Source organism: Leptosomus discolor, chromosome 5 (genome assembly GCF_034619465.1).
Source record: "Leptosomus discolor isolate bLepDis1 chromosome 5, bLepDis1.hap2, whole genome shotgun sequence".
NCBI classification, from domain to species: domain Eukaryota; kingdom Metazoa; phylum Chordata; class Aves; order Leptosomiformes; family Leptosomidae; genus Leptosomus; species Leptosomus discolor.
This window is the reverse complement of record NC_141395.1, coordinates 56067617-56128564: the sequence shown is the minus strand read 5'-3', so window position 1 is coordinate 56128564 and position 60948 is coordinate 56067617. Positions and strand designations below refer to the sequence as shown.

Below are 60948 nucleotides of genomic sequence, written 5' to 3'. Positions count from 1 at the left end.
TATCTCATCGAGCGCTTTATTCCTCGTGGGATTTCTTCTGCTGGGTTCAAGTTTTTAAAGGCTGAGTTACGAGGTGACTCCACCATAAATAATACGGATTTTTGTCGTATCGTAAATGGAGCAGACAAGTACAGAGTAAACCTGGAAATCCAGGGGAGAATATTTAAAAGGCAGGGAAGGCTGCTGGGATAGACACTGGGATAAAATCACTACCTCACCTGCACAACCAAAGCAGACTGCCTGCCCCCTCCCTGTACGCGGCCTTACTCCTTTCCTACCCCTCTTCCTCGCCTCCGTCCCTGCCTGCCTTTCCTCCCCAAACTCAGGCTTGAGCCAGCTCCGAGCTGGGGCGCAGGTCGCGTCTGGCGCCACGGGAAGAGCGGCAGCGGGTGCAAACCCCCTCCTTGGTGCCGGAGGCGCTCACAGGCTCAGGCCAGTCAGCACCAGGCCCCCGCGGGTCTGCCTTCCCCCTACCCGCCTCCTCGGCTAGGCAGGCACTGGGGCTAACGGAACGACAGCCCAAAGACCACGCGTAGCAAGCCAAAACGGCGGCGAGCTCCGTGCCGCTCTCCCCTCCGTAAACCTCGGCTGCGTACGGATGCCGCACTGGCCGTTCCCAGGCCGAAGACGCATGCGCACTAGCTGCGTGACGGCTACCCTCCGCTCTGCCAGTACTGATCCAGTCTGCGCGCCAAAGGGACGCGCATGCTTGTTGTAAAGAACTGGGTGTGAGACTGCGCATGCGCAGGTCTGGAAGGGAGGTTTACGAAAGCTGCATTTCCCGCTGCGCTTCCCGGCGGCGTTGTGGGGTGCCCCGCGCTCGGAGCATGCGCGTGCGGGGTCGCGCTCGGCGCTGCGCGCGCCGTGGGGCGAGAGGGGGCCGGAAGGATTCGTGCGGGTGCAGCCGTAGGGGCGATGGGGAGGGGCTCGCGCAGGCGCAGTTCTGTCTCTCCTCGGAGTGTTGTGGGGGGGGTGACGGACGACGCCATCTTGGTGGTGCTGCGCTGGGAACTGAGGGGAGCGGGGCTCGGCGCGGAGCCCGTCCTAGTGGTGTGTCCGGTGGGTGGATGGCGTGAGGGGGAGCGCCCGGCTCCCCGGGGTGCAGCGCGTAACCAAGGGCGCGGGCTTCTGGCCGTGAGCCGGTTCTCGGCAGCCCAGCCGTCGCGGAACCGCTGCGCGGCCGTTCCCCGCGCCGCGGCCTCCTCATGTCGCACGGCTGCCTATTGCCACCCACACACGCACCCCTCCCCCGGTGCCTCTCTGCCCCTCTTCAGCCCTGTGTCGGTACCGTGGGGAGGCTGGGCATCACCGCGGGGTCGGATCACAAGCGGCCTCAGGCGGGCCGGGGCGCGTGTGGCGCGGCTTGGCTTCACCCTTGCCCCGTTCCCCTCGCTCCCTGTTCCTTATCCCGGCGCTCGCGGCCCGCCCTGGGCTTCGGCCCGCTCGCCCCTTCCGGGCTTGTGCTGTGCCGTTTGTGGCCGGAGCGGCGTGCGGGCCGGCCCCCGAGCGGCGCTGCTGGCGGCGGGGCGCTTCCCTGGGTCTCTCCCGCTCGCAGCGCTCGGAAGCGGCCCCAGCTGCAGAGCTCACTCGCACCTTCCTTCGGCGGTGTGGAAGCTGTCATTAGCAACAGATCACTTTGACTGTTGAGGCTTCTTTTGAAGCAGATTAGAATACGAAATCGTCCTCTGATGCCCCAGTTATTCTCATATGCGTCCAGTTTTATAGTTGGGGTATTTCTGTGGGTGTTCGTTCTAGCTTGTCTGCTTACTGCATGCAGGCTATGTAATCTCTCAGTGTTGTGGTAAAAGTACTAGTCTAGGGCAGGCTTGGTTTCTTACAATGTTTACAAGTCGGGGCTGTTTTTTAGCGTTGTTTTAATGGCATTTGGAATATGCTGAGGCTGTGGAAGTATAAGTATAGTACTGTTTTCTAGTTAATTCAAATATAAAATTTCTTAAAGTGGCTTGCACCCTTCTGTGCTTTTGAATTGGTGGCATGAAGTTATCAACCTATTTATTATCTAAATACTTGCTCAATTAATGAATTGGTCATAGTTTTGTGTGGCACTTTCATCCCAAAAGTCACTCTTTTTGGTCATTCTTTTTAAATTGTTGGATGATGAGTCTGCTTTCTACCAATGGTTGATTGTCTAATATATAGTCAGTAAAAGCTTATTATTTGAACTTATATTTCTATTTGTGGACTTCTTAAATATCACATTATGATGTGGAATCACTGTGTCTAGTTTTCACCGCTGAAGGTTGTATGTTGTGTCCATGGTACATCGTGGAGAACTTGCCGTTTATCACCGAAGACATACTGAGGAGATCTGTTCTGAATGCTGTGTAAAAACAGGGATAAGAATGTAGAGTTGTGAAATTCAGAAACACTGCAAATTAAATACATTATGGAGTAGCAGGGCAGCGGATTTGATTTTTCAAGACACGAAGGTCCTATAAGGAAAACCTGCCTTTGAATTCTCCTTGCTTTTTGGCATTGCTGTCACACCAGTTGAGAAGATACATTATAAAGTGTGCTGGGTCTGGCTGGGATGGAGTTAATGTTCTTCATAGCAGCCTGTATGGTTCTGTGGTTTGGATTTGTGGCTAAAAGAGTGTTGACAACACATCAGTGCTTTGGCTATGGCTGAACAGCGCTTGCACAGTGGCTTTCTCCCTTTTTCCCCACTTTGGCACCCCAGCGAGTATGCTGGGAGTAGGGAAGAAGCTAGGAGGGGACACAGCCGGGACAGCTGACCCAAACTGACCAAAGGAATATTCCACGCCGTGTAACATCGTGCTCAGCGACAAAAACTGAGGTAGAGGAAGAAGTTGGGTTTTTTTGATTGTTTTGGTTTTTTTGAGGGGGAACATACCAAGGCGGTTGTTATTCAGAGGCAGGTTGGATGTTCGTCAGCCTGTAGGAGGTGGCGAGTGGTCTCGTTTGTTTCACTTTTTTCTCTTCATGGATTAAACTGTCTTTATCTTGATCCCTAAGTTCTCTTGACTTTGTTCTTCCTGTTTTCTTCCCCATCCTGCTGATGGGGATGAAGAGCAAATGATCAGCTGAGTGGGCGCTTGGCTGCTGGCCAGGTTCAACCCACCACGAAAACAGAGAACAGATGATCTTTAGTGAAGTTTCTAAATAGGCGGTTGTTTTCAGTTTGTTGTGTTTACAAAGTGCTGATGTAAGTGAGGTAGAATCTATTAGTTACAGAATTTGGGCTTTGCTGTTGTTTTGCTAAGCTCAGGTGGAGCAATCGTTACTCTTATCAGTAGGTAACTTGGCACCAGGATCTAGTGCTTTACATTTGTTACTGAGCAAGGGGTTTGTAAAAGGGATATCTTCAGTTGTCACTGGAGCGTTGGGCTCTTGTTTTTTTTTTTTTTGAAGGGATGTAATTTGCTACGGAAACTTGTGTTTGTTCTGAGAGTCCTGTGCTCGGTATTGTGTGATGTTAGAGAATGTTGAAAATCAGAATATGTTTAAGTCAGTGTGTTAAAATGATTCTTGTTCTTATGTTTGAATGGCAGTAAACATACAGGGGAAATACGGAAGTTTGCTTTGTAAATTGAAGTTTCTCTGTGTTGGATACTTTTGCTCTTTCATTTGATAGTCTTCACTGTGTATGTTAAGTGCAGTGCTAGACTGGTGAGTAGCACACTCTTGTGAGCTTTGGAAGCGGGTGGATTTCAGAAGAACGGACTCGTCCTTTAATCTTGAGATGGACTTTACGCATCTTTCAAGGACTCAAAAGAATTGACTTGAGAGTTTTTCCCTCGATACACTGTCAGTCTGTTTCATTTCAACAGCTCAGTGTGGCACAATTGATGACCAAGTAATCTCACCGTGTTTTCATCATTTCCAGAAGTCAACCTAACTTTTGAATTTCTTTTGCATCTAAAATGGAAACACAAAGATGCAGTGCATAGCATCTTGGAACGTGGAAGGAGTTCTTCATAGTATCCCAGATTGTGGGTTCGTGACATGCTTGGCTTTAGTATTAGCCACTGCTATGGATGAGCTGCAGCAGTGTGGCACAGTATGTAAAGTGAAGTACAGATATCAGCCATTAATTATGTTTCGTTTTCTTTCCACAGTTAAGTTGATTTTACAGAATTTATCAGGTCTTCAAAGCAGAAACAGGTAAGCTGCCAAAAGCTTAACACTTCTCACTGAGTATTGTGACAGGATCGTACACAGCCTTTTTTTCTCACAGACTTGTGGCTGGGAACTAGGATACGCTCTCCTGAGTGCATGTGGCTGCTGCAGTTGATACTCTGACTACACGAAAGAGACAACATTTTTGAACGCTGAGAAAACATATGTTATTGAGCAGAACTGATCACTGGGTAGAGCAACTTGTCAAAGCAGTGAAGTCATCACTGTTGGTGAATTACTTCATTTTTCAGTGACGCAGTTATCCTTTTTCCTTTCTTCTTTTATCATCTAGTGTTTTCTATGTTATGATCACAAGTGTCCTGTTCAAAAGTAAGCAGGTTTTTTTTTCCTGTTCCTTAGGACTGGGCAGAGATCTCTGGCATACAGTAACTATGCCGTGAAAGACTTAGGTGTTCTTTAGGTATCATGGATGGTGAGGAGTGACTTAGGTGGATTTTGTTGCCCTTAGGATAGGAGATATTGATAGACTTGTGCCCGTGTGCCGGTGGAGTAGCTAATTGTTCTGACCAATGAACTTTCAGTGAATCTTGTTTTAATCTTGTCCTTGCGAACTTGTGGGTTTTTTGATAACCTTCTCTCTTGATTGAGACAAGGACATTGATTAAAAAGGCTCTAGCTTCTTAAGTGTTAAGATACTGTAACAGTTGAGTAATAAGACGTGCTATCATGTGTACCTTTTTGTCTGCAGGTGATTTTTGCTGTGGGTTGAGCTCAGCATGGCTGTAGTCATCCGTTTACAGGGGCTACCTGTTGTTGCGGGCCCTGCAGATATTCGTCGTTTCTTCTTGGGATTGAATATTCCTGATGGAGGTGTGCATATTATTGGAGGCGAGATTGGGGAGGCTTTTATCATATTTGCAACAGATGAAGATGCACGGCGTGCCATGAGCTGTTCAGGAGGGTTTATCAAGGACTCGCGCATAGAGCTCTTTCTCAGCAGCAAGGCAGAAATGCAGAATACCATAGAAATGAGCCGGAAACGATTTGACCGTGGGGGACGAGAAACTATGTCTGGCTCTAGAAGAATAGGTACTAATGGTTCTGGCGCATCAGGTGTTGGAGACATTCCACATTTGGTCACAGCTTTTCCAAAAGGAATAAGTAAACCTGGCTACGGTCCACCAAATCATCCGGAGGCTGGCTTCCATACCAACGGCACAAGGCATGGTGATATAGGTATGCCTAAATCAAGCTATCAGTCAAGAAAGGATTCTCATCCATTTAACCCAGATGACCTTTACTTATTTCTACGTGGTATACCTTACTCTGCGACAGAAGATGAAGTACGTGCCTTCCTTTCTGGGATACATGTGGATGGAGTGATTCTGATAAAGCATCGCAATGGTTTAAACAATGGTGATTGCTTGGTAAAATTTGCTACGCCTGGTGATGCCTTAGAAGGACTTAAACGTCATAGACAATACATGGGTCAGAGGTTTATAGAAATTAGCCCATCTACAGAGGAACGGTGGATTGAATATGGCGGGAGGGTAGACATGCCAGATGAAATCGATCACTTTTTGTGTGAAGACCATTCTCCAAGAAGTTCAGGGTACATGCATTCAAGGAAGCATTCTCATTCCAGATCACCAAGGAGACAAAGAACACGTTCTCATTCATCTCCCACCCAGGAATATTACATACACTTAAGAAATCTATCTATTAATGTGGAGAAGAGAGATTTGAGAGCTTTTTTTCCTGATCTGGATATATGCAGCAAACAAATCAAGCTCCTAACGGATAAGCATCAGAGGAGGACTAGAGATGCCTTTGTGATGTTAAGGAGTGAGAGAGATTATCAGGCTGCTTTGGAATGTCATCGAAAAGTTCTTCTCAATCGTCCCGTTTACATTTTTCCAATTTCAAGGAAGTCAATGTTGAAAATAATTGATTCTTGTGAGAGGAAAAGATCACAGGACAGAGATCATCCTAGACAGGGCATGCCAGAAAAAAGTTACCGGGAAGATCATTCTGGCCCCAAGATGTGTGTTTACGTAAGGAATTTTCCATTTGATGTGTCAAAAATTGAAGTGCAAAAGTTCTTTGCGAGATTTGATGTTGATGAAGATGATATTTACCTGCTCTATGATGACAAAGGAGTTGGGCTGGGAGAAGCATTGGTGAAGTTTAAGTCTGAAGAACAAGCCATGAAAGCAGAAAATTTAAATCGTCGTAGATTCTTGGGAACGGAGGTATTAATAAGACTTATATCTGAGGAGCAGATGCAGAAGTTTGGTGTAACTGTACCATTGTCTGCACCCAATGAAATGCAGGATTGTTCACACCCGTATGACAGAGGTGAGCTTTCCCGTCCGCTTGGTTCACCGTCTGGGCCACCACAAGGGCCACCCATGCATTCATTTGGTCCCCCTGGGAACTTTAGGCATCCTTCTGAATTTAGGCACCCCCCTGAGGACTTCATGTGCCCTCCTAAGGATTTTAGAGGTCCGCCACCCCTCATGGATTTTGGTGGTGATGGTGAACCTTTTAGCAGAATGGAGTTTGGGAATAATAAAATGGGAAATTTTCCTGAAAGAAGATTTATGCCGGAACCAAATTTCAGTGGTGGTTCTGAACGTGTTGTCCCTATTCGATTGAAAAATTTACCTTTCAAAGCTACTCCTAATGAGATTCTGGATTTTTTCTATGGCTACAGAGTGATACCGGAGTCTGTTTCTGTACAGTACAATGAACAAGGATTACCTTCAGGTGATGCCATTGTTGCTATGACAAACTATGAGGAAGCTATGGCTGCTATTAATGAACTGAATGACAGGCCAATGGGTCCACGGAAAGTTAAGTTGAGCTTGCTGTAATGGAGGAAAAGATGCTCTAGAATAAAATATTCTAGATTTGACAGTATTGACGGTTATTTTCACTTAGTTACGGGAAGATGCAGAAGAAACTGTTTCCATCAACGGTTGTAAATAATACCTAGTTCAGTTGTTTAGCTCTTGGTTGAAATATCTGTACGGTTAAGATATGAGAACTGTATTGTGCCTACTTCTTGTGGCAGAGAAGAGCCCAGGAATTCTGGAGGACATTGAATGGCTCAGATCAAAGTATAAAGGCACGGAGTTGTAATGCTTTGGGTTGGTGGTTTTTTGTTGGTGGTTTTTTTTTTTTTTTAGTTTGCTTTAATTCCATGTCCTATGACTTTGCATCAAGTAAAAATGTAAGTGCTGGTTGACTGACCAGACAGACAGTTCAAACAGAAGAACTTCAGTGCTACCTGCATTAGTAAATAACACTTCTTACTGAGGTTAGCTTAGTAAAATTAAAAAGCGACTTTTTCTTTTTTTGTGTAAATTGTTCAGGTTTTGTTTGGTTTCATGTGTTTGCAGGCTTTCCTGTTAAAAGAAGAAAAAAGAGCTTCCTGTTCACATTAGCTGGTTTTGCAACTTTTTTTAAATAAAAAAGAAATTGGCATTAAATGTGTGTCTTATATTTAAAACTTGTCTAGTTAATGCTCTCAACTGCTATGCCCAGTGTGCATGGGTCTTGGTGAGAATGATTCTGGCTCCTTTCTCCAGAAGGAGCAAACTGTTACATTTTGTCAACAGAGAAATGAATAGGTAGTTTACAAAGACTGCAAAATCTGCGTTAACCCCTTGGACAGGCTTTCTTGTTCTCCTCACTCACTGTAGTACCTAGAGGCAGAAAATGAGTGTTGGAATTGGATCAAGAATTCTGACTTCAGCCTGAGCTTCTGGAGTGGTCTTTGTTTTATCTCCACATGCTTGTAATATGAGTATTAACTTGTTAATGATGTCTGGATGCATTCCAGGTCAATCTCTGATTAGTTTTAACTAACATCTGTCACTGGCAACCAAGCTGACAACCAACTATGTTGTTATTTAAGAAAATAAATGCTTATGTCACTATTTAGAATGCTTTGATTGGTTTGGTACCAGCATATTTAAATTTTAGGAAGAAATAAAAGCTAGCCTTTTTTGAGGAAAAACTGCATATTCAAAATTCAGGCTTAGTAGGAAACTTTGGTTGTGTGGATAAGGTCTTTCTTGACGTTGCAACTGTACAAGATAGTACTTGGGAGTACTAAAGAATTTTATGAAGTTTTAGTCCGCTCAGACTAAGGCAGTAAAGTTGCAACTTGGTCACAAAAACTTGTTTTAACATTGCTTGGGCAATACCAAAAAAATCATAGATTCATAGTGTAGCTGAGGTTGGAAGGGACCTGGAGGTCTCCAGTTCAACCCCCTTCTCAAAGCAGCATCAACTAGAACAGGTTATTCAAGGCCTTGTCCATTGGCTTTTTAATGGCTCTAAGGAGAGACTCTCCACAGCCTCTCTGGCAGCCTGTTCCAGTGACTGATCACCCTCACTGGGTGATCACAAACCTTAATTACTTTGTTTATGTAATGTTGTCATCAGTACTAGACTTCCATGTAAACTCTTTTAAGTAGAAGCAAACAAAATCGAGACCTTTTTTTATTCTATATTTTTTAAAAGGCTAGGGTAGCTTTATTTCTTCTGTGTATTGTTTGTCCTCTGTTTTAAATGCTAGGAAAAAAGCATTTGGGTGAGAATGGTAATGCCAAATCTGTATATGTAGATTCCTCTGAGCAAAGAAACTTAAATGTGGCCAAATTTTCAAATTCTGAACACTTACATACCTTTTTTTTTTTGCTGTCTGGTAGGAATTAGCTTCAGAAGTGTACTGTTCTGAATCCTCCTCTGAATTTAAATGGCATTAAAATAAACCCCAGCAAATTGGTGCTTTAATTTCATAGCTGCTATAGTAGAGATCAAGGAGCCAGAAGACTTCACAGGGAACATAAAGGTGTTATGAAAATCTTCAAAATAAACTTGTCTGACCTAATCATGCTGTTGAAAACTTTGATTTTTTTTTTTTTTTTTTTTTTTTTGGGTAAGCTAACATCATCTTTACTAGTACTTCTTGCCTCTGTATTACCAGCTGTGTTATAAATGTGAGCGCAACTAACTTCTGCAGTTTATCAGCTTTAGATGACTTGTTTGATTTAAAGTTCTTCAAGCTACTACACAATAGGAGATTTCAGACACTGAAAATAAATTGGTAAACTTTTCAGCATGTTTCTAGAGTAATGTTGTAAACACACATGAATTCTTGTAATGAAAAAAAAGGATTTGGAGGCTGGAAAGACGGGAGTTTAGTAGGTTTTTGCAAACTTTTTTCCCCTCATAATTAAGGCATTTCAAAATGTCTTTTTGTTTGCCCTATAGCTAATTTGTCTTTAATTTAAAGCCACATTGGAGTTTATGACTAGGTTAATCTGAAATGTCTGATTGATAGGCCAAAAAAGTAGGGGTTTTAAAGGTTTTTAATTGGGAAGGGATGCTAGTATACCAGTTAAATAATAAGAAAATTAATGGGACAGTTAATTCTCAGTTTATAGCTGTTACCTTGATGGTTAGGTTGGTGTTTGGGTTTTTTTTTCCCCCCAAATGGGATGTGTAGCTGTACGTATAGGCATTATATTCTGATTCTGCCTGAATGGGTGGTGCAGGTGCATGGTGTAGTGCAATCATTTCCTGCTAACAGGGGTTTATAACTTGGGATGTTTAATGGTTTGGAGGCAGTGTCCTTTTGGAGACGGTGTGTAATTACATGGCTTGAATTATTGCTCTTCCTTTTTAAGTATCATCCCTATAGTAAAAGAGTAACAAATGAAATCCTGCAGTTTGTGGTGTTGATATAAAATACAGCTGGTTTCCTTAGTCATGCTTATTCTGAAATTGCTTTTGCTACAATTGTCCAAAAATTATGACTTAAAGGAGAACAGTCTCTGTTGTCAAAAACTAATAATAGTGATCACATACAGAAGCAGCTTGAGGCATTCAGGAAAGCTGTAACACAGGACAATCTGATGAGTACAAGAAGATAATCCTTAGTCCCAAAGGAATGGGCCAGCATGTTCAATGGAGTGCCAAAATACTCTTAGCAGGAATGGATACAAGCCTGCGTCATCTAGGTGTCAGCAGGCGAAGATATGTATGAGCAAATGGAGTACAGACAGTCTTGCAGTAAGCACTTATGCCATGAGAAAAATCTTTGCAGAAGTATGTTTAGGTGATCTTTAATTCTGTAATTACATTCTAAATTCTTCTGGCCTTCAAATATTTCAATCAGTGACTTTTTCATCTATAGTTTTGAGGTCACACGATTTCTGTCCAACATGCAAACTCAAGACATTATATACGAAGGACAAAGTTGCCCAACACAGTATTTCTCCTTTTTTGTAAGTTCTTCCGTAATTTCTGAAGTTGACTTTTTTGTGAGGTAGGGGAGGAGCAGGAATTTGAAGCTGGTGAGGAAAAAAAAAAAAAATTCTCTTTCCGTACCCTAGCTACTAATCTTTGAGTGGTGACTAATCTAAACACTGCTTCCTTTTTTATTCAGAATTGCATTTCAAGGCATAGTACAGAAATAATCGCTATTTGCATGTGTGTGTATTACATGAAAACATGGTATAGCCGTGAAGTTAACCATCTGTTTTGGATATGGACACATGACTTCACTGAATATGAAATGGTGAAGTGGTGATCATCATACCTCTGATGTTGTGATACAAGTATTTATTGAAGTGCCCTATTTGCTGAAGTGGATGGGAATTAGTTACCTAGATACTTTTTAAGTTTTGGTCATTAGTATTCTCCTTCTCAACAGTAGTTCAGTGTCAATAGTGTGTCATTCTGGTGAGAAACTATGTTCTGGGTTTAGAACAGAACCCTGTATTACGACATTTTCACTTAGGTTTTCATCACATTAATTTTTAGCAAAATCTGTCAAAACAAGTGTGCATTGCATACTTCACGTCAGTGGACAAAGGCAGCATCAATATTAAAAACACACTTCCTGGTTTATTTCCATAACTGAGAGAATATTTGGTTATAACTTAAGATTGTTTTCCCCGTTACAGGTTTAAATTCTAGATTTATACGTGTGTTCTTTCTTCAGCAGATACTAAAGCTGGAGATGAACAACATGGTAGCAGCTTTCTGGCAGACAGTTGTATGCTATTCAAAAACGGAACATGCGTAACCACCATCTCCAAACAGGGTAAGAAATTACACTCAAAATGTGTAATTTCTTGTATGTTTGCTGGAATCAGTAACTGAATCAACCAGTTAAACACATGAAACTTAAACTATATATAGTATGCCAACTGATACAATAAATGTCAACTATATAAAATATCAACTAGTTTTATTATGAAGGCACTTTTATTGAAAAGCAAAGCAGCATTAAAAGTAGACACTGGGCTAGGTCCTTATTTGTGAATGTTCATTCTGTATGTGTAAAGGAATCCAGTGCCATCTTAGTGAAGCCTGAGGAAAACAAGAATGAGAAAACCCCTCACCCTGTCTTCTGCTGTCCAAGGTGGGTAACATAATGAAATCAGACAGGACTGGTGCTGTAATCAGTTTCTTGAGTACCACAGTTACTTTAGGGTGGGTAAAACTGATGATGACAGGTAGAGCTAGAGGTGTGTAGCTAGAGAATAAGGTCATGTATTGGCAAAGTCACAAGCAAACCCTTTTGTTCATAACTGCTTGTCAGCTTTATACAGTTTTTGGACACTTCATCATGTGAGTTTAAGCAAATGTGACTGCAGTGTAAGATCTATGCAAATATAATACAGGATTCTATTTAAATATTTAATTTTCTAGCTACTGAAAATGTTCCATTTTCAGCAGATTTTGTTCCATTCCTTGAAACTGGTCATTTTTTGTCTGGCACTCTACTATTAGTGCAAATTCTCACTCCTGTTGGAATTTTAAAAATACAGCCTCAGTGAAGCTGTTGATTAACTCACAAAAGCCTTGACATAAAGGGACATCTTCCCCCGCCAAGACTCTTAGAACAGTTTTGTTATGTCACTTTCTTAGTAGCATCTATTTCCTCCTCCTCCTCCTCCTCCTCCTCCTCCTCCTCCTCCTCTTCATCTTCCTCCTCTTCTTCTTCATCTTTTCTTAGCATGCTGCTGGAAATCTGTTAAAACAAAAATCCAATGAAAGTAAATCAAGTGTTTGTTCTCCTGAAAGAAAAACCACCTTCTGCTGGCATTTCCAGTCTAAGTACTTGTAGGTTTTTCATTTAGGGGGAGGTTTATCCCTTATCCTGTTAACTTCTAGTAACATGCACAATGCCAACAGAAAGATACATGGCACAAGAGACAAAAACAGTAACGACTTCTGAAAGCTAAAATCATCCCCATAGTCCTGAGAACTATTACAGGATAGGGAAAACTGCATTGATCAAATTAATGCTAAAAATCAACAGGATGCAAGTCAGTATTTTTTCTGTGTTGGCTGTTGAGACAGCAGGCTGAAGATGAGTATTAAGGCATAATCTTATCTTGAAGACATCAAACCCTCTTCAGTTAAATGAAAAACTCAACGCTATGCTGCTTTGAGCTTTTTTAAGAATAAATTTGAGAAACTTTACTAGAAGAGTCTTGAATCATATATGAACTTCTTTCCCTGCCTATCGGCACTTGCCCTTCAGGATGATGCTATAGTCCTTTTTTGGTGCATCAAATGTTAAAAACAAGTGCCAGCTGCCAAGCTTTCATCTTATCTGACACAGTCTGTACTTTTTTCTAATGAGGGCTCAATCTAATTCCTATTGAAGATAGATTCTTCACAGAAGATGCAACATTTACAATTTAATGTAGAATATACGTATTTTTTCTTTCCCCATGAGAAAAGGAACATTAAGCTCAAAGATAGTTATCCAAGTCATCTGGAATGCTTTTGAAAAATGATTTTAGGTTCAGCAGTTCTCCAAGGGCATCTGCAGCTCTAATTTTGGTTGTATTTTCTGAGTTTTTTCACATAGAGTAATATAATATAACTTCAGTACTGAAGACAAAACTTACCCTTTTTTTTTTTTTTTCCCCCCTTAAACAACCCCCTATTTTAAAAGTCCTTAAATGCTGGTTATTAGATTGACTTCTCAGATTTCATAATTCATACAGCTATGTATATAACAAAAGGGGTTTTGTGTGTGCATAAAGCAAACGGCAATCATTGAACTAATGAAAGCAGAAAAATCCTTAGTCTTGTTGATGCTCACAAAGTACATAATTTAGCTTGAAGCAAATGCTTGCTTACAAATCTCTGAACATAACAGAAAATGGAGTTAATCATCAGATGAAGCTGGGTTAACTTGAGTCTAAATGCCTAAACCAGCAATCTTTCATTCTGTGAAAGAAGAAAAAGACAATGGCACTGATTTGTAATTGGAGATTACGGAGTGCTGCAGATTGAGCCTGTTGAGGTAGCTTCATTTCAAGGGATAGGCTAATTTTCCAAGTTTTTTCTAGTTTCTAGCATCTGAAATTCTTAAGCAGAACTTCAGTCATATATCTGAATAAAAGCTCCCCCTTCCGCTTTCCTGAAGTAAGAGGTGCTATTTTGGCTTTAAGGCTTTTTTTCTGCTTACTACTCAAGTACTTCTGACCGTGCTGTAATTAACTAAATAGTAAATGAAATATTATCACTGGTGGCAGTGAGGTGGTGGTGAGACGGCTAACCTAAGAACCAAACTGGATCACAGAGTAAGGAAAGTGAAAAAGGAAATCAGGCTGTTTAAATCCATGTTATTTTGCCACAAAGCTGGAACATACCAGTACGTGAAAATTTAATTTTTGATTACTTAATGCTGAAAAAAAAATTTAAATAATTTAATTAAATCTGTTAATTTGTCACCCATTGTAATCAATTTTATGTGAAAATGAATTATTTAAGTTTGCACGTAGGTGATGACTGTCCTTGCTTAAGCTGGACTACAGGCAGCATGGCATTCATCTCGTGTCTGACACAGCGGGCAGTGTTGGAATCCTGGATGCAGACATTTTCAACCATGGTTAAAGCGATACTTTGCTGTCTTAAAGGGCAGGTGCAAAACAGTTGGCTGTATTAAATGGATGTGGATAAAACTTGTGTAGTCAAGTTTGATTTAAAATATCTGGAAAACATCTGGAAAAGGTCACTCTCTTCTGCTACAGTTCTACCAACCTGAATCAGTAAAACAAAATGCTGAAGATAAATTGCCAAGTAAAGTGCAAACTGAAGGGATTTACAAAGGATTGTCATGAAAACTTAAAACAGCCTTTTCAGAACTTGTGTAAAAGTAAGTATCTGCAATAGTTACGTTTAAAAAAAAAAGCCCTGAACCCCTGAAGAGGTTTTCTCATAATGGGGAGGCATCCTATGAAATACAGCTTTCCTGGTGCATAGATATTTTCTCTCCTGATGATATTAATTGCATAGAAATGAAAAAAATGCAAGTCTTATTGTTGTACTGTCAGCGCAGCTTGGGACTTTAATTCTTTCCAACACAATTGCCCATTTCTCCTTTTTTTGTGGTTTTATAGTAGTCTGCTAAATAAGTCTGGCAAGTGCGGTGGAGCAACTAGCATCTCACTTGCTTCAGCTAGTCCGAATGCGAGTTGAACACAACTATGAAAGTCAAGCGGGAAAGAGTTGAGGGACAAAAGCATTAAGATGGACACAAAAATATCAGTGGTCTTTGCAAACGTGTGCTTTTGGTAATTTCACATACAGTACCTCTTCCAGAACACTCGCTCCACAAGTAAGCGACAGGACAGACTTAGAATATCATGTTGCTTGACAAAGCAACAGGACATTACATTAAGGCTCCAGAACTTTAAAAGGAGGTAGCTCTTTGTGAAACAATGAGTCAAGCTCAAGGAGTACTTTAGATTTTTAATATGGAAATAATACAGAAAGGCAGTCCACAGAACCAGAAATAAATTCAAGGACGGTATGTGCTAAATCCTCTGAAAGACAAGTATTGTGTTACCGGCACAGTTTATCCCAACTGGTATGCAGTGACGTCCCCCCCACCGCAGGTTAGTGTTTGTGTCCTGTGTCCCACTTCCCCAGTCTCAGTGTGTGTGATTCTGTGAACTGCTTACCATATTATTTATACCGCTTTAAATTTGAAATTCCAAAGTGCTGCATTATGGTCAGTAAATGATTATTACGTGGCATGAAACCAGACTTGTGAAAACTTTGGGAGTGAAAGATCCACAGAAAGGTAAACCAAGGTTTTTCTGAACGCAGCATTTTTTGTTAGTGGCATGTCTGGTGGGTTCCAGATGGGAGCCCTTAGTGTAACGGAAGGCACTGAGCCTGATGCAGCACACGATTTGCAGAACCGGAGCAGGCAGCATGAGGGGTGCGCAGAACAGGATGCCTGCCTCTTCGTTACTGCGCTCTAGTACTGCATTCGTAGGGTGGTCCACCCTTTTTTTTCTGCCATGTGATCCTCTACAGATACACGGCACAGCCCAGCAAGGTGGCGTTATTTTGAAATGTATTGCAGTTTCCCTCTTCATCTAGATGACTTCCCTTTCTTTTCAGATAGTCCAGTGAGAGGTTACGAGAACACTAACATTTGAAGTTACAGCTACAAGAGGAGTCTAGGAGGGTAAGGTAAAACTTGCAAGTTAGACAAAATGGAGTTCCACTCCATCCCTGCGAGAAATCACAGTATACATACATTCAGTTTTCTGGTTTGGTTGGTTGGTGGTTTTTTTGGGTTTTTTTGTTTGTTTGTTTTTTTCAAGAGAGTCCAAACCAGCTATCTGTGGCACCTCAAAGTAATTACAGATGCTTCTATACCCTTGATAAAAGTTTTACAGCACTGCAGGAAGTTCTCAAGGAAGATGGGAACAGATTTTTGACAGCTTCCTCTGGTTCAAAAAAATGAATGGGTAAACATTTTCTGAAGTAGCTTGAATGTGAAATTTGCTTGTTTGATAGGACAGGCAACTATTCAAGGTCAACGTTGGTCTTTATGCACTGAATCACTGGGTTCTTTTTTCAGACGGCATGACTTGTACTTTCAACAGAATAAATCGACTATAATAGTGGATCCTTTCTGTATTGACAGCAGAGAAAGGGTAATGGTGTCTATGAAGTGAAGAAATCTTTTTAGTATTACAATATCAATGCATTATTCTATCATCCAAAGACAAAAAGTGGGATGTGTTTTAAATGTGGCCATCTTTATCTTTAACCAAAACACTGGTAAGAATCATCTTAGTTTCAAGATTAAGGCTGCAATAAACAAAATAAAATAGCCATTTTGCAATGTCTGCAAGTTTACTGCTGCAAACAAGCGTCAAAAGATTTTTGCTAAGTAGCTGGTTCAAAAGCAATGTTACTTTCTCCATCTGTTTCTCTTATTTTTTTCATTCACCTTTTCCTGACCTGCTCTGAATTTTTAGAGTATGAAAGGAAAGGTCGGTTGGTCATGGGTTTGCTCTGCTTTTAGGAGGTATCACTAGTCCGAGTTAGGATCTGGTGGAGAATTCATACTCTAGGATCTGGACACTGAGACTAAGAACATGCAAGTGTTATTTAAAGGATGTCACTTTTGTTTCCAATAAGGTTGTAGGTCCTTTCTCTGCAAGATGCCACAGTTTGTTGATGAAAGAAATAATATTGCTGGAAATGGCATTTTTCAAAAGTAAAGAATGCAGCTTTTAGAGCTGATTCTGTTTTTTCCTCAAATAAAAATGGTATTTAGAAGCTGCAGTATTAAAAGCTTAATATGATTTTTATGCCCTTGGAAGTCTCTTTACCTTTGTAACTGTCCTGAACTGAGTAAAGATAGTGGTTCCATGCACATAGGCTCTACCGAAGACATTCTTTTAATACAGTGATCTGGCATTTAATTTGTCTTTCTTACCTGTACTGTCCTCAGTGAAGATTTTAAGGAGCCAGTTCTTTGCAGGGGGGACTTTGAATTTGCACGAACAATGTCTAAGCGAGAGTGAGAGTCTGGTGGAGAGAGCGAGCTCCAAAAAACCTGTTCAAATGAAGAAAGCTGTGACCTGGGTGCCATGGTACAGCTTGCAAGCTAACAATCACCAAGACTGAAGCTAACAAAAATGCAGCATGGGACAATTAAACCTGCTCTAGAGATACGCATCAGCTGTGGTTTGGATTGATCACTTTTAGCTGAAACAATATCCTTGCTCAACCTGAGACATATCAACATACTTGGGTGGTCAAAGTAAACACTCTTCGGAGGTCTGAGGGGATTTACAATGGTTTCCCAGCGACGTAAGTAGCTTGAGTTTCAGGCTAACCTAGAGGTATGAACCCCACCAACTCCTTCAAGCTCTCCATGTGTTGGAGATGAACTCTTAGACCCTTCACAAGCAAATCCTTGCTGCCAGTCACAGCTGCATCAGAAATTTTATCATCTGAAATGTTCAGATGTGCAGCTCAAGAAAAATTTGGGAAAACCCTTAGAGTACAGGCAAGACTGTAATATCTGTTATGAGTTCTTTCCAATAGTCAAACCCAGTAAATTTAAAGGCTAACAGCCTGATACTAAAAATAATAACATTATTTCTGCAAGACTTTATTAGTACAGTCAAGGAAGATGGTAGAATTCTGGCCAGTCAGTAGTTCTATGGAAAGTAAATATTGTCCAATTAACAGGAAATTTAAAATGAGATTAGAAATTTGGTTGTGAACGATAAAGTTTTGTCTTAAAGGGTAGTTTTGAATTGGTGCCACGTGACATTGTAACTGTGAAACTAGAATAGTACAAATAAATGAAATAAAAATACCAAGCAGTCGCAAATGTGACTGTCACTGAAGGACCATGATTTTGTATGGTTTGCGCTAACTGAATACTGCCATCCTTGCTCCTGAGCTATGTCATGGAAAAAAATAAAATTAGGACTGGTAAGACTTTCAAAAAAAGACCAAAAATGATCCAACTTTCTTGACAAGCTAAACACATACACACAACATACATTTCAATGATAATAAGTTTAAAGGCCCAACGTCCAGAAGAACTGCAAGAACGAATAAAGGACTGAAAAACATGCCTTGGGAAAGAGAGACTGTAACTCAAAGGGAACAGACTTGGAAGGAAGCTGTAACTGTCACAAGGCACAAAAAGCAACTTGGTAATAAATGTCTCTTAATTCTAGAACAGCCTCACAAAAAACAATGACTGAAAGACCAAACCAAGCAAACAAAACCCAGACTAGAAAGAAGAGATTTTTAATGAAGTCATGTGTCTTTAGAACATCTTATCAGAGCAGTGTAAGACTTTCTCTTACTGTGCATCTTTACAGCGAGATTCACTGCAGAGGTGTTCTTTAGGAACTACGATTAGCTGAGCATGGAGCGGCTGTCACTTTAGGAAAAGTCTCTTGTGGGAAAGATTAGATTGCCACAGCAGTTCTCCGTTTCTAAAAATCTCTTTATCAGCCTGCACGCTCTTGCTCTGGAGAAGTGCAAAAAGGGCTTGGTATATGCAAGAAGTTTGTTCTGGGAACCTGAAACATACCTTGCATTTTCTGCCTGGGACATGTATAGCCCCAAAGCGTGAAAACTGTTTTTATGCAGTAAGTAAATTGAAAAGCAAATCTTAATCACTCTTACCTTTAAATCTTCGTTTTCATCAATATTTTGGATATTTTGGTAGGCAGCAGTATATATCTCCAAAGCTTTCCCATGGAAAAACATTTCAATGGTTATAAATTCGGAAAATATATTCTAAAAGCAAATGAAAACAAAGGTTTTCTTAATGCAGTAAAGTACATCTCAACTTGAAATACAAGAAATTACTGAATTCTGTACTTGGTATTTATATGATACCAGTAGTCAGACCCGAATTGTAGAAATTAAACATAAACTTACGCTGTTGTTATTTCATACTAAATTCTAAGTAAACGCTTTAAAAGTGTAAAAGAGACACATTAGGAATAAAATGTCATGCTGAAAACTCACTTGATATTCCCCGATAAGTATTCGTGAGATGTAGTCAGTGGATTTTTGCTTTATTCATGGCAATCTTTTTTAATAGGTTGGGGATAAATTATCTGTAAACTCTATACATATCCATAATTTATAGATAATTACATATTTTATATAATAAAATCTTCTTTATGTATTAAAAACCCACATCTTCAGAACTCACACAATCTTTTTTATATTACTCTAACATCAAGTACTGGTTGGCTTGATTTGGTTTTTCAACCACCTTTTATTCTTTCCTATTTAGCCTGTCTTTGATTGTTTGTTTTTCCCCCAGTAAAAAAGTCACTTCAGCAATTTTATAATTAAATTTGAGATCTCGTAATGCAAGTGTTTTTCAGTCACTATAGTCTTTGTGACTTAAGCCACTTAATGTGTGACATTAAGAGAGAAATGAAAGCTTTAATTACTTGCAGTCACTGAACATTTTGCACATTCTGCATCAGCAAAACTTTTAACTGCAGTAACCTACACAAATTTCAGCATGGATACATACATTTACTCATCACTATTTTTGTTAATTTTGCTGGTATTAATCCACATAGATCATTACACCAACAAATGCAGCTACCAGTGAGGCAGAATACAGCAACTGTTGGAAGGTGCAGACGCTAAACAATTGGTTACAGGAAAATTCTAAATTCAATAAACCGTAAGAATAATGAACTGATTTTTTAATTGAAAAGTTCATGATATTTGAATTATCAAACGTTCATGAATACCACAAGATTTACATTTATGTAGGCTTAAGTTAATACTAAATGTTGCTAATCTTGTGAAAGAGTTAACTATAGTAATTTTATTATGCAGGATGAAATGTGATGTCCTATACTGAAACAAGAGCACACATACTTTTATGTCCTTTATTTTCTGTTTCTCAAAATTATCAATGGTTTCCCGTAATTGCTGAGTTGTTCGAGTTGCATCCAGTGAAGCTCTCTGCAATTCACTTTCAGCCTGGTAAAGTAATAGAAAAGGTGACATTAGTCCTGTATTTGATACTAAGATATTTGCTCTAATTGCCTCAAAACCATTTAAGTCTGGCTTTTCAAAATGCTACACATCTACACGTCTGTGTTACTGTATTTGTAAATTTGTTTGTAGCTTAATAAATAAAGATGCCTTCAACGCTGTTGTGACTTTGATCTGAAAAGTGAAAAATGACTAGCTGCAGCAGGCGGGAAAGCCCCACTGCCCTAATCCATTTTCTGTAATAATCATCTGCTAATTCCACTGAGCCAGCCCGGACACTGGGCTGGCGACACAGTGACTGGCTTCGGGGAATTAACGCAGCACATGGGTTTACCCTTCAGAAAAGTTAAAAGTGTTTTTTTTAAGCTGGTGTAAAGGAGAGGGCAAGAGTACGTAGGTCACAGCGGTGGATGAGCTGAAAAGATCATCCTTTATTTTCAAGTGCAGATCAACCTCCTGCTGGGTCTAGAGCCAATCTTTTCCAGTGTCACGTGCTGAACCTCACTGCACTAAGGTTTTATAAATTATTTAAATAGACAATAGAGCAGCAGCTGGAACTAATGCACTTTTCCTCTAAGTACCACAATCAGCAGACTAGAGTTAACATCATTTTTAGTTCCCAAAGCATTTCAGGTATTTTATATTTTTGTATTATTAAAATATTTTATAAAAAACATCTTTAACAGGGCACTGGGAAGGGACACACTGACAAATCCCTAATGCATAAATACACAGTCTTTCTTATTTTGTTACAACAAAAAGTAGTTTAGTTATGTATTTTAATTACATATAACTATGAACTCTATAAAAATGCACACTACCATTTAAATGAAGATATTGAAGCTGTTCCAGTTAAGTAAAGTTTGAGAACTGTGTACTATTATAAAACAGTGATGTAACGACGTAAGAGCTTGCACTTGAAGACTGCAAAATTTGGGTCTAAAAATTTTATTTTCCATACATTACTGGTCAAATATCATAGACTAGTTAAGACACTATTTACTTACAGGCTCTGTCAGCAAGTCTCATCTGGAATCTAGTCTGTCCTGGGATTTGGAAATGGTACATGGATCAAGTAATTGTATCCTACAATCAAGACGTAGGATTCTTCCCATTTCTACAACTCTGCAACTTGAGAGGAACTTTTCCCCCTCCCCCTCGCCAAAAATAGACACCACAGGCCCAGTTCCCATGATGTAGTTTTTGGTGTTTTATGTGTATGGAAATCGAAGGCATAAGGTAAGCTCTGTCACTTTTCTTTGATTAAGATCTGACCACCTTATATTACAGGATTATCAATTTGAAACAATCTCCTTACAAAACCAGTTTAAAGTCATAGACACAATTTTGCCATTACTGGGCAAACAAAATTGGTAATTTTCAGTAGTATGTAAGGGCACACGTTCATCTCCCTTTCTTGATTTTGCACGAAACACAGGAGGGAAACTAAGAAAAGACATTTTGTGTATTCTCCGTTATCACAATCGGTCACTCTGTAAATGAAGGCAGCTGTTGCGCATAAACAGCCATTACACGTACAGATACCGTATGTGATTTCTATGATAACCAAATATATCTTCTCAATCCATCTTATATAGACTGGCCAGATTTTGCATGCAGATGCTTTGGGAAAGGAATTTTGTTTGTTGTAGAATGAAATGTCTAAACTTGCAGAACCTGCATAGTTTGTACAAGAGCAGTTTGATATTTTCTCTTCTGAAACACTCACCTGTGACTGGAAATATTAGTAAAGGAAGAAATGGCAAAATAACAATCAATATTCATAAAAGTCTGTTTTCACTTCTACTTTTAATATATTGTGAAGTATTTACCTCAGATATTTCAAAACTTCTGTATATTTGGAGGGTGCTATTATTATGTAGTCTGAGGCTTCCTTCTGTAAGACATTACTTACAGTTTGTTACAGCTTTGCTAGAATTCAAGTATCCAGGCCAAAGTATTTCAGGACAGCTGTCCTGAACTTGGACTGAGGGTTTGGTTATTTTTTTATTTAAAGGAAAAAAAAAACAAAAACAAAAACAAAACAAAAAAAAAAAACACCAGACAACCCAGGTAGACCATCTCAGGAAAAAAAAAAATTGATTTAAAAAAAGAGGATTTTTATCTTTAAAAAAAATCTGGTAAGGTTTTCTTTTCAAAGCTGTACTACCCTCATGTTTTTATAAGATGGACTTGAAATCTGGGAGTAAGTACAGATCCTTTGCTATCTTTGACCACAGCTGCCAGCTGCTGGAACACCAGAGTTGCTCAAGAAGAAGAGAACCTCTGCTGGAGCCCAACAGCTATGCTAACGAACATGGTGAAGCCTCTCTCAGACCTAAAAGCTGACCTGCAGACATCCTCAAAAGCAAATTAACATATTCCTGCTCCCAATACTTTTTATGCATTGTGTTGATGGCTTCAAAACGCAAGTATGTAGCACTTGGTGCCTTTGGCCATAGGCAAAACCAGACTGTACTAACATTTAATAACTCTTCAGGCAAAGTCTTAAGTACAGAAAACAGAGGTGTTACAAGAAGTTATGCCACAGAAGGCTATTTGGGAGTAGCTTAGCAAAGAGACAAGAAGAAACAAGCTAGGTGCCAGCCATATGCCCATGAAATTAACTGGGAATTAGTGCAAGAAGGAGAAAAACTGGACCAGTCTCCCTTTGGGGAGAGTAACTTACTGTTACTGTTTACTCCCTTGATTCTAACGGAAGAGAACTCTGCATCACAGCTCAAGTTCTAGCCCTATGGCTGACACCCGTGTGTCTTTATTACACAAGGAACTCTAATTAGTCATCACTTGATTTAACTGATTTCATTAATATTAAATGAGAATTCTTTGGCAGAGACAAAAATAAAACTTAATTCTCCTAGGCGGCATTTGACCATCACAATAATTTTTGCTCTTTCTTCAGTCCCATGCCCCAGTCCCTAGAAAGATTCTCATTTCTGAAATAAAGTTGATGAAATCCTACAAAGCACAGGACAGCTTCGCTCCCGAGTCCAACACCAGAGTGTAAGAAAAAATAAACAGCACATCATGAACTTAAATGCTGTACCATAATACATAGGCATAAAGGGACTGATGTAGGATTGTCTTGATCCCCTTTATTTTGGCATTTCCTAGATTCTGATTGCTTCACGATTTGAAATGTCAATGAGACTTTAATGGAAATTCTGTGGACGCTTAATTTTTCCCTCTGTGATACAGAAGAGTATACTGGGGAGAGTCACTGGTCTTTTGAAAGGAAGAGTAGTCTGGTTAGTCTGGCTGAGTATTCTACTAACAGAGTAACATCTTTTCACACTTCATCTCACAGCTGAAGGAAACTCATACCCCATCTAGATACAAGGAAGCACAATAACTACCAAAATAACAGGGAGAAAAACAACAAACCCCCAAAATCCACTGAAGTAAAATAGAAGTTGACTAATTATACTTATTTTCAAAAACTTTCAAATTCCTAGATGCAATCCACGCCTACCTCTCTTGCATAAACATATCAAATACTTTGTAGTTTCCTTTTAATTAAAAAGGGAGTGAGTAACGAAGCAGCTATTAGAAGCCGTAACTCATCATAAAGTTTAAGAAAAGATTCAACATAGGAAACATGAGCATTCTTCTCTGATTACTTTTTAAACGTAACAGTTAAGTTCATGTTAAAAATATTTCTTATAGCCACTAGAAATAAAGGATACAATAATGTGTCGATCTGATGGATTCCGCTGACGTGTCTTTTCCAGTTGAGATAACTGCTTGGCTTCTCGGTTCTTTGCTGTTAGAGTTGCTTTAAGATCATCCTGGAAATAAAATGTTTTAGACATGTCTGAAATAGATCTAGGATAATACAGAATGCACTTTTCTTCATACATGCATTGCCTAGAAAACAGGATCAAAACTTATGCTTTAAACAAAACCAGATTTTACTGATCTTATCCTGTTAAATGATCTCCTGAAAGAGAAGTCAGTGGGGACCAAGACAGTTTAGCACCTTGCACAACTCTCTGTAGCACACACTATAATTTAAAGAGTGGGGAAAAAAAGAAAAAGATATTTGCAGCTTTTCACAAAAAGTACAGTAGGTGGTCAAAAGCTGAGATCCCCAAAGCAGTAAAAGGACAGGCCCGTTCCAAGCTTAGCAATGGAATAAAGGTGGCATTTAGAAACAAAAAAGTGGCGTCATGTAAATCAGTAAGAAAAAAATGAAACAGGCAGCAGTCACTACCAATCAGAAGTTACGAAGGACACACAACTGCTACACAGAGGTTAAGGTGCCATAGAAAATCCATGGCTGAAAGCGTTAAGCCGCATATTTATATATGCAGTAAGGTGTGTAAATACATTTGGAACAAAATACATCCTAGTAATGATGTAGCTGGAGAAGATGAAACTTACTTATCTAGAAAAGGCAGAAACTGTGGATCAACGATTTTTGCTCATTTCCAAAGGAGAAGGAGGACGTACTGCTAGGAAGGTCTGTGACAATTTAAGAATGTTTACATACCACTCTCAAATTCTTGTTAGTGCTATAAGAGTGTGTTTTGCAAATAGTTTGGCATACATGGAATCCAAAATTGTCAGTCAGATATGTATCACTCCATTGACCCTGGTATGGGAACTGACATTGGCTCTAATTTAAAGGAGCAGTACCTCAGCACAAGCAGAAATACAGCTGGAAGGAATCAGCCTACCAAAGTCTGAGGCAGGAGTTGGGCCTGCATTTCAAACTATCATTTCCTCTAAAAAGACCAGTTCCATTTATCTACCACTCCAGACAGGATTAAAGCAATTAAAAACTATCATCTCAGGAAGTCGTCTGTGCTCCTTCCCTGGATTTCAGAATTTTAGCATGGTTGCAAGTCTCCCTCACTCAAAAAGAAACACAACCAAAAATGTGTCTCTTTCAAAAAGTTCTGTGATCCTGTGACCAGATCACTAGCCGGTGCCAAGCACAAGTATGCCAAGTTTCAGCGTGCTGTGTTCCTTCAATAGTGAGTCTGTACATGAGGTCAGGATCAGTTTTTTCTGTGTTTCTATCCTTACTGTCTGTCTGTATGTCCTTGTGTATATGACTGTCACTTTGCTTCATCTTTAGGGACACAGAGCGGGTTTATGGTAATAAAACCAGCCACATCTTTAGCCCATCAAAACTAATTTTGCTGCTGTTCTTTCAAAAGGGAATTTATACCACCTTTAAGGCCACCTGAAAGACTGCTGGAAAGGGCTTTCTCCTTTATGAAAACCATGCGGCCACAAGAAAAGCAGTAATATAAAATATTTTTTTATTGCTTTACATGTTAAATGAAAGGTAGAGAAAGAAGAGAAAAATATATTTATTTCTACCATAGAACAAAGCAGTTTTGTATCTAAGGGTCACAGCTGCATGTTTAGTGTTATTTAATGACCAAGCCCTGTTAACAGCACTGACTTTCTAAGCCCATTTGAAACAGTCAATCAGATTTAATGCTGTGGCTGAAAGGGTTCTGACATTCATGCAAAGTATACTTGAGAACGCTAAGGAAACCACTAGAGTTACCGTTATAAAATTCAGTATTTTCTTTCTAGCACATGGTGACTTTGGAAATACCTACAAGGAACTGCACTGTTCCCTTCTCTACCTCTGTTCTCTGTAGCACTAACAGCCATCAAACATACTTCTCTGCTAGCCACAGCCTGACAAAGATTTGGTGCTACTGTAGCTATAGTGGTGGAGCTATGTACACGTTTTGGATGTACAGTTACATATATATTTTGTCTAGGATGCTGAAAAACTGAAAAGGGTGCAGAAAAAACATACATTAAAACATATTCAAAAGCTGGGGGAAATGCCATTATGGTGAAAGAATTAAGGTCTGCATTATCAGCTAACCGAAAAGAATGAAAAATGTCCTTTACTACCATCTAAATACCTTCCTCCAGAAAAAAAGCACCAAGAGCTCTTTAATCTCAGTGGAATATGTAACAAGAACCAAAGATTAGGTGAAGTCTTTCATTTAAAGCAAAACACCAGAAACATCAGCTAACCACTAACTACCACACACAGTCCCACATTCCCCTCCAGTGTCTTCAGACCAAGACTTGATATGTTTTTGGAAAATATGCTTTAATTTCACCCATGGAGAAATGGAATGGAATGCAATAGTCAGCGAGTTAAAGGACAGGGACAGAGAATATGAAATTATTCATAGTCCCTCTGGCTTTAAACTATGAATTCAAGTCACACATAAGAACTATGGTCAGCCATCTCATTTCAAACCATACAGAAGTACAGCTGCAGTCCATCCACCAATGAGCTGGCAGATCCTCATCACTGTACTGTTACCTGCTTTAGTCACTGAAGTTATTAAAGCAAACCAATCCTTTCTTCCGCAGGTGGATCACCTTGGTTTTATGATGTCCTGTTTTATATGAAGAAAAGGAACCAGGAACAGAGTTGCCAAAAAGCAGAAAAGTGAAGACTGATACACAGAACAATGAAACAGAAAGAAATCTTAAAATCCTACATTTAAGCTGTATTACAGCACAAGGATATTATACTAGCTTCCACTGAAGCTGCCAAATCCTGCCCCAGAGCGCTACTCAGCATAGTAAACCGGGACACACAAATGAAACAATTTTATTGCATTAGCAGTTAAAGGACAACACTATTCTGATTGACGTGGGCCTCTTCAAAGCATTTAGTATCACAGGGCATTGATGTCCTACCCCACCAAAACAGCAACAGTTCTTTTTAGCTACAGCACAAAAATAGTTTGTGTACACCCTGGAACAGATCCAATAAGTAGCAGTGAGAACATCCCCTTTATCAGAAGTGCTGTAATGACATATTCTGCCTGGTTTTACCTAACCAGCTAATGCAGTTACAGGTAAAGCAGTCCTACAGCTCGCACCCTATGCTAGCTTTGCATGAGTGACAAAACTTCCTTTTGCACTAAAAATGTCCCAGTGTTTAGAGATAACTGAAGACCAGACAGTTGAAGTTTGAACCAAGGTTTATGGTAACAGGTGGACTGGGGGGAGAATAAAATCATTTAATGTCCTACATCTTCAGTGATCTTCATCTCTTAGTCCAAAGGTACATTGATAAAAATAGTTAATCCCATCTACAGTTTAAGAACGCTCTTGTACTCCTCGCTGGAGGTAGGATAAACATTATGTAATGCTTTCTGTCATTCTGAAAGGCAAGGACAACAGGAAATGCCAGTCACTGTTGCAAGGGATGACCTGGCTTCAGTTGCTTCTGTCCTCAGCATTTACTGGCTATCAGTGGCAGTACACCTCGCTATCTTCAGTGCTTCAGAGCCCAAAGCAGTGCTGTAGTGCTCTCTGTCTCCTCAGCAATGCTGTCACCACAAACACATGAAACTTGTCTTCCATCTTCAATATTTATATCCTATAGAATACTCAGTCAGTTCTAGGTCTCATCAACTGCGTTTCAGAGTGACTATTAAGGTAACAAATTCTAGGATACAGGCTCTATAGTCTCCAGCTCTGCTGAGGACTACCACACGTAGTACCACTCAAGTGTAGGACGCATTTCCTTCATAATTGTTTCTTTAACAACCAAGTGAGATAGCTGTGCAGTAAGTTCCAAACACTGTACTTGGACGTTCACCGTATTGAAAAGATACAAGAACAAAACCATATGAAAAATGCTAGTTTGAGATACAATGCCACAACATACTCAAATTAACCATGATGAATAAATACACTGTAAGATTTTCTGTATGTAAAATACCATCAAATAATGATCATTTTGCCTTTTGATTTATATAGATTATGACAAAGCTATATACATCAATTAGAGATTTGAGTTTACAGGATGAAGGTATACTCTATGTAATAAGCAAAGACTACAAAGAACAACTTTCATCCTACAAACTAGTATCTGCTTATTAAAATTTACTTGCTCAGTCTTATCTCTCCTGGAGGAAAGAAATTTACAGATATTGTGTATATTGGGAATATTTCAAACCCCTATATATGCTGTTTCCAGAATATAGCGAATGGAGAGACCTCAGTTTTTTGTGTACCTTTGGGTCATCCTGATGACTTTGTAGGGCAGAGAGGGATTCAGACCACTACCTATTTATCAGTTTCAAAAAAGTGTCTTCTACACTATGAACTTCAATGTAGAAAACAATTTTAAGTTAGAAAGAAAAAAATGCTGTTAAAGGCAGCATATAGATGACTAAGAGCCAAAAGCATTACATGTAATTCACCTTTTGGAACTCTGAATAATAATAACAACAGTAATAACGACAAAACCAAAAATAATAAAAAAGACATTATTTATTAAAAAAATGTCCTGAATTTGCACTATCCAGGAAGTTTCACACTATTCACAATGCCTATTTTTAGCATTTGCTTGTGCTCCAAGAGTCTGAATATCTTTGTCTTCACATCAAAGCTTTTTCCTCCAACATACACAGAGCTTCAATTCAGATGTATTACTATATAATTTAGTTAGACTGATTACTGCAATTTGAAAAATCAGAACCACACCCCCCATGTAAAGCAGAAGTTTTTGACTGAGTGGCCAGAACACCAAATGTCCCTTGTGAGGAAACAGATGTTTAACCTACCCTTTTAAGTTTCACTATGGTCCTGTAATTTTTCAGAGGTTCAACAACCTTGGCTTCAAGCCTCTCAACCTACAAAAGAAATGACAAGGTCACTAAAATCACCTATGTCTACACTGTGCAGAAACAGGAAAAATTAATTTATTAGCGACTCATCTTGTTAGGAATTTAGCCCACATATAATGAAAATATAGTGGGGTGGATGCTTTAAAAATACTGCAAAACCCAGAGTCAATTACATTAACCAGTAAACCATCTGTATTTTGAGAAACTCAAGCTGATCTCTAGTGGAATTCCTTTTTCTTCATTGGCAATATCATCAGGATAAATGAAACATGGAGATTCTAACAACTGAATACTAAATACATCAAACACTGCACCTTGGAGATCTGTAGCTTTCTATCTAAAGTTAAAGATCAATGTATTTGCTCTACACTGGATGAGAGATTATGGATTAAGCAGTCCTTGCTACCAAACATACTGCATGAAATGCAACACTTCTGTTCTTAAAAAATAATGGAAACAGCATTATAGGTACTGAAAATATTAAAAATACCACAACAGGTTGTGTAAAATGCATGAATGCTCTCACAGCTGAGTGCATCTGAATTTTTGTTTCAGTTCTCCCAGTTTGAAAAACAGCTACATATGGTCAGACAGGCAATAGGATAAGACTTACCTGCTTGTCAAGTGGCCCCAGCATAAGCTGCCGATGACTTTGGACCAGTGAGTCATCTGGCCCATCTCTGTTACGGCCAAATTAGGACAAGGTGCATACCTCTACTAGGAACGGACAGACATTACACCTGCCTTTAAACTGGCAGTCACCAGTCAGCCAAAATCTATGCCAACTGAGCAAAGATTTCTCCTTTACTGCACTCTACCAGAGCACTGTCAAACAATTTTACCTAAACTACCAATAGAACAGAACGGAAGAGGGCAGTAAGGCTCTAAATGAAATACATGATATAGACACATCAAATAACCTGCCTGTCTTGTTTACCTACCCTTCCACATGTTGTGGAAGTACCTCACACCTCAGCATTCGCATATCTAGCACTGTAGCTGAGGATCAGAAATCGATAATCCTTATAACCTAATTTTCTCTTGCCCACATTGTCAATACATATGAAAACTGTTAATTAACCTGATGCCCAAAAGAAATAAAGCTGAGATTATCTATTTGTTTTTCACGAGCAAAGGAGAACTTGATTTAAAGGCTAAAAGCTTCTCTTTTCCTTTGCTGCTTCTGCCTTTTCTCCTCCAAAGGGCAGTGGTGGTTTGAGGACAAGCACGGTAGGAGGAAGTAGGCCAAATGTCAGTTTTTAAAAACACACTTAAAAATTGAAAGAAGCAAAACTCAAGTTGTTACATAGGTACCTGGAAATTACAGATTCATAGCTTAAAGGTGAAAACAGAAAGATCATGCAGCCTGACTTCATGTAAATCTTTGGCCATAATATAAATTTACCCCATTAACAGAGGGATAAATTGCTATTATATCAGTTGAAGCACAAGGACCTACATGTATCTCAGCTCGAGCCAGATGCGTAACAGGTTCCGGAAAAAAAAAATAAAAAAAATTGCACTATACACACCCTTGGATTTCTTATTACTTCTTAAAAATCTGGCCCCAAATACACTGTTAAAGATCCACGTGCATTTCTTGGTTTTTCAGATCCTCTACTTGGTAGACTAGATACCTCATAAGATAACTTCCTTTAAAAGGTGTTCTTTTTCTTTTGTGTTACTACAGAAAGATGACTTGCAATGCTTCTTTAAAAAAAAAAAAGTCCTATTTGAAAACATCAAGAACTTCAACTAATTTAGTCTCTTTTTTAAATTATAATGGTTCTCAGCTTTTCAAAACTATAAACAGGGATTTTTTATGCCCTATCTAAAGAACAGATATGTACTCCAAAAAAGTAGTTTGAGATTAATTTATTTGTTCTTAAGTCTTAGCATTTGGAATTCTAGATAACAGAAACATAGAATAGTTTGGGCTGGAAGGGATCTCTAAAGGTCATCTAGTCCAACCCCCTGCAGTGAGCAGGGACAGCTTTAGCTAGATCAGGTTGCTCAGAGCCCTGTCCAGCTTGGCCTTGAATGTTTCCAAGATGGGGCTTCTACCATCTCTCTGGGCGAATGGTTCCAGTGTTTCACCACCCTCATTGTAAAAAATTTCTTCCTTGTATCTAGTCTGAATCTACCCTCTTTTAGTTTAAAACCATTGCCCCTTGTTCTACCGCAACAGGCCCTGCTAAAATGATTGCCCCTATCTTTCTTATAGACCCCCTTTAAGCACTGGAAGGCCGCTATAATGTCTCCCTGGAGCCTTCTCTTCTCCAGGCTGAACAACCCCAACTCTCTCAGCCTGTCCTCAGAGGGGAGGTGGTTCAGCCCCCTGATCATTTTTGTGGCCTACTCTGGACCCGCTCCAACAGGTCCATGTCTTTCATGTGCTGAGGGCTCCAGAACTGGACGCAATACTGCAGGTAGGGTCTCATGAGAGCGGAGCACAGGGGCAGAATCCCCTCCTTTGACCTGCTGGCCATGCTTCTCTTGATGCGGCCTAGGATACGGTTGGCTTTCTGGGCTGCGAGTGCATGTTGCTGCTCATGTCCAGTTTCTCGTCCATCAATACCCCCAAGTCCTTCTCTGCAGTCACAGCCTGACTGACCCCACACTCTCACTTCTCTAGCAGAAACGTGACTACATTGTCACACGTGGTCCAAACCAAGTTTCTATTTTTAGTGTTGAACTACAGACTTATGAAATCTACTGTGGTCCCCAATAGCACTCTGAGGGGCTGTCAGTGCCCAGTAAAGGATTCCAGTTAGTATTCTCTTCCATACTGCTTCTGGTAATAGACTCAGCAAAAGGAAAACGACCAGTTTTAGCTCAGCTGCTGCTAGACAACTCAAGTCACAAAACTAAAAGAACACTGTATTAACCATAAATCATAATCCAACGTCTAAGACCAACAAAAGACCTGCTCTGTCTCAAATTCTGTGAATGCTCATACAGATAGTTTCACTGACTTCAGCAGGACTAATTCACTTCAGTGAAAATCAGTTTTCCCTAAAATTATTAGCAGAGTAAACGATGAATGCTTTGGCAGCCTATTTAAAGTGTTTTCTCCTGTGTTTCTCTCACGATTGCAAAGTGCACCTTTTCCCTTTTTATCACAGATAAGTAACTGAAAAGTTCAGATGGCAAACACAACATGTACAGCTTTAATTTTGTACCTCTGCCTGGCGATAATCCTGAAGTCTGGAAAATTCATCTGCAAAGTTTATCAGTCCAACTTTTAAGTTCGGTGTCTCTGTGGCTGCATATGCACGTATTTCATTTACTAGAAGATCTGCTTTGTCTCGTAGTCTGGCAGTTTTACGTACATATCCAGCAAATATTTGGCACAATTCACCAAAATGTTTTTCCACATTTGAAACAGCATCTTGTATTTTTCTAGTCTGATCGTCCCTGGATACCAAAGAAAAATAAGTGGAAAATAAGAAAGGGACAAATGTTTACAACACATACAGAAGAAAAACCATATAATTATACTATCAATAATTCATACATGATTTGCACATCTCATTTCAGTGCAAAACAGAAATCTGTTCTTAAAAAGATAATGCTGTAACTGACTGATGTAATACGTGCTTATTTATGAATGAATTTTTATACTTAAAAATAAAGATCCAATAGAGGAAAACCCAAATCACAAAAATCAGCTGGGAAGTTTTCCTCCTGTGGTTATGTAAAAGCTCACTATTACTGTTAGTATTAATTACTAACTCAGTGGTAAGACCTGCAGGTCTCAAACAAGACTGGGTCATGTGGCTTCCTGCAAGAGTTTGCAATCTAAACAGGCAAGTCAATGGCTGGAGAAATGAGGCAGTAGAGGGCAAATCTGTAAAGGTATCAAATGCTCTTTAAACTGTGAACAGGTACGAAACCGCTCCTGGTCAGCACTACAGAGGACAAACACTCCTGAGAATTAGAGAAGAAAAGTAAATGGACATAAGTACAGAGATGAAAACACTAAGAACACAGAAAGGACATTCACCACACCAACAAATTATTTTCTTTTAAATTATATTAATGTAATTCATTTTCTTATTTGAACCAAATGCCTGCATGGTTCATTATTAATGATCTAGATAAGTAATTAAGAATTTTTAATTCATGTATCACTTGATATTTTGCTTTCTTATTCCTACATCATTTGATGGTCTTGCTTTAGTTATGCTTCGTGATGCTATTAAACCAAATCAGTGTCAATGAATTCATGTCAGTTGTTGATCTGACTGAATCAACTATAGGACAATTTAGCTAACAGTAACTGCCAAATACTGGGTCCTAAGAAGTCTCCATGGTCTACATGAGGTGATTCATGTGAAGCGCTGGAATCTTCAGCAAGAGAGTTCACTCACACCACTCACAGTCTTGGTGAGAGACAGAAATGAAAATTTTCTTCATATCCTTAAACTATCCCAGCTCCAAATGCTGACCAATATTTAAATACTGACTTAATATCAGGACACATGAAAATCAGAAAAATTGGAAGAGATATTAAGACTAAACAACGACGCAGTCAATTCAAATGAACACCTTTCTTCAGGAACCTCTCAGGAAAAATATTTCAGACCAAAGTTCTGCTATGGGCAAAAGCCCTGTTGTCTTGCTTCATGGCAAGTAGTCTAGAAGACTGTCCAAAAGAGATTTTGTTCAAAGAAAACAAGAATTCCAAGTAAGCTGTTCAGTCCCTCCAGGACATGCTTGAGCACGGAATCATTTGAATAGGAAAGGTTTCACTCGGGGAGCATGAAAGTAGGAGTTTCATTAAGTATTAATAAAGTTGTTTATCAAAACTAATACTATCTTATAAAATCTCCAGTAAAAGGTACAACTTTCCTATTTTATTGGAAGGTCTTCATGTCAGGAAGTGTTCCTCTCCCAGGGGAAGCCTCAAGCACGTTTCCTCACCCACTTTACCATTCTGATCTCACAGTACTCTCATTCAAATAATATTTAATTTTGGCACATGAAACACTAGGTGAGGATGTGAAAAGTTTGGGGGTTTTCCTCCTTCTAATTCTTTTTGACGGCTTAGAGGCGGCCACAAAACTACCACCGAGAGGCTCGATTAAACCGGCAAGTCTTTACTTCATCTTTGCATTCCACACTAAGCCTAGAAAAGTTTGGCGGCCTTTACCCGAGGAAAAGAAAGGCGGATCCCCCACCCCTAGGGAGGTTCGCTGCTGCAAGGGGGACTGGGCCCGCATCGCCCCCAGACCCCCGCGCCACCCCCGGGGTACCCTGCCCGAAACGGCCTCCTCCCCTGCCCGGCAAGGCCAGGCGACGCCGCCAGCCCCCGCCACGCTGTCCCCCAGGAGCAGCCCTCCGGGGGACGGGCAGAGTCCCGCAACAGGCACCCAGGCGGCGGCGGCACCCCGGGGCCTCCTCCGCCCCTCAGCGCCCCGTTACCTGGCGTCCAGCCCGCGGCCCAGCAGCATCATGGCGGCGGCGGCCCGGCGGGAAAGAGGGCGGCGCTCCGCGTGCGCTCGGTTTCCACGGACACCGCCCGCCCCGGCCCGGCCCCGCCCGCCGCCAGTGGGGCGAGCCGCGGCCCCTGCTCGCCGGGGTGCCGGCGGGGCGGGAGGCTCTGTTGGGGGAGTTGCCCGAGTCCTGCTGGCGGCCCTCGGGGAGCGGCTGCCGCCCGCGGAACGGCTGCCGCCCGCGGAACGCCCCCGTCCCTGTCGGCCGCCGGAGGGCGGGGGCGGAGGGCTCCTGGTCGGGCTGGCGGTCCCCAGGGGAGGTGCGGCGCCAAGGTCCGGGCCGGCGGAGAAGCAGAAAGCGGCAAGGACCGAGCCTGGCTCAGTTAAAAAAAAACAAAACCCACAACTCATTTTTTGGTAAATACTCTGATTTTGCACATCCAGACTTTGCAAGAGAAGCGGTACCAGAGGAAGCGGCCCACCGGTCTGCCACCTCCGAGGGAGAGCTGCAGAGGTTGGGCAGCCATGGGGAAAAATCCCGTGGAGCGCCAGGAAAGGTCTTTAAAACAAGGAAAAAACCAAACCACCAAAAAGCACTTCACAAAACCCCAAATCCCCTCTCTGTAAAGATAATGTATTGGGAAGGTGACTTCGGGACTGTGTGGGCATCATCCTGTCTCGGCGCTGAAGAAAGAGGCTGCTGGCAAAGTCCCAGCAGGTGTTGTGCAAGACATGCAGAAAAGGCTCTTAAAGGGGGGGAGGTAGGAATTGCGATGGAGAGCACAAACTCACTGGAAAATACAGAATGTATGAGATGTAAGTGCTTAGACATGCAAGCATGCATGAGAAAACTTTATAGGCATGTGAGTAGAAACTGCTTTAGTTAAGATTCGGTTTTTAACTTTTCGGTTTTTTGTTTTTTGTTTTTGGTTTGGTTTGGTTTGTTTTTTTTTCTGTTAAAAATAGATTATTTAGGTCACTAAAGCTTTAATTCATCTAAAGCAAACTACTTGTGGTGGTTTGACCCTGGCTGAATGCCAGGTACCCACCAAAGCCGCTCTATTACTCCCCCTCCTCAACTGGACAAGGGAGACAAAAATATAACAACAGGCTTGTGGGTCGAGATAAGGACAGGGAGATCACCCAGCATTTACTGTCACGGGCAAAACAGACTCAACTTGGGAAAAATGTAATTTATTACCAATTAACTCAGAGAGGAGTAGTGAGAAATAAACCCAAATCTTAAAACACCTTTCCCCACCCCGCCCTTCTTTCCCAGGCTTGTTCCCGATTTCTCTCCCTCCTCCCCCCACCCTGAACAGCACAGGGGGACAGGGAATGGGGGTTGTGGTCAGTTCATCACCCTGTTGTTTTCTGCTGCTCCTTCCTCCTCAGGGGGAGGACTCCTCACATGCTTCCCCTGCTCCAATGTCGGGTCCCTTCTCACAGGAGACGGACTCCTCCATGACTTCTCCAGTATGAGTCCTTCCCATGGGCTACGGTTCGTCATGAACTGCTCTAGGGTAGGTCTCCTTCATGGTGTGCAGTCCTTCAGGAACCGACTGCTCCAGTGTGGGCCTCCAGCGTGGGCTTCTCTCTCTCCACGGGTCCACAGGTCCTGCCAGGAGCCTGCTCCTGTGCAGGCTTCCCACGGGGTCACAGCTTCCTTCAGGCATCTGCCTACTCCAACATGGGGTCCTCCACAGGGTGTAGGCAGATACCTGCTCCACCACCCATGAGCTGCAGGGAGACAGCTTGCTTCACGATGGTCTTCACCACAGGTTGCAGGGAAATAGCTGCTCTGGTGACTTGAGCACCTCCTCCCCCTCCTTCTTCACTGACCTTGGTGTCTGCAGAATGTTTCTCTCACATATTCTCACTCCTCTCTCTCACAGCAATTACCGCTGCACAATAGCTTTTTGTCCTCTCTTAAACACATTATCACAGAGGCACAACCACCATCGCTGATTGGCTTGGCCTTGGCCAGCAGTGGGTTGTCTTAAAGCCGTCTGTCATTGGCTGTATCAGACGTAGGGGAAACTTCTAGCAGCTTCTCACAGAAGCCACCCCTGTAACCCGTCAGCTACCAAAACCTTGCCACGCAAGCCCATTACACTACTCATCAAATGAAGAGGATCTATTTAGATCTATTTAGTGGTTTGCACCAACTAAGCCAAAACTTAGGAAAGTTTGTGAAATCAGTGGTAAAACCCCCAAATTTTTCAGCCCTTGGCAGACTAATACGTCTAATCCCAAAATGTCCTTCAGAGGTTGCAGGGATGCAAGGTCAACTGTTACCTGAAGGTCTTAAATTCTTTCAACTGCAGGCTTGTGATGAGAGGCTGTAATGTTTATTGTTAAATCAACCCACTATTAATAATTAATAAATCAGTTAAATGACCTAGCTAATGACACCACTATTATTAATGACATCACTATTATTAATGTGCAATTCTGAAATTCCTCACACTGTAGAAAAATCTGAGATCGTCACTCTTAAGTCTTATTTATTACACACAACTAGCACTGAATTACAGCTCTATCACCTGTCTCCCTACCATGTCGCACTACTTGTTTTTGGGGTGCAATATGATCTGTCTCTGGAGGAATTTTTTTTAGGAAATTTTATTTCCCCTCCAAAATCCCCCAAATTCACCGCAATTATCTAGTTCATACTGTCTGCATATTGTTTACCTTGCACACTTTCTGAGACATACCATTCCATTTTAGTCTTGATTCCTCTACCTAGCTGAAATTAAGTCTAACAACTTTATTCTATATGCAAACAATTGACACACCAGAGCAAGGCTTATCCTGTTAGATGTGGGTTTTTTCAGTGTTTTTGTGGTCACATAACATCCTACTCTTAAGTGTTTAATTACAAGTCATTGCCCTTGACATGTTTGGACAATCTCCTGGTCTCCTGCAGTGGTCTCTTCACAAGGCCTCTAGCTTACAAATTGTAACCCATTTCTGTAGCGTTAAGAGTTCTGAAAGTTGAAAACATCTATCCTGCTATATAGAGCATGTTTAGATTAATTTGGTCAAGCTCAAGCAAAGCAAGTACCAGAATACCCAGAAATTCTTAATAAACAGCAGAATGGTGTTGAATGAGGTGCTATATAGACATCGTAAGAAGAAGTATAAAGTTATTTGCTTCAAATTACAGGCCAATGAGAACCAGAGACTGACAATCAGAGGGTAAAAGACTTTGAAAATAAGGAAAAGTTACTTGTGGTTAAAATCAAAGAAGTAGTTGTCACTGAAACAAGGCACAAAAGAGGAATGATAGCTCATCTTCGGCTATTGCAGACTAAATATACTTCAGTCCTTAAGTATAGAACTTGGCGTAGACATAAAAAACTTCATTTGTATATGCTGATTTTGCACATGACTTGACTTAATAGTTCGTAATACGATGCTGCAGATCGTCCTGGAATGTACGGCCCACCAGCTCCAGCTGCACATAGAAAGTTGAAAATAATGTCATGAGGGCCTGTTGAAATTTTGAGTCATCAGAGTGCACAAGAGCACAAGCTGCATAAATCATGGAGTGGAAAAATATTTTTGTACTATGATTTAGAAATAATTATGGAGAATGATGTTGAAAGTAATGCCAAATTTCCTGCTCATTACCTCTAAGTAAATTTCCAGAATAACATACTAAAGATGATGACATCTTATAAATGACAAATTCTGAAGATAAGAAAGCTGTGAAATATCCAATTGACAGTGTTTTCCAATATTCCTCCAGAGCATAAGCAACAGAGTCCTCCTGACTTAGATGAACGAGTAAATTCTCTGTACTGTTATATTGAACAACAGTATAAATGACAGCAGTTTTCAGCAGTGGTGAAGAATGAGTCTGTAGAAACTTCAAGAACATGAATTGGGATAGAATTTGTTTTGTAATATTTGGGGAAGACTTTAGCTATTGGTAAGGTAGAGTCATTTTTCTGGGTTGGGATTTCATATTTAGTCAATGAGTTTGTCCTAGATCTATGTGTAAAATACCAACAGAATATCCAGTCACTTTCACGTAAGTTAACTGATGTTAATTTATACAGTATACTAATTGCAAACTGATCCATACAGGTCCAGAGGTCCATCTGTCCAGTACAGTTTATGTGATTAAGTCTCTGTATGTAATTGATGAGCTGCCTATATATTTGTATGACTACTTCATTTCTCCTAGTGTGTTTTGTAACTTTATTTTTTACAATCTTTAAAATTTTTTATAATTTTCCATTTTCATGTCCACCTATGGTATCACCTATGTATAGAAAGGCAATCACTGTAGACCTTGGATGTCAAACAACATTAATTTTAGCATGCGAGTTTAGCTCATAGTGGATTGAGGGTTGTTCTTTGAGATTTAATAATTTCAAATGTTTTCTTCTGCTACAACAGTTCACTTCTTCCTGCTATTTCACTTCTTTGGGTCTGCAGTTCCCTTACTTAATGCAGGAACTAGACCACCTCTTATTCTTAGCTCTGTGTTTCCACAAGAACAACAAGCAGCTTGTGGGAACTGTCCTTCCCTGATGCACAAGTCTCCAATACCAAGTTCTGGATATCTTAATTAAAAATCAGTTAATTTGTTAGAGAAAAAATTGACAACATAATTAGAAAAACAGTTAAACATCATTTCCTCAGGCTAATACCCGTAGGCCGGTATAACCTTCTGTCATCCATTTGTTGGTTAGAGCGTAGGAGCCTCTTGATGATTTATGCATTTGCCTGTTGTGTTCTTAGTTCTTTAAAAGAGCTTTGGCCACTGTCAGAGGAGGATGTTGGGCTAGCGCGATGTTTGATCTTGTTCAATTCAGGCATTCATACTTTTTTTATAAACTAAGGAGTTCTTTTGTTTGCTTCCGTGCTTACCTTTGGATGGGTATTTCTGCTCCTGTGCTTCTCTTTATGCAGAGTTCAAAGGTGAAGTCCAAAATATTTCTGGAACATGATGCTATACAAGTTTTTTTATGTCTCTTGTTTTCAGTGATCTGACAGAAAGTAAGGCTTGGCCTCAGTCTTAACTGCCACTTTTTTTTATACCGTGTGCACTTTCAGACTTGTTTCTCCCAGTTTCTTATTTATGTAGTAGGACCCTGTCTCCTTGAGTTTTTTCCCCAGTCTAGCTAATACATGTTGTTTCTGGTTTGTCAATAAGACCTATTGCTCAGGTATCAACAGATGAAGATGTTCTGTCTTGACACTGTTTTATGATGTTTGATGCCCTATTTAAGGTAATCACATTTGTTGTGATGCACACCATGATCTCAGTTACGTGTGGTAAGTACTGATTCATCTGCCAGGGAAGGCGTTGGAAAACATCTTTTTCCTGGATACGCGATCTAGATGATTCTGAATCTTCTTATTCACTAGTGTCAACAAATGGTGCTCCAGTTATTGTTGGTAGCACTGTAGAAATCCTAGATTAGGCTGTCAAAGTGCTTTACTGAAACCTGCTCAAGGTTCCTGAGCCATGTAGCACATTGTGAACATTGTTGAAGATGAAGAGCCTATGCCAATCTACTTGTGTTGCTGGGCAGAGGGGACTCTTGGAAGGACACTATTATTGCAGCTCTCCACGGGAATCTTTAGTAAGAAGCAAAAGATTTATTTTAAATTAGGGTATAGATAGTGAGGGAAATAAACTTTGGAGAGAGGGCCTGCTACTCATTCTGCAGCACTGTCCCTCATTCCTTCAGTGGCAGTAGCACCGAAGCAGCCTGCTTGGTTTTCTGGGGCTCTGATTGATGAAGGTAGGCAGTGAAGCCAGGCTGTTTTGCCATTCCCCTCAGGCTAGTGCCAGAAGCAATCTAATCTGCCTTTTGCTTTCAGACAACTGTGATAATACACACATTAATTAAATAGACACTTGTATTATTAACATAGTACATAATTTTAATTAGTAAATAGTTATTTTCCATATTTTATTATTGAAATGAGTGAGTCAACAAGAACAAGTAAGTCAGAATGATTCTTTTTCGATTTCGTGTTTAGTAGAATACAAAACTGATGGCAAGTCACTTTGCTGCCCGAGAAGCGGACTGGGGAGTAGAGAGTTCTTTGTTGCCCCGTTCTGCAGGTAGGGAACTTCTCCTAGATCCTTCACAGCTGAAGTGAGTGAGGTTGGAAGAGTGGTGAGATGGATGGAGCTCATGTGTTTGGACTAGGCGTCTGCAACACATATCCGCTGCAATACCTTTGATGGAAGTTTCTTCATGTCTTCTATGCCAGACTCATACTGCTAGCCGTGGCAGTGGAAAGGTGTCTATACTGCTTTTCAAGAATGAGATTGTAGACAGGGCATGTTTCTAAATTGCTTCTCATAGAAGCAACTGCTTCCCAGAGATCCCAACACCAAATGACACGGGTTGTCTTATGCCCTCACTGCAATTACTAGCTCAGTACTGGTAGTGGAGCAGGCTGGCTGCATCTGTACTGCATGCCTGGATGTCTCCTCTGGGTCTCTTGCAGCGCCACCATGGCTGATATAATGTAAAAGCGTGAAATAACCCTCCTGAGTGTTTTTATAGCATGGAACTGAGACTATATATGTCCTGGGATGTAGTTTATGAGATATTGGAGGGGCAAATTTTGCTGCAATAATGTTGAAGGATGGTAGAGAACGGAGGGAGTCAATTGCAGAGGGGACGTGGCAAACCTGGTGCAGTTTCAACCAAGTGACTTTTGTGATCATTCCCTGGAGTAAATTGTTCCCAGCACTGTGCCTGTACTTCGTCTGAGAGAGAATAATTTGGAACTGCCAAGAGTAGGGGCGTGATAAAACAATTAAGCAATAGGTGGTTTTGTCTCCTGTTCCTGTAACATTTAGCAGTGTATATATGCCCAAATAATCAGTTATACTCAGAGGATGTCTTCCAGGTGCATCCAAGGGCTCTCTTGCAGGTTTGCTGTCTACATGAACTGCAGATCTGATCTTTTGAGCAACCTTGGATTCAGTCTCAGAAGATTATAAGTATTTTATAAGGCTTCGGAAGGAAGTTGTTATTGATTTCATTTAAGCCTGTGACAATTCTGTCATTAGTAGTCGGAATCAAATTTTATCCTCAGAAAATTGTTTTCACGTTTTTACAATAGTACTATTCTGTTCTCAACAAACTGCTGTATCAGGAATATTTTCTGCAGCTGAAGCAGTAGCCTAAAGTGAGGTCATGCTAAAGATACTGGTATGTGATAACAGCTACCACTTGGTGGCATCCACTCCATGCTTTATTTAGTTGAGAACTCCAGAGCCAGCAAGCTGAGAAAACTTTGAGTTCCTGTCTTGACATTCTTTAAGAGTATTTAAAATAGTTAACCTTACTCTAGTCTTGATTGATATGCTCAGGGCTTGACATGTGCATGACCCACCTGCTGATGTATTTTAGTGTGGGAGTATACACATTTACTGACCTTGCAGTTGACTCAAATGAAGTAAAGTGATTAAATTCTATCTTTGTCCTGTTCTTTGGAAGACTGTACAACTATTTTTTATTAATAGAAAACCTGTTTAAACTCTTGGACCCTTGGCCTTGACCTTGCTGTGCGCTTTAAAGTTTAAAACAAGCTTTGATTTTAGGTAAGTCAATTAGAAGCAAAAATAGCATAGATCTGGTTAGGAGGAAAGTGTACTTGAAATAGGTTCTTGAATCTTTGATTTTCACATTTCAAAGGAAAAATATTCAGATTAATTCTGGAAAGTGTGTAACATTAGCATTACTAATAAATTAAGGTTTGTTAGGAGATGTAAACAGCTACAGATTTACTTTACCTAACTTCTGACATTTAAGTGAGACATCAGAAATATATTTCACCAACCAAAATCTTAATTTGGAGGTCACTGTCTATCTCTAACATTATATATGTCACAGCAATCTCATTCAGTTTAATTCTCACGAGTACCTAACGTCAGATTTTAAAGTTGCAAGCCCATCCTCCTTGTATTTGTTGTCAAAGTACTGTGAAAAGAAGCAAGACGAGATTTTTTAAAATTGCTGGTAAGTGTAAACACATCAGATTTTTGATAGCTTAGTGCAGATATCTTTAAGTGGGCAGTTTTTCTCATAGTATTTGTCTGATGTAAGGAGAATCAAGAACTTTTCGGCTGTTCAAGACTTGGTCTGCAAGTCCTTGGCTGCTTTGTGGAACATAATACAGTAATGAGCATGGTGTAAGATTAAATAAATAGCACTTGGCAGTTTGTGGAATGATACTAGAACAGTATTTCTAGTTTTGAGTATTTCACACACAAAATCCACTTGTGATGGCAGTGAAATAAAAAAAAAAAAACCTAAGAAAACTGTATACTTGTCATCTAATTGGATTATGCAGTGATAATTGAATCTTATTGACTGCTTTCACACCTGGATTCTTTGAATCCTGCTTGGAACTGAGGTCATAAGGTTTGAGGGTTGCCTTATTTTTAAAATTTAAAGGAAATTTCATTAGCCATTCCTAGGTTATTGGAGAGCTGGTGGAAATGGGACACTTCCCATCACTTTTCTGACTTTTTTTCCTACTAATAAAACCAAAATAAAATGGACAAAAATTTCCAAAAACTTGATAAGCAAATAGTCATTATTAATAATCGCTACTACTTTCAGAGGCAATTAAAAATTAACTATTAAAACATTACACATAATTGAAACTTACTGATTTCTTTTGTGATTTTTTTAATATAACCTGAGGAATCCCCCATTCCTCTCTGTGGCCTGTGTCAGTGTGGTGAGGGTTGTACTTTATAAAATGCAGTCATGAGCCTCTTTTGCTAATTTTCAGTTTTGTAAAACAAGGTAAAGAAATCATCTGAGTTAATTTCTTCTTGGAAGTTAACTCTGTTTAATAATCCTGGGAGCAATACATGACACCATTCCATGTTTCCACCAGAATAATCAGTCATGTTGTTAAATCACCGTGAATTCAGGGAACACTTTAAAATTCTCAGTACCTCATAGTTCATCACATCTTTCTAGTCCTTCAACATTGCTCTGCATTGTTATACACATTAACAGGCCTGTATTGAAGAAAACCAAAGCATCAATCTGCTTCTAGAGGGCAGCAAGTGACTGTGTTTTAGCCACAAGAGAAAATACAAAATTCACATACAGTTCTGCCAGGAAACCAAAGGCATGATCCAACGTCTTGTAGTTAATGGCAAACTTCCCATTTTCTTTGATGGGAACAGGATCAGGCCCCTGTTGCTTTCCTTGCTGTCTTCCCACCCCTACTTTTTAAGTGGATAAGTAGTGTGCATAAAATACATTGTCTCCCATTATCAGTCATCATTGTTTTAAACAGTGAACAACAGATGCAAAGGTTATGGTTTTTATTAACATTCCAAGGCTACAATTCATCTGATATAAAAAAGTACATGACATAATTGTAATAGTATTTATCTAAATATTAGCTCATTGGGGTTTTTTATCTGTTTTGTTCTGTGGTATTTAAAGGAACATGAATGTTTTTTTTCTCTGCCCATACACAGTAGAGAATAGTGGGTGGTGCCCACTCTTTTGGAAAAAAAGCTACTGATAAATTCACAAGTGTTGCTTAATGCAATCAAAAAAAGGTAAAAGTTTTGTTTTAAATGTAATTTGCTTTTATTTGTGCATAGGTTTTTCTATAGTCCTCCTTACCATAGCACTGATGGATTCACATGTAGGCTCATATCAGTAGTGTAATATAAATGGCGATAAATTGCCTAAACATCTCATAACCATTATATTTTTCTTGGTCAGTGGTCTATCTCTATAGAACTTCTAACTTTCTAGCCCCTGTGGTACCTGGAGCTAGACTTCCTCTTCCTTTTCTCTCGGAAAAATCCCACCATTTCTTCTCAAAATTACATTACTTGAATTTGTGCAGAGATAGAGGAATGGGAACTGGTCAGGCAAAGACTTCTTTAGAGAGTGTGTCTTGACTCTATCCCTTTGGCCCTTTGCTTAGGAAGAACTGAAGTTTTGCACTCCAGATACCTAGAGAACAATCTGACTGCAGATAAAACGATGAAACTGTAGAGCTTCTCTAATGTATGCTTTATTCCTCATGGCTACTTACGCATGTTGAAAACTGAAAAGAGCCACAGTTCAGTACATTCTGATAATGCACAATCAGCATTGTTGGCTGGGAACACAGCTCTTATATCCTCTGGCCTAGAGGGCATTTTTATCAACTATCATTGTATCAGAAAAAACAGTCAGTGTAAGAGAGTCAGGCTCTGAGTGTCATAATTTCAATGCTATGCAGGCTAAGAAATCAGATTGTTCCAATACAGACTGAGAAACTCTCTTTTAGCTGAGAAACGTCCCAGAGCATCAGATTGGATGCCTGTGGTTGAGGGAGAGCCACCATGGGTCATGTTCAGAGCACCCTTGCCAAGGGAGGCCTTTCCTGGGGGAGTTCATACCTTTGAAGGTGCTCAGAGATCAGAAAGGCTGGGAGGAGGATGCGTGCTGTAAACCGTGCCTCTTCCGGAGTCTAATGAAGCCTACAGCTATTTTCTTTGTTTCAGAGATAGCCCTTACCTCTTTCACCATTCACATGAATGATTCTGATGGCAACCCTGGTGCAAATCAGGTCTCATTTCAATAGCATTTTAAAACTGTGTTGAAACTGCCTTTTCAAGGTCTGCATTAGTTCTTTCTCTGTTTTCAGTGCTGGTCCTGGATATCTGTGTCTGAAACCATTTACAGTTCTGATTCAATTTTCTAATAGAGACAAGTCTAAAGAGTGACTCTCACCATAGTTTCAATTTTTCTTTTCAATGGTTATGAATAAAACATAACGTGAGGGGGTAAAAAAAAAGCTTTTGTTGTCTACTTCTGAAGTGTACAAAGGGAACATAGAATATTCTGTGTGACTTAGTGCCTGAAAAAATCACAGCAAGGCTTCTACAAAAGTCAAGAGGTGAAATACTTTAGCTAGATATGGTATCTTTGAGATGCCTCAAACAGGGAAATACTGTAGAATTTTGCACCCATAAAAAGAGAGTTTTTGTTCTTCTCCAAGGTTTATGTTTAGTTTTTGGCAGTCTGTAAAAAAAAAAAAAAAAGTGGCATAGTTGTTTCTCGGAATAATGATTCGTTACTCATTTCTGAAATATTTGCACAGATACTGGCCCACAGCATGCAGTAGTTTAGGCTACTAAGTGTTTTACTTCTTGGCTGCTGATGTCTTCAGCATATGGTACTTTATTGTGTTGGCCACAGAAATCTTATATAGTCTTGCAGTAGCATTGAATGTGGTTCTGTGGCTTTCAACGTTAATTATGCTTAATAACATAATACATATACAGCAAATAAAATTTCCCATATTTAAAGTGTGGTTCTACTCTGAAATGTGATGATTTTAAAATAATTCAACAAACAAGTTCCTTGGCTAGTCGAATCATAACTGACTACTAACAAAAATAAATTTTCCTGTCTGCCCTTCTCTTAGCAGGGCAGGACCAGCAGTCAGTGCCCGTGCTGGTACTTTTCAGCCTCTGTGCAGGAGAGGCATTTGGTGTGTTCAAGGGTGAATATACTGCCCCATGGCAGCTCTGTGAACTCTTCCCTTATTAAGAAATTAGGATGTCTTTGAGGATGTCTGCCTCCACCCAGATGAGGTTTTTATACAGTTATTATTTGTTAAGCTACCAGTAAAGTTTTTAATAGATCTCAGCAAAGAAACTCAATCTTTTATTCACATTTCAGCAATGACATCAACATGAATCAATAATGATAATTTAAAAACCTGGGAATTGCTGTCACTTTTTTCTTTCTTATGCTATAGAGAGAAGATTGTGCTGAGGTAGGAGGTTTTTTTGGTTTTACTTTAATTCAGTTTACAGGATTTTGTTGTCAGCCCTTCTAAACTAGCCATGCATTCACTTTGGTACAGAAGACAAGTAGGCCGGCTTGACAGGTACAAGCTCAAACGCAAAGCCATCAGGAAGGTACAGACTGAGATAACCAAGGAACATTTGAGACTGAGTTCAGAGCTGACAATACCTTCCCGGTTTATAGCTATATCAGGGCATAACTGTGCTCTGGGCACAAGAGATGGCTTTGCTGTGTGCTGCCTTTGGAGCTGGAAGTACATCAAGGGGTGCAGAGGATGGTGCTGGCTCCGAGAGCCGGCCGGGTGAGGTGTGTGCTGGCTGTGGCTGCTGAGGGATGTGAGCTGGTGTCTCTGCATAGCAGTGCGTTGTGCACGGGGCAGCTCACCTGGAGGTCCCGGCAACAGGCTGCTTTCTTTGGACAGGAGATAGCTTCATTTTCCTACAGAGAAATGGTTATGATCAGTTCCCAGTTTATTGCACAAAAGTGAAGACAAGCAGGAAGTTGGTCCCTCTACTTTAATAAAACTGGCCATCTCTATAAGCCAATAAAAAAGACTCCTTCTCAGATTGACAGGAGTGAAATAAGTGAAATTTGCCTTTGTTGCTGCTTTGAATTTCCTAAAAAATCCACCCAATATCTCACTCTGAGCATGTGTGGAGGCAGTCTTGCTGTACTATAACATGAACTGTGATAAACTCATCCCAGTTTGCCCACGATGTACAAACTCCATGTGTACATGCTGGATTTTCATGCACACATACACATACAAAACTTAAAAAAAAAAAAATCTTCCAATTCAAGCATAAACTTATTAAAATAGAGTTTTGCTTAATTACATTGAAAATAATTTTGGTTTATAAGGTCTGCAAGTTTTCATTTCAAATTCTCCTACAGACACTGCTATCAAATGAAGTTGTCATGCTACACTATCTTTTTCTACAGATTCCCAGATTCCTTACTTTAACAGACTGTGATTTGCTATATAAGTAAGGTAAAATTTGACTCAGTCAAACAAACGTTTGAAAAGCAGCACTAAGCACTTGTTTTCAGTGATCAAGGCAGCATAAAGAAATGAAATCTTGACAAAAACTAAACTGAAAGCTAAGAAGAAAATGCCATACCCTAAAAATAATGTAATAAAAGATTTTCCTTCTGTCTCTAGCTAAGGTTGCAATAAAGTTCACACAAAAAATGATAAATGGCCATTCATTTTTGCCCTTTAAAAGATTATATTAACCCTGGCCTCTCTGCTTTTTTAAACTTAGGTAGGGAACTGGCGCTCAAGAAGAATGCCCCTGGAAATGTGTGCTAAACTGTGTGATTAGGCACAGGATACGTTTACTGCAGAGGTTCAGCTAGTGCTTGCCACAAGGCTTGGATGTAGTGCCGAGGGCTGTTTTGGCTGGGCCTGGCCATGTCTAGGTCATGCTCTTCCCAGAGAGTTTGTCATTCCAGCTGCTTTGGATAAAGCACACGGAACTTTTTCTTAAGGGCTGTAAAAATAAAATTGCAAGGTTATTGCTTAAGAGTCAACAAAAAATGTGCAATAGTACTTGTAGTCACCTGCAGAGCTTGTGTGATAATGACGACAAATTAGTGCTGTTTTCTAAGATTATCTTAGCTAAAATGACAAATCTTGGTACAGCAGATACTCAGTATATTACCAATATATTAAATCCTTTTTTCAATTGAGAAAACGAAGACTTTTCAAATAGGCATGTTTTTTATTTTGGACTCAAATAATGGAAATATCAAAAAGTTTCCTATAATTGTTTTTAACTACACAGTTTAAAGCAGAATCATCCACCATATGCATGATTATTTTCAAGACATTAATAATACCCCATTAGCAGTGTCTCCAGCTCTAAGAAGTATACTCCAGCTTTGAACTTTGATAATGCATCATCATGATAGTGGATCATTTGTAACAGATAATGCTGAAGTAAAGTGTATACAGATTAATGGAAAATTGGAAAGGTATTTGTTTTCAACTAATTGTTTAGTTCACGTGCTACATAATACATGAATATATGTGATAACTACATTATTATTTGTTCTTGAGGTTGTGTAATTTAAGTTTTCGTATGCTGCACTGTATCTGTCAAAGAGTTTAAGAATTACGAGGGAGATTTAATTTTGTCAGCCTTGAAGTTGAAGAAATAATGAAGCATATCCCCACAAGGTGGTTAATTCTGTATTGCACAGTTGAAAGAAACTTAAAATGTTTTTTTATCTCGTGTAAATTTCTGGTATGAAACTGCACAACTGCAGTCTTATATTCTTTCAGGAAAATGAAAATAAGGAAAACACAGAGATATTTCCACTGATGGTTTACTACTTATATTTCTTTCAAAATGTGCTAAAAGATTTCTATGGATACCCTTTTAAAATTAAAACAGTTTGGTTTTGTTTGTGCTGAAGCTTAAGACATAATTCCTTAATGGAACGGTGAATTAAAACAAAAAGCTTGTGACAATTTTTGGCCACAGGCATTCGTACTAAAGTACACTTCATGGAAAAAGAGGAAAAAATGGAAAGTGATGGTGGAAAAGAATGATAATATTTTAGTAAATTTTAAGCACAGTTGGAAAAATAGTGGGTTCTGAGAGATTCAGATGAGTGAGTATGCTTGTTTTGGGAGTCAGAAAGTTGCTTCTTATCTCTAGTATGGCAGCAGGGGGATATGTTCCTAATGAAAACTTACTTGGACAGTTTACAGAAATCTGCTAAAGACTGATTCTGCTAAGGCTAAGCTTCAATTAAGTTAATTTTAATTGTATATGTAAGAAGTTCTAAGAATTGATTAGAAAACCAAAAGAGAATGAACTATATTACAACTGTTAAGTATCATTTAAATAATAAATTGATGCTTGTGTTAATTTAGCCTTATATTTGATGTAACAGGAATGCATACTTAACAAGAAAGTACATGAAATGCTAAAATAAATAATAATTTTATAAAATGTTCTTTAAAATAAAGCATTGTTCCTCATTTTTTAAGTGAGATAACACTGTTTCTTTTTTTGACCACCTCACCTCACAAGTTCTTGATTTTCCTTTTTTCAAAGAATTCAATAACTTTTATAGGGGTAACATCAAATAAAAGTAGAGAGGACACTCCCCTGAATAATTAAATTATAGTAAATGACACCTGATGCACTGGGTCTACTCTTCTGCTACAGATAATACAAATGGAACTAGACAGGATTTTTTCTTCTGTCAACCTTGTGCTCTCTGAGTAGGAGCTTGCTATTTTCACTAAGGCTTTGAATTAAACTAACTGCCTGTTCCTTTAGTACACTTAGTTTGTTGTGGGGGGCTTGTATTTTATTTTCAAATTGCAGCTATGTGACTACTTACTGATATTTGGATTTGTGGATGGAAAGCAACTTCAATGACCACAAAGAAAGTGCAACGAGATGCTGGTGAGCTTGGCTGTAAAGGAGCAAGGGGCTTAGATGAGGAAGAGAGGTTAAAAAGTCTTGGTTGGATGTAAAGGTCTGGAGGCATCGGAGAGCCCCAGAAGGCAGCTTGCTCCTTGGTGAACCATGTTCTGCGTAAGGCTTGGAAGCTTCTGATTGATCCCACCAGTTTCCCTTCTGCCAAGGAGTCACCTGACACTCCTTTTTTCTTCTGCTCCAGACCCAATCAGTCATCAAATTTCTGAGCAGGATTGTTGAGAAGCCTCCCATGGGCTTTGCCTTTGAAGGCTGATAGGCACAAGGCTGCAGGCCCAGCTGGCCGGGGAGTGCAGCAGGAGAGCTGTCTCGGGCAGCTTGTGGGGGCTGCTCTTGGTTCCTTCAAGGTCCCTAGCTAGGCCTGAGAGTTTTACACTTGCTGAGCATTAGCTTTGTGCATATATGTATTTTCAGAGGAGAGACATGCCTGTGAATATTAACCTCACTAGTTATAAGTTGTCTGGGCTGGCATGACTTGAAGGCAAGACCTAGCGGGAAGCCAGTCAGCTTTGCATCAGCTGAGTGCAGTACTGGGTAGCAAAAGAAGGCTGATGGTTGAAATCACAGCTGCATCACACTATCCAATTCCTGAGGATTCTTTTGAAGGCAACAGGGCGAAGGATAACTTTGAAATAGAAAGTTAAGAGTTTGCTTTTCCTTGAGTTTCCTTGACTAGTGTTGGTCACAGTTTTGCAGCAGTGGAAAGGTGTGACTAGAGACCCCACACTGGGCTTGGTTCCCTGAGAGACTGGTGATCCTACTGAGGCACCCAGATCCTGTGAGATGTAATCTCTGTAGTAGACTTTGACGTTTGCAGGAATCTCCCACAGCTTTGATGAGATGCAGGTAGAGCAGCAAGCCTGGTTGCTACTAGTGGCAGAATTAGGCCTTTATGTGGTTAATAATATGCTATATGCAACTTTAGTAACCAGTTGAGAGAAATTTTGGCTTCTTTTGAAAAATCAAAGTGATCATTAACTTCTACTGAGCTGACACCAGAAATGAGTCAGAAGGGATCTTGGTCTGAAAGCTTCCCTGTAGGGCATGTACATACTTTTTCAAGCTTTTCTCTTCTTTCCCTGGGAGGGCTCATGCAGTTCATAACTTTGAATTTCTCCCTGATGTTGGTAACTTTTGAAAAGTTGCCAAGAGGCAGAATTGTCTGATTCATGGGAACCTCTGCACATTCTCAAAAAGAAAAGTTACATTTCTCAATAAGAAGGATTCTTGTGAAATTTTGTAGTACAGTGACCATAATTTCCTGCTCAGGCCATGGGGAAAGAGTCAATTTAAGCACTTAGCTTGTATATAATCATGATTTGTCAGACTGTCTGGAATTTTTTGTCAAAGTGGATCAGTGGAGCAATACAGAATAAAAAAATATGAGGATGGGTCTTTCCAAAGTGGATTGATCTTGTTATGTTCCCACTTCATAGATCTTAACCAATATGCTAGGCCAATATTTACCTCACGTTTTTCTTAGGATTGCTGTATGCGCTAAAACACCCAGGCAGAGGGCCGAAAAAATTATGAAGCAGTTTTACAGTGGAAGTAATTTTGCTGCAATGACTTCTAAAAAGGAGGAGAGGCACTGAAATAGGAGAGCAAAATGAATCAAATAAACTGCTGGTTTCTCCCAGAAGCTCCAGAGTGTTACTTCTTGTAACATCATCAGAAGCTGTAAGGAACCTTTAAGGCCCTCCTTAGTTTCCAGAATAAGCACTGCGGCAAACTTTATGCTTCTCTCCATACTTGACCTGTGAAATATTTGCATGAAAAGTGAATTTTGCAGACAATATGAAAATAATTAAAGGAAAAGCAGGACTTCACCTTTATTTTTGGTACATATTGAGTCTCTAGTTTGATAACTGTTAGAATCAGATCCTTGAGTCTTCCTCTGTAAATGGCCTCTTGTCTTCCTAAGGAATTGCATTCTGCTGTTCGCCATCTCATTTTCCACTTGGAAGGAAGAACTTAAATCATCTCACTGCATGAGAGCCTTTCTCTTCACGAGGTCCTGGTCATCAGTATCTGTAAGCAGATGTCAGTTTCTCTCCCCAGGGTGGGCAGGCTTACTGCTCCTGTCCTTTCACATGAGGATACTTTCTAAAACCGGTTTCCTGCATGTGTGTGTGCATGCCTTCTCTCTGAACATTCTCAAGAACTATTTGAAAGCAGTTAAACAACGTCCTCCAGCTGAGACCGAACAGGTCTGTGGCTGAACAGAATTCCTCTACCACAGCATTGCTTTTGCAGAGAGTGAGAGAAAGGAGCATGATCAGGGCAGATGCAGACAGCAGCAACCTGGCAGATTGACAAAATCCATAGTCCTTAAGCTAAAAATATCCATCTTATTTTGAATCTTTTGTACCTTCTTGTAATCTTTCATGGGAGAATTTTTTTTCCCCCCTCACTATCTGGTTTCTGGAATTTTAGAGGTTTAATGTTTGCTGAGGCCTCTTCGTGAGACCAGTACCCCCAGCAGAAACTTCTGTTTGCTTGTTAAACTTTTTATGACAGAGAAATGGGTCAAGGTGTTAGGCTGTCCCCGGCTGAGGAAGGTGGTTGCTCTCAGGAACTGTTCAAGTAAATCTGCGCAATCTTGAAAAGAGAGAGCAATTTTTAATAAGGCACTGCACATTAAATGCTTCTGTAGCAACCCACTATCCCCTTTCTTCTGGTTCTGGTCTTCAATTTCTGATGTAAATTTATTCATGGCCATTTGTGTTGGTGTTTTGCTTTGATTTATATAGCTGTTTCCAGCTCTGACGTTACCCCTTTTATATCCCTACAGAGTAATCATATCTCAGCTGAGACTTTGTTTTTCTGGGTTAATAATCTGAGCTCTTTGACTCTTTTAATTTTCTTTCCCAATTGTTCTTTCAGACCATCCCAGAATCTTTTCCAATTTTTGTGAAAATGGGTATCAAGGCGATGCATAGCATTCCAAATCAGGATTTACCACTGGGAGTAGTGCCAATGGCAGTAGCACCAATCCTCTTTTTGCATTACCCTATTAATCCTGAATTGCATGATTTGTCATACCGAAATCGCCTCCAGGGTTGACACCTTTGATTAGGATCAACCATCTAATCAGTTAAAAAACTCCTAATTTTTTTCTCTCCTTCTGGTATTAGTAAACTAACTGGTAACAAAAATACTTGTTATTAGCCCCAAAGTGCAGTAATTCACACTTCATACTACACTTGCTGTTCTCATTCCTGCTATATGGCATTCTGGTCTCTGCATATTAAGGACAGAGTGGAGAAGGTACAAAGAAGACAGCTAAGATTATTAAGAGGATGGAGTAGTTGCTTTATGAGGGGAAACTATAGAGTCTGAGGCTCTTCAAACAGGAGAAAAGAAAGCTGTGGGGGTATGATTGAGCTTTAGGGAACTGTGGAGATGTTGGATAAGCTGAATGCAGAACAGCTTTTTAGTGAATTCCTCAGTAACAGAAATACAGGGAGCTTGGTGAAGCCAATAAGAGGCTGGTTTAAAACAGGTGAAACAAAACTTTTTTTACTTCAAAGACAGAGAACTGCTGGAATTACTTGCTACAGATGTCTGTGGAAACAGTGTCAGCAGGTTCGAAATAGATTAGACAAATTTGTGGACACCAGGTCCAATTAGATGAAATTACTCTGAGCCAAATCCAGTCAAATTTTGAACAGCTCCAAAGATCGAGGACCCATAACCTCTCAGGACAACCTGGTCCCTGCCCTTGTAGTGGGAAAGATTTTGCTAATCTTTAATGGGAATATTGTATATTCCATTTTGTGTCTGTTGCCTCTGGTCGCATCACCATTCACCTCTGAGAAGAGAGTGGCTCCATCTTCTCTGCATTCTTTCATCAGGCAGCTGAAGACAGCAGTAAGATGCCCCACTGAGCCTTCTTTTCTCCAGGCAGAATAAAGCCAGGTTTCTCATCCTCTCCTCATACATCTTGTTCTCCAGCTCCTGATCGTATTGATGGCCCTTCACTGGCCTTGCTACAGGATGTCCATGTTTTTCCATTGTTTATTGCAATGAAATATGTTAATTTGAAGCCATAGTATTCTGAACCAATGTCTTCCTTTCCCTATTTGTCATGTCAATGAGTTTTTAAATCTAGAGAGACAATAATATCATACTCACTCCCAGCACTGAAGTATATGACATCTGGTCACTGATAATGCTGATTCTACAATTTGGGTTTTCTAACTAAAGCACTAAGCACTAAAACTCCCCAAATATTCAAAATGACAATTGCAAAAATATTCTTCTTCCACCTTCTAGAAATAGTGTCATAAACATTGTCAAAATTAATTACATTTAAAGGACAGCAAGGTCTAATCTCTGCGTAAGGGACAGAGTAAAAGCCACATGCTCCAGAATTTTAATGAGAATTCCACAGTTGACTTAAGCTGGCTGTTCCAGCGATGGAAAAGTTATTATTATCTCCATCCCCTGCACAGTCTTTCCTCTTTTTACCTATCAGACAGAAATTAATTGTGTAGCTTGAACAGTGAAGCTGCTGATACTGCTGGGATTAAGGCTGTTGTAATGATGGTCCAGTCAGTCCACTGAAGTCAGCAGAGAAAAAACATTTAATTGTCCCATGAAATCTAAGAGCAAAATGTAGTTCCTAAGGTGCATATCTGTGTTGTACATGCCTAAAGAAACATAGCAACTTTAAGGTTTTCCTCCCCTCCAGACCAGCAAAAAATTCAGATATCTGCTATGTATTGATTTACTCCACTGCTTCTAGACCGAATTGGGTAATAGCTTGCCATTAGCTTGCAGTTCATCAACTGGTGGCATCTAATCAATAGATCAAGTAGTAGTTGCAGTTAATCTTATTTCTACATATCACTGTACACATCAGCACAGAGTTCTGTTTGTTTCTCTTCAGCCTCTTCAAGACTGATCCAAGAATTCCCATTCTTGCTGACAGGATGGATCCTAAAACCTTCTGTATGCCCTCCCTCCCCTTCTGCGATTTCCCATAACCATATCCAGACTTGAGCAATTCACATTACATTCTCAGTTCAAATATAATCTTAATCCAAATTCAATCTTCTCTTTCTTCCATCCCTTCCTTCTTTTCACATTTCAGACATACCATCAGGTCTTTCTGTACCTGACTGCCACATTAGGCAATTTCTGCACCTACTTCTCATCAGGTGCCACATGTGTTCCTCTGCCCAGCTTTTTTGTGGAGCCCCCTTTCCAGTCCCCTCTCTGATGGTTTTCCACAAGCCTCTACTTGAGCAGTTTTTTGTCCTTCCTTTCATGAAAACAGCAGGCTTTCTCATATAAGCATTTTTTGTTCTGGATTGCTATTTGGCATTCCTGACTTTCTCATTGAGCTACCTGTACAAGCCTTAACCCATCTCATACAGTTTAATAATTTGGTTTATTTTTCTAATGCTGTGTATAAAGTAATTGGTCCACACGGTACAGCAGCACCCCCGCAGTCACGGTCCCCTGAAAGTTCAGGTCATGGGTAGATCTGACTCATGTATTCTGGCTTTCACACCGGGGAAGACAGGGGATGTCAGGGCTAAGGAGCTGCTGTGTGTGCCTCCTCTTTGCCCAAGTCCAAATTTCTGGAGTGCATATTCCAGCCCGAGGAGGCTGGAAGTGCTCCACGGTGCCCCAGTTTGGACACAGCCTAAAAGACCAGAATACCCAGGGATTTCGTTATTCTGTTTTTGTTACTTTTCTGTATTTGGACTCAAGTCAGACAATATTAAAGGAAAACACAAGGCTGCATTTGTGTTACCTGCTTTGCAAGTCACTGCTTTTAGTAATGATACATTCAGATGTATTACATAAAGCAAAGAATTAATGTTCATATAAATAACTGTATGAACTCTCATTGAGAATACAAATAAAAATAGAAACAAATCAAAATTACAACAAAGGCATATCTGATCTAAATTTGACATTTATAAATCATGAACTTCAGATTTGTGTTTGACAGGTCCATATTGATCCAGGAGAAAAAAAAGTCTTTCACTGTGGAGCAACTGAGATAAAAAGTATTGGAAGAAAACATCTGAGTCACAGAAAATGACATTTGGACCCACAAATGAGTAGTGTGGGCAAATTAACTGAGGACATGAGGCACAAGTTTTGAAATGATGACAACAAAAAAAAGAAAGATGAGATGAGAGGGATGCAGTGAAAAGAAGGAACTGAACAGCAATGATTGTGCTTGCTTTGGAACGGCCTGCTAGCTAGTGGGAAAAATAATGGATGCAGCTGACTAAATTACTGAGTTTTGGATGAATTTTGCAGCTGGGATGGTGACATAAACCACTTGTCACTAGGACATTTTTCCTTGATTTATAACCTGGTCACCCATCCATCTACAAACATCACTTTCTCTGTAGCATACATTTCAGAAATTGTACCCCTCGAAACTGGGGAAGTCATTGGAACAATAAAGAAATATATAGAGTTCTTTCAAAAACTAATAGTTTTGTTATCTTGTGTGAGTCAGCCTGTGTGGGAGTTGAAGAGCTTTGTAGCACATTTGTTAACTCTGTGCAGCTAGTGAAGTTTAGTGTTTAAATGAATGCCTGTGAAAGTTGTCTCATCCGACTAAATCAATTTATTTTAAGTCTTTGCAAGAAATCTGTTCTTACAATCTCTTTGGTATTGGGTTAAATTCCTCAGTGTAAAATGAATTGCTTATCAGATTTTGCACATTATGAAAGCTGTACCCACAATGTTTCCAGGCTTGAGTCTATTAATTGGTGGAATTTAAAGATGAATACAGATGGTAAGCCTATTAATAAATGATGGGTAGGGAAGTACACACCAATTCTTAGAAAAATATTATATGTGGAGTGTACTGTGTAGTTCAAGATAAGACTGATTTTCATCCCCAAGGAATTTTTATATATACTTGCAAATTAGACCTAATATATGTATGTAAAAGAAAAGGACAACTCTGCAGCAGGATGAAATTGCTCACTTTTAGTGTAAAATAGAAATAGCCTCATTAAGACAGAATATTAAACAAAAGAGAGAGAAAGTATCTCTTGGCTGAGGATAAGGGAAAAATACTTAAATCAAATACAGCATCTCTCTATCCAGTGTAACACACTGTGAAGAGGCAGTCCTGTAACATCCAAACATGTGCCTTCAGAGCTCGATGCAGACGTGTATGTGCTTTGTGAGGGTTTACAGGCTGTGGCACAGTGCAACATTTCACGAGAATACCGACTGACCGCACGATGCTGCCACAGCCCTACCTGTTTGTGACCTTGGCCCCAGCTGGGGTGTGTGTGGGTGAGTGGGGCTGTCAGAAGCTGACAGCAAAATGGCACTTGAAGCCTACTTTAGAGTAAGATATGTATATGTAGCCCAGGGAAAGTAAAAAGTCGCTGTATTACTGAGGTGGTGCAGAGAAGATCGTATCACATGCTGAACTATGAATGTCTTTTTGAGGTCTGTGTTACAAAGACCAAAGGATAAGATCAGATCCGTTCACTTGGTGGGGATGTAGGAGTGCGGAGATCTTGCAGGACAGTCCTGTAAAAGAGTTTAAACAGAAGGCTTAATCACCCAATCCTTACCTTCTTATTTCAACAAGCTTGCTTTGAATATGTGCTGAGCCTCCTGGCTCCTGGCACCTACACCACAGCCTCAAGGGAAGAGTACCTTGTGGATAAACCGGGGTAGGATCCGACCCATATTGCTCTCCATGCAGTACTGGGGGCTCTAAGAAATATGCAGTGACTTTTACTTCTGTGATGCAGACAACAACAAGGACTTGAGTTCAGTTGCTTGAAAAGAAGCCTTTCCCTACTGAAATGTCCTGCAGAAGTTAATCTGGGAGATGAAATGAATAAATTCAAACTATGCAAATAGAAGTTTTATAAAAGTCATTCTAACCCCCACAAAATGTTATAGGCAGTAATTTTACCAGTGAAAAAATCTACAGGTTTGGCTAAACTGTCTATAGACCATGCTCTGTTTAACTGCACCACTGTTATTCTAGTAGGAAAAGCTGCAGATGGAAATAAATACTAATCTGTTATGAATAATAAATGGTTGTACCCTAGCCTGTTCCAAGTATCTTTCTAGTAGTTCATTTAGCCTGGGAAATGATATCTGCTCCTTTAATTGCAGTTTGTCTTCTGGAGCTGCTGTTGTCTGAACTAACTTCAGCAGGCTTTGTCTTAGCTTGATGGTCAAAGATGTTTTTAGCTGAGCACAGAGTGAAGTTACAGCTTCGTAAACAGCTTAACTGATGACTGTACTTACTTTAATTGGCTGACAGACAAAGTGGTGTGTCGGTCTAATTAATTTCTGAGAAATTGATGGAAATTGCTATTTTAATTATCAATCCTTTTACTCACTAAACTTCCTGCCAACTTCCAGACTTACTTTGTTGACCATAGATGATAAGGATTTAAGATAAAGTGGCCAGGTATGGCTGTACAATACTATAATTCATATTTTTAGAAGTATTTAAAATATGGTAGGCACCTTACTAAACAAGAATATATCCTTGTCCGAAGAGCTGCATTCACAATGGCACGGATGTCCATCATATGCTAGAAAGCTAGGTAACATGGAATGCACAAGAAGAAAGAGAAGGGTGATAACACGGCAACATGGCAATGCACCAAGGTACAAATACGGCTGTGCAGCTTCTTTTCATTACCTCTCTTGCCTTGGACTTCTCAAAGGAAAAATAATGGAATTGAACTTTCGGTGTTGACTTGAGTAGGAGGGAGCTGATGGATTGAGGGAAGGTTGGAAGAACACCCTTCATGCTATGAAATTACAGAACAGCAGATAAATATAAGTTAAAGTTGCATATGTACTGCTTTCATCCTGAATGCCAATGTGCAAATTTCACTGTATATTATAAACGTAAAACAAAGTTCATACAACACTTAAGTAACCAAGCTCCCATTGGCATAACTGCAGCCTAAATTTTACTCATTTTCTTCACTGGTTCAAAATCTCTTGATCAAATCCAAATCATCTTTTTAAGACTCGGGGATAATCCTTCAGGAATACCTTCAGTAGTTCAGGGCTTTAGTTTGTGCTGGTTTATGATCAGTCTTTTGTATTTCCTGTACCTAATTATGCATTTTAATGAAGCTTGCCTCTATAACTTTCATCTCCCAAAGATATGATAATTTTCACTTAGAATAATTTTAGAACTCTTTTAGATGATTAATATTCTTTAGAATATATAATTTTTTCTACCCTGGCAGTCGGAAAGATCATACTAGGAATTTACTCCTGTTCTAGCCTCAAAACCTACATGAATTTAGCCAAGCCAATTTTAAGTCACACTGTTAGATAATCTGTGGAAATCTTTTATATTCACTAAATTTTGGTTCGTATTGATAGATATCGACACAAACAAAGAAGATGCAAGCTCGATTTAAGTGCATATGACAGCGTTCATTATACATAGTTGCAGTGGTTACCCTGTGTCAGTTTTTACATCAGTTTAAGTTTTACTGCTGACTTGTGCTTCAAGACATTCAGCTTCTTTCGTTTTACACACAGAAACTAACCTTTCAGCCCCATGCCAGCAGTAGGTCTGGTTTGTATGGATGTTACCACTCATGCCTCCCATGATTGAGGTGGATGGCCCCAAGGTACCAGTGGCAAAAACGTCAGGGCAGCAAGCAAGCGGTGGGCAAGATGTGGCATTGGCTGGGCATGATGGGCTGCTTATTTGCACAGGCACAGAAAAGATTGGAAATTACTGAGTGAAAATACAGCTGAGCAAGCTTAAAGAACCTCCCATGAATTTTTGACTTAGAGCTGTCAATGTTGCCAACTATTTTTAAAGCTTGCCTCGCGAGCACAGCTAGAACTGTGAGTTTGATAGCAGGCACAGGTGGTGCCGTGGTCTATCCCATATTGTTGTAGGTCATGGGGGCAGAGGAGGATATTACTGCCCGGAGTCCTCTCCAGCTAGGTGGGGGAGCTGGAAGCAGGGGTGATTGCAATGAACATTGAGTAATTGAGAGCAGCGACTGTGTGTGTTTTTTGGGGAGGGCTGGAACAGCTGGAAATGCTGACACAGACCCTTTGTAATCCTGCTGGGATCATCATCCCCTAAATGGATTTTCATAATTGGAAGAGTACGAATAACATAAATAAAAGGTGGTGATTTACCTTGCTTTTCTTCTTTTTTGTTTCCTGGACTTTTATAGCATAGTGGTGTGCCATTTCTGTTAGTAGGTGGTGGGTAGTATGCTTATACAAAATATTAATAATTGCTCCTAAATGATTGTTTTGTGGAAAAGAATCTTCTCTAATGAAAGGATGAGTATTATTCATTGGACTTTTTTAGTGTGTTTCTGTGAAGTTATTTTTATTTTGCTTGCTTAAGGAAATGAGACTTACATGGTAACAGGCATATACATGTGTATATTATGTTTGTGAAGGCATATGAATACATGTGCCTTAGTGCCTTAATGCTTGTCTACCCAATTAATTTTTCAATACAGTGACTGATTTCTAACAAATTTAATAAAGAAACAGAAGTCCTACAGTCACTGTGTTCTTATACCTTCTGTAAAAAAATAGAAATCCTTGTAAAGGAAACAAGCCCTTTAGGGACCTGACCAAAAGGAAGGCTGCTGTCCTTAAAAGACATAAAGACATCAAAGAGTCCTTGTGGAAGGTTTCCCCCTTGAGATGTAAATCAGTAGGAGGTCATTAGCTCCACTACAGAGAAAACTACTTGTTTACTCTGTTTGGATAACTTCTGTTCATTCTTCATGTCAGGAGACAATTGATTTGCTAATTCTAATGCCAACTTAAAAGGGACCACTGAGGAAGTGGAGAGCTATTTTTTTGGTTTTAGACAGTGTATGAGTGTGAGTATAAATGGCAAATCTACTTCTTTCCCTTCAAAAGTGTAGCTGAATTAACAGGAGTTGTGTTACTGTGATTTTAATTTATTCTGGGGCAAAAAAAAAACCCCAACATGTAAATAATAGGAGCTACATGGTGTCTCTGTCTCCTCTCAAAAGTGACCATAAAAGCAGAGGGAGAATGGATGCAACTCAAGAGTCAATATCGTTTTCAGTTACCAAAGTGGAAATTCAGAGTAGCTCAGGAATCATGCTGGGGTGCCTGAGAGGAAAACTTCAAAAGTCAAGAGTAGATCTGAATGAGATCTGAACAGTGTGGAGGAGAACTCCTAAAACTATGTCACTATCGCACTACCCTCCTGCTACTGACCACTGGTAATGGGAAGGATGCAGGTGAAGTGTAAATACCAGAGAGGAAATATGATTGCTTTGGAGAAGACATACCTGAGCCATCTTTAGTTTAGGTACCATATATATAGGTGCTATATATAACAAACAGCTGCTGAGCAGCACCCGGATTCTGACTTGGTGAAGTCACCTGCTTCTCAGAAGCTATTGAATCATATTAATGGGGTGCACCAACTCAGCCCTTCCATTTCCTTTCTAGCACATCTGCCATTGCAAAAGATTGCATTATACAGGAATGGGAGTCATTTGGAAGCTTTGAATTGCAAAGGAAAATCTCAGAGAAAGTGGAAAATGCCTGGGATTTATTAGGGTGGACATATCATTTTTAT

The 60948-nt window shown here is 39.9% G+C and overlaps 2 protein-coding genes across 6 annotated transcripts; one reads left to right on the top strand and one right to left on the bottom strand.

The window, feature by feature from the left end:
* Window positions 1–984: 984 nt before the first annotated feature.
* Window positions 985–7616, top strand: RBM12B (RNA binding motif protein 12B). Of its 5 annotated transcripts, XM_086465465.1 has the most exons (3): window positions 985–1059; window positions 4101–4146; window positions 4871–7616. In XM_086465465.1, the coding sequence occupies exon 3, from the start codon at window positions 4899–4901 to the stop codon at window positions 6996–6998; it is 2100 nt and encodes a 699-aa protein (XP_086321591.1). In that variant the 5' UTR covers window positions 985–1059; window positions 4101–4146; window positions 4871–4898; the 3' UTR covers window positions 6999–7616. The 5 variants fall into 5 exon arrangements, with proteins under 5 accessions (XP_086321591.1, XP_086321594.1, XP_086321592.1 ...); XM_086465468.1 differs by lacking the exon at window positions 4101–4146 and having other exon boundaries at window positions 985–1050; XM_086465466.1 differs by having other exon boundaries at window positions 985–1050; window positions 4101–7616.
* Window positions 7617–12058: 4442 nt separating this feature from the next.
* Window positions 12059–34093, bottom strand: CIBAR1 (CBY1 interacting BAR domain containing 1). The gene is made up of 8 exons (XM_086466020.1): window positions 34062–34093; window positions 31817–32051; window positions 28572–28640; window positions 23685–23786; window positions 19858–19962; window positions 18631–18744; window positions 16913–17032; window positions 12059–12178 (listed from the first exon to the last, which is right to left on the bottom strand). Exons 1-8 carry the CDS (start codon window positions 34091–34093, stop codon window positions 12059–12061), a joined length of 897 nt encoding a protein of 298 aa, XP_086322146.1.
* Window positions 34094–60948: the final 26855 nt, after the last annotated feature.

Bases quoted from the DNA above. Each gene is read 5' to 3' on its own strand.
- RBM12B (XM_086465468.1), top strand. From the start codon at position 4,899: ATGGCTGTAGTCATCCGTTTACAGGGGCTACCTGTTGTTGCGGGCCCT.
- CIBAR1 (XM_086466020.1), bottom strand. From the start codon at position 34,093: ATGATGCTGCTGGGCCGCGGGCTGGACGCCAG. The intron at 32,052-34,061 runs GTAACGGGGCGC...TTTGGTATCCAG, and splicing joins GGCCGCGGGCTGGACGCCAG to GGACGATCAGACTAGAAAAA. The intron at 19,963-23,684 runs GTATCCTTTATT...TTACTTTACCAG, and splicing joins CATCAGATCGACACATTATT to GCTGAAAGTGAATTGCAGAG.